At 47.6% G+C, this 70,841-nt stretch overlaps 2 protein-coding genes and 2 pseudogenes across 2 annotated transcripts; 2 read left to right on the plus strand and 2 right to left on the minus strand.

The window, feature by feature from the left end:
• Positions 1 to 8,594: 8,594 nt before the first annotated feature.
• Positions 8,595 to 11,971, minus strand: LOC100353183 (olfactory receptor 2A12-like). The gene is made up of 2 exons (XM_002715701.2): positions 11,051 to 11,971; positions 8,595 to 8,621 (listed from the first exon to the last, which is right to left on the minus strand). The coding sequence occupies exons 1-2, from the start codon at positions 11,969 to 11,971 to the stop codon at positions 8,595 to 8,597; spliced, it is 948 nt and encodes a 315-aa protein (XP_002715747.2).
• A 637-nt stretch (positions 11,972 to 12,608) lies between these two features.
• LOC103350204 (EF-hand calcium-binding domain-containing protein 14-like) lies at positions 12,609 to 15,122 on the plus strand (annotated as a pseudogene).
• A 14,834-nt stretch (positions 15,123 to 29,956) lies between these two features.
• On the plus strand, positions 29,957 to 37,094 carry LOC100353438 (L-amino-acid oxidase-like). The gene is made up of 7 exons (XM_002715702.2): positions 29,957 to 29,987; positions 31,792 to 32,006; positions 32,423 to 32,535; positions 34,728 to 34,929; positions 35,386 to 35,454; positions 35,662 to 35,798; positions 36,290 to 37,094. Exons 1-7 carry the CDS (start codon positions 29,957 to 29,959, stop codon positions 37,092 to 37,094), a joined length of 1,572 nt encoding a protein of 523 aa, XP_002715748.1.
• Positions 37,095 to 54,065: 16,971 nt separating this feature from the next.
• LOC103350286 (eukaryotic translation initiation factor 1A-like) lies at positions 54,066 to 54,819 on the minus strand (annotated as a pseudogene).
• Positions 54,820 to 70,841: the final 16,022 nt, after the last annotated feature.

Raw genomic sequence — 70,841 nt, forward strand, 5'->3', positions numbered from 1 at the left:
ACGGAAGGAAGACATTTCTCTCTCTGTCTCTCTCTCACTGTCTAACTCTATCTGTTAAATAAATTTAAAAAAAGAAAAAGAAAAATCCTATTCAACAATGCTGCCTCTGTGGAAAATGCAGATTTTGTTAAAGAGGTAAAGGGAACAGCCAGGGAAGGAATTTTTTGACGGGTCTTCACTTGGGGAAAGATTTCAAAGAGAAGCTGCAAGAAGAGGAGATGAACCTCGGTATGGGAAATCATGCATGGAGTGCAAGGTGCCCTGGGGGTGAACATTTGGGATGGCAATGGCCAGCGATAGAGTAGACACAACAGGTAAAATCCCAGCTCCTTCTTGTATAAGGTACAGGACTTAAGATATGGCCCCTAATCACTCTGACAGCTGGTTTTCTGAGCTCCTGTTTTGCTCTTAAGAAAAATAGAGACAACAATACTCACTTTGGAACCTTAGAGAAGCTGTAACTCTCTATAGGTCCAATCAGGAGACCGAAACTACCCAGTAGGCTAACCATTATTTAATAAAAATAAGTGTTAACCATGAATGGTTATCCTCGGGCTAAGTAGGACAAACTGGGAAGGGGTTTCGACCTCATCAGAGAAGTTGTGGTTCAGATGCTGAATTGCAGGAGCATTTGCTGGCTAGCCAGGCCAGACTGCTCTGGAGCTAATAGACAAGATACGAGTCTCCCGCCCAAAGTGCAGGTAAGGGAACAGGCGATCAGAAACCAGTGATGTGGACGTGCTGTTGGATGCAGGATGCTACTGGGAGCAGGATGCCTTCACTGTGTGTGAGGCTTGCAGAAATGATTTCCTCACGTGTGACCCTGCAGACTTCAGGCGTGGTGTGGGGCTTGCTTACACCAGGTGACCGCATGCAGGACACTCAGGAGTCCAGCAGGTGGCTTAACTGTGTGGGGCTCCAGTTTCCACGTTGAGAAGGCGGCCGGACCCAAGGTTGTAAAGTCCCAGTGCATTCTGAGCCCGTGGCTCAAACAAAAGCGGTAGGAAATCACATTCTCCTGCAGTTTCCCTCCAGTGCCTCTACTGCGAAAGTTCAGCATCAAGCTCACCTCACTGAAGACGTTTAAAGGAATGCTGGTGTTTCTTACAGAGCACGTGCTGAAGGCTGCATTCTGAACTGAGAGGTGATAAATGGGTAACGGATAGAGTCCACCCCTTTGGCTACTCAGCACCCTTCTAAGAATGTTCAAACCCTCCGACGGAAAAACAGACAACTTCATATTTTTACATCACAAGATTCATTGATCTTTCTTACAAATGAAGTTGTCACTCTTCCTGTGAGAAGATGTGTTGTCCTAGTACTCACTGTATCCATCATAGGCTGTATTAATTGCTCCTCAAATTCAGTCACCATCTCACTGAATATTCTGTGACCTGAAGATGAAATTGTAAAGTTAATTTCCAACAATGTGTGAATGAAATAATTTAAATGGGTATGAAAAAGATAGAGTGATTATTACATACCAATAAACATATGCACACGACTAGCATAGACAAAATATGCAACACAACTACAGTCTTGTTTCTGTAACTGAACATGACATCATTCTCAGCTTTCTAGAATAATATGATAATATGATAAGCTGATAGATAGTTGATATCTATGGCTTCCTTTTTTACCCATTCCATATATCCCTTGCCCTCAGCCAGAAACTCAGCTGTTCTAAAGTATTCACCTGATGGAGTGACCCAAAAGTCCATGCCTGCAGGGCTTGAATCCTCAGTCATGCTGGGGCTTTCTTTTCTATGTCCAGTTGGGCATGGAAGCTCTAAGAACTGCCCCATAGAGAATCCTGTTGGTTCCAGTCATAGCTTCGGCTCCAGCTGTGTATCAGCTTCCCGGATTCCCCTTACTGCTCAGAATCAATCACTCCAGCCATAGATCAGCTCCTAATTTTTTCTATTAGCTGGGTGGTGTAGAAAATCCAAATTAGCCAGATAGGAATCTCATTTTGCGATTCACTGGAACCATTGTTTTACCCATGGATAGAAGCATTCTTAGGGATTTTGATCTCCAAACCAGCAGAGATCCCAGTTGCTGGGTGAAAAGGAAAATATTCTGTGAGTTATCAGGCATAATAATGAGAGGATCCATTCACACTTTCACCGCATGGTTCCTGAACCCAAGTATTCTGGCTCACTGGGAAACACCACCATACAACGGGCTTTGATTCAACAGCACCCTTTCATGGACATTGGCATGGGATACAGTCTTTGCCCATTCTGACAGACTGCTCCCTCCTCCCCAAACTTCCTTGTCATCAGTCTCCCGGGCTTGTGGGGTTTGTTGCTGTCTGAGTCCATCTGGGCCGCTACAACAAAACACACCAAACCAGTGGCTTACAGAGAACATTTCACTTCTCCCAGTTCTGGAGGCTGGGAAGACCAGAGTGCCAGGAGGGCCAGGGTCTAGGAGGATTCAGTTGCTTCAGACATGGGTGTCTTCTCACTGCAACCCCACACAGTAGTTAATACACAATTACTCTTAGGTGTTTAATTAATGCTATAACTAGTACTCAAATAGTATTTTACACTTTGTGTTTCTGTGTGGGTGCAAACTGTTGAAATCTTTACTTAATATATGCTAAATTGATCTTCTGTATATAAAGATAATTGAAAATTAATCTTGATGTGAATGGAAGGGGAGAGGGAGTGGGAGAGGGGAGTGTTGTGGGTGGGAGGGAAGTTATGGGGGGGAAGCTATTGTAATCCATAAGCTGTACTTTGTAAATTTATGTTCATTAAATAAAATAAAATATAAAAAAAGAAGGGGTGCCAAGCTCCCTGAGGCCTCTTATATAAGGGTAATACTGATCTAATTATGGGGCAGAGCCCTTGTATCTGATTCACTACCCCTAGGCCCCACCTTCTAATATCATCACCTGGGAAGTGGAGAGGGGTAAGATTTCAAAACATGAATTTGAGTGGGGCACAAACATCCATACCTAACAATTACTTAATACCTAGCTATTTTTCTTATCAACCTATGAAAACTGTCTCTTGAAACTTTCTACCTTTAAGGGGTTAATTTTAGTAATCTGTGTTTTCCTAGGAAATTACTCATGTCATCTAAAATTTTTGAGTTTACACAGTGCTTTGCAAAGTAGTCACTTGTGAGTTTTTTTTAGAATTCTTTTTTTTTTTAGAAGAGACAGAAGTAAAATTTAATCAGAGAATTACAAAGGACACTTTTCCCATCACTATGTCTTTTTTTAAACTTTTATTTAGTAAATATAAATTTCCAAAGTACAGTTTATGGATTATAATGGCTTCCCCCCCATATTTCCCTCCCACTCGCACCCCTCCCATCTCCCGCTCCCTCTCCCATTCCATTCACATCAAGATTCATTTTCAATTATCTTTGTATACAGAAGATCGATTTAGTATATAATAAGTAAAGATTTCATCAGCTTGCACCCACACAGAAACACAAAGTGTAAAATACTGTTTCAGTACTAGTAATAGCATTAATTCACATTGGACAACACATTAAGGACAGCTCCCACATGAGAAGTAAGTACACAGTGACTCCTGTTGTTAACTTAACAATTTGACACTCTTGTTTATGGTGTCAGTAATCTCCCTAGGCTCTAGTCATGAGTTGTCAAGGCTATGGAAGCCTTTTAAGTTCGCTGACTTTGATCTTATTCAGACAAGGTCATAGTCAAAGTGGAAATTCTCTCCTCCCTTCAGAGAAAGGTACCTCCTTCTTTGATGGCCCCGTTCTTTCCACTGGGATCTCACTCACAGAGATCTTTATTTAGTTGTGTTTTTTTTTCCAGAGTGTCTTGGCTTTCCATGCCTAAAATACTCTCATGTGCTCTTCAGCCAGATCCGAATGCCTTAAGGGCTGATTCTGAGGCCAGAGTGCTATTTAGGACATCTGCCATTCTATGAGTCTGCTGTATATCCTGCTTCCCATGTTGGATCGTTCTCTCCCTTTTAGATTTCTTGTGCTCCAGTAGTGTCCATTCATTCAGGGTACTACTACAGAATATCACAGACTGGGTGGTTTATAGCCCAGAAATTTGTTTCTCACAATTCCGGGGGCCAGAAAGTCCAAGATCAAGTCCTGGGAAGATTCAGTGTCTAGTGAGGACCTACGTCCTGGTTCACAGATGGCCATCTTCTCAACCTCATTACCTCCCATGGCAAAAGGGACAAGGAAGCTCTCTGAGTCCCTTTTAGAAGGGCACTAACTGCAGAGTTCTGGGGACCTGATCGCCTCCCAGATGGCATCACACTGGGGAGTGAGTTTCAATACATGAGTTTGGGAGAAGGCAAGTGTTCAGTCTACAGCAAATGGTCTACAGTACCAGTCATTCTTAAAGAAAAAACTGGGGTTTGGGGAAGGTAAATTTCTTGCAGAAAGTCAAACATTAATAAGTGATAACATATTCTAAACAATCTGCTGCAGATGCAACTTGAGATTGTTGGTGGATGTATGAGAACAAAAGGAACAGAATCTACAGAGAAACTTTTTTTAAAAGATTTATTTATTTGTTTGAAAGTCAGAGTTACACAGAGAGGAGAGGCAGAGAGAGAGAGAAGTCTTCCATCCAATGGTTCACTCCCCAGTTGGCCACAATGGCCGGAGCTGTGCCAATCCGAAGCCAGGTGCCAGGAGCTTCTTCCGGATATCCCATGTGAGTGCAAGGGCCCAAAAAGTTGGGCCATCTTCTACTGCTTTCCCAGGCCATAGCAGAGAGCTGGATTGGAAGTGGAGCACCCAGGACTTGAACCAGCGTCCATGTGGGATGCCAGCACTACAGGCGGTGGCTTTACCCACTACACCGCAGCGCCGCCCTGAGGGAGACATTTTGATTTAGTGAAATACTGCTTTTCTCAAGTGGTAGGCTTGTGTCCTACCAGACTTATGATGTAACTGGTCATGAGATCACAGGTGGTATCTATGGCTTCCTTCTTTGTCCATTCCATATATCTCTTGCCCTCCACCAGAAACGCAACTGTTCTAAGTTATTCTCCTGGTGGAGTGACCCAAATCCTCATTCCTGCAGGGTTGGAATCTTTAATCCTGCTGGGTTTGCTTTTCAGATATCCATGGTTTTCCATTGACCTGTACAGTTGGGCATGGATGTTCTCAAAGAATCCTGTGGGTTCCAGTCACTGTAACATTGGCTCCAGTTGTCCATCAGAATCCCAGTGTCCCCTTAATTCTTAGGATCAATCACTCCGCCATGGATCAACCACTCAATGTCCATTTGCTTTGTTAAAGGAGACACAGGGATCAACGTAGTGGTGTAGGGGTTAAAGTTGCTGGCTGTGATGCTGGCATTCCATGTGGGCACTGCTTCATGTCTCAACTGCTCTACTTCAGATCCAGCTCCCTGCTAATGGCCTGGGAAAAGCAGCAGAAGATGGCCCAAGTATGTGGGCCCCTGCCACCCACATTGGAGACCTGGATAGAGTTCCTGGCTCCTGGCTTCAGTCTGGCCCAGCCTTGGCATTACAGCCATTTGGGGAGTGAACCAGCAGATGAAAAATATCTCTCTGTCTCTCCCTCTATCTCTGTAACTCTGACTTTAAAGTAAATAAATCTTTTTTTTTTTACAAAAGGAAACATAAAGTTTGAAAGCAAGAAAACAAAACACAGCAACTCAAATAGTGAATTTATTCAATAATATTTTATAGAACCCATTCCTAAATACGCCTGTGCTTTTTATGAATGGTGCTGGTTTGTGGATTGCAATCTCCATGAGAACAGAGGCTATGACTTCTTTCAGCTGTGCCAGGTATCAGGGGATGAGAGCTGACAGTCAATTTGCCCCTCTACGGGAGCTGTGGGAAGCAAAGACAATGGTAGGACTGACTGAAAACCTTGATCTCCTCCCTGATCTCTCTTTCTTCCACCAGTACATCCAAACCATCACGTGCTCTTGCTTCTTGCGCATCTCTCCACTCATTGCCACCATCCAAGCCTGACATCTTCCCCTATTGTGCCCAGGTTTTCCCTACTCAGTTCTCTTCCTCAATCCAACCCCTTCAGTCCCATAAGCCATTATGAAAACACTGTGCCACCACTCCTCCTCCACTTCATTCCTTACCCCTGGAACAAAGTAGGTTGCTCATCACCTTCAAGATGAAATCAACTAACATCCTTAATTTCAAAATCTATTATACTCTGTCTTGGGAGAGAGACAAATAAGACCTCATCACACTACATAGACTGATCAGGACAGACTGGCCAGGTGCTGTAGAGCCCAGAACCACCATTCTGGTTTGAATCCCAGTACCTAGAGCTCTTGGGTGCATCATCTGTCCCCACCCACCCAGATTAACTGCCTAGCCCAGTCCTGCCGTATCTCTGGGTAAACACTTCAGGACCGTCTCACCAAGTCTAAATTTATGCACAAGTAGCAGAGACAAATTCAGAGCTCTTAGGCATTCGTCATCCCCAGACCCCATTTCTCACTGGTCACTCCACTCATCACCTCCTTGCCCAACTCCTCACTTCTTCCTTTCCCTGGTTATTCCTCTTTTTGACATCTAACTTCCAGCAAAACAGGAAAAACACAGCCTCCCTCCAATAGCTTCCAGCTCGAATTCTCCCCAGGGTTTTTCCAAAGGGGGGTATGTTAGCCTCACTGCCAGCCTGTGAGTCTCCTGAAAGACTTCTTTCTTTTCTGCCTCCCCCTTTCCAGTCGCCTTTCCTAAAGCCAGAGTCACACTGGGATTGTCATCCCTGAAACTGTAGCACATCCCCAGACAGAATCTGAGCACTTCCATTGTACTCAGCACCAAGTACGCACTTTCTACAGGGCTCTCCAGGACCTGGTCTTTGTCCAACTCCCTAATAGCTCTACTTCCAAAAACTTTACTCTGACCACACAAACCTTCCTCCAGCTCTTCGAACAATGCCAAGTCTTTTCCTAATTGTGGCCTTTGTACCTGGTGTACCCTGCCTGAAATTCCCTTCTCTTGGTTGGTTCCTTCTCATCCTTGGGTATAAACTAAACCTTACCTCCTTAATTCCTTTTTTTAGAAAAGATTTTCTATGCTTTTTAAAAAGATTTATCTATTTATTTGAAAGTCAGAGTTACACAGAGAAAGAAGGAGAGGCAGAGAGTAAGAGAGGTCTTCCATCTGATGGTTCACTCCCCATTTGGCTGCAAAAGCTAGAGGTGCACCAATCCAAAGCCAGGAGCCAGGAGCCTCTTCCAGGTCTCCCACTTGGGTGCAGGGGCCCAAGGACTTGGTCCATTTTCTACTGCTTTTCCAGGCTATAGCAGAGAGCTGGATAGGAAGTGGAGCAGCTGAGTCTTGAAGCAGCGTCCATGTGGTATGCTGTCACTGAAGGCAGGCCTTACCTGCTATGCCAAGTGCTGCCCCCCCCCCTTAATTCTAAAACCTTATTAGTCTTTTTTAGCAGCAGGGACCTGGGTCTGTGTTATTTTGTGGGGTGGACTGGGGAGCTGGGACTCAAGCACTCAGAGGCCACAGGAGTCGTGCTGGGCAGTGAGAAGGAGCTTCTCCCCCAGCTGCTTCCGGGTCCTGCCTTTGACTTCTTGGAGCTCTTTGTGCTGACCCCCTTCTCAGGTGGCCGCAGCTCCCTCTTGTGCTATGCAGCATAATCCTCATGCCAGCTGGCCTGATTGGAAACCCAGAACACAGCCACGGGGAACGTGAGGCACAGGGTCATCCAAAACCCCTCCAGCTTTGCCCCCATCTCCATTTCTCTAGCTCTTTCCTAGTAAGTAATTACCATCCTCCATTTTTCTCTATCCCAGAGCTCTGGGTTTTTTTTCCCTTCAGAGTTTTTCAAATTCACTTTCAGAATTGAACTTGATTTCTATTTCAAGCTCTCATTCTACTGCTGGTAGAAATAATACTACTTTTCTTGCAGTTGGCCTATATATGAACCAGCTCAGTCTGACATAACAGGTGGCTTAAATAACAGAAATTTATTTTCTCACAGGTCTGAGGGCCAAAGTCTGAGCTCAGAATGGCAGCATGGTCAGATTCTGGTGCGGGCTCTCTTTCTGGTTCACAGCTGGCTGCTTTCTCCTGGGTCCTCACAGGCTGAAGCAGCGGGACAAGCTCTCTGGTATCTTGTCTTCTGAGGACATCTTTTTTTTTTTTTTTTGACAGGCAGAGTTAGACAGAGAGAAAGAAACAGAGAGAAAGGTCTTCCTTTTCCGTTGGTTCACCCCCTAAATGGCCGCTACAGCCGGTGCGCTGTGGCCAGTGCGCTGCACCGATCCGAAGCCAGGAGCCAGGTGCTTCCTCCTGGTCTCCCATGCAGGTGCAGGGCCCAAGCACTTGGGCCATCCTCCACTGCACTCCCAGGCCACAGTAGAAAGCTGGACTGGAAGAGGAGCAACCGGGACAGAATCAGGCACCCCAACCGGGACTAGAACCTGGAGTGCCGGCGCCGCAGGTGGAGGATTAACCAAGTGAGTGGCGGCGCCAGCCCTGAGGACATTAATCCTAGTAGATTAGGGCTCCAAATCTGTGACCTCATTTCACTTTGATTACGTCCTCAGTCCAGCAACAGTCACATTAGGAGTTAGAGCTTCAACATGTGAATTTTGCAGGGATGCATTTCTGTTTATGTCACCCTGCACCTTCCCTACTGCCAAGCTTTGGAGAGCTTACAAATGCTGAGCTACACAATGGGGGATTGATGTGGGATCCTCCATGTCTGCCACCTACAGAGAGAACCTCAGTCCCATTAGATCATTGGTTACCTCAAAAAACTGCAGAATCAGCCGGCGCCGTGGCTCAATAGGCTAATCCTCCACCTTGCGGCGCCGGCACACCGGGTTCTAGTCCCGGTCGGGGCGCCGGATTCTGTCCCGGTTGCCCCTCTTCCAGGCCAGCTCTCTGCTATGGCCAGGAGTGCAGTGGAGGATGGCCCAGGTGCTTGGGCCCTGCACCCCATGGGAGACCAGGAGAAGCACCTGGCTCCTGGCTCCTGCCATCGGATCAGCGCGGTGCGCCGGCTGCAGCGGCGGCCATTGGAGGGTGAACCAACGGCAAAGGAAGACCTTTCTCTCTCTGTCTCTCTCTCTCACTGTCCACTCTGCCTGTCAAAAAAAAAAAAAAAAAAAAAACAAAAAAACAAAAAAAAAAAAACTGCAGAATCTTCAGGGTTGTGATATTATAATTTCATGACTGTCTCACCATCTCTCTCTCTCTTTCTGGGACTTGTTACTAGCTGGACTATAATGAATGTTCAAGAAATAGTGGAACTGCCGCCTAGCGGCGCCGGCACACCGGGTTCTAGTCCCGGTCGGGGCTCCGGATTCTGTCCCGGTTGCCCCTCTTCCAGGCCAGCCCTCTGCTGTGGCCAGGGAGTGCAGTGGAGGATGGCCCAGGTGCTTGGGCCCTGCACCCCATGGGAGACCAGGAAAAGCACCTGGCTCCTGGCTCCTGCCATCGGATCAGCGCGGTGCGCCGGCCGCAGCGCGCTGGCCGCGGCGGCCATTGGAGGGTGAACCAACGGCAAAGGAAGACCTTTCTCTCTGTCTCTCTCTCTCACTGTCCACTCTGCCTGTCAAAAAAAAAAAAAAAAAAAAAGAAATAGTGGAACTGGAGCAGATGATGGGTGCAGCAGTTAAGACGCCACTTGGGGCATTGACATTCCATATGGGAGATTGAGTTTGGGGCTCCTGGCTTCAGCCTGGCTCAATCCTAATGATTGCAGGCATTTAGGGAATGAACCAACAGATGAAAACTATCTCCCTCTCTGTGTCTCTTTCAAATAATTAATCAATTAAAAAATAAATAGTGCAATGAAATTGACTCATCTCCACAACCTCTGGGCCACCAATGAGGCCTAAAAGGGAACCCGATGTCCATGCTAACTCCAAGACCTGTGCTAAGGCTCTCAGAGAGCCCTGTATGTCATTTAACTCTCTTGAAAGAGTAAGAGTCACTGCCACGAGTGCTGCCCATCATGGTTTCCGCATCTCTTGCTTCTCTGTGTTTCCCTTATTCCTGTTGTGGTTGACAGAGGACTTGGACAAGCTTCTCGCTTTTGAGTTTCATATACCATGCCCACTTCACCTACTGTAACATAGACTTTTAGAGGTACAAGAAGCTTTGGAGAACATTAAATTCATGGTGTTAATTTTATAGATGAAATTTATGAGGCCCAGAGGGAGGAAGTAAATTCACACAAACAGCAAGACAGCAAGGCTAGGAGGAAAATCCAGGTCACTGAACATTAAGTCCTGTGTCCTTCACAGCACAGTGCAGAGTATGCCAGGTCAGCCCCATGAACCACATTGGACTCCACGCACCAAGTCAGGTCCAGGAGTGTACTGGTCCCACACATCACTAGGGTAGCTTTCAATACTGACCACAGCTATTTTATTTACATGTACTTCTTGTTTACATCAACAAGGCCCTCTAATGTTTCCATGTACCATAACACTTGAGGATCAAATGTTTTGTGTTGGTTACAGGTATCCTACCAGTTTCTGTGATATCATGGCAGATTGTATTATTATCCTTGTCATTTGTTGCCCTCCCTGTAGAGGAGTTACACATGCCTGTCCATTGCCATGTGACTTTCATTATTTCTCCATAGGAAGAAAAGGTTTCTTGACCTTTGCCATCAAGTCTGACCATGTGACTCATTTTGGCCAATGAGACATGAGCAACTAAATATATGTCACTTCTGATCAGAAACTTTAAGAACAACATATATTTTGGCCATTGTTCCTTTTCCTCTGTAGTAAGAATGGCATGTTCCACATGAGGGCTCCTCCTTCAGGGTGGATCTGAGACTACAGAAGCCAAGACCAACCTACAACTTTCCTGGAATACAAGCAATAAATAAACTACCACTGTAAGCCACTATTGCAGTTATTTATTACACAACATAACAACTTGATCAAGACAGCCACGTTTGTTTTGGGTACACTTGTTTTGTTGAAAAGTGCTGTGTTGGTTGAAATGCACAATGTTGGTTGTATGCATTACAAATTGTGTCCCTTTCTTCAGTGTTGCATATTCTGTCTCCGGCCTCTCCTGGCTCCCAGGTCGCTAGGCAACACTTCCACCACCTTGAGAAAAGCTGCCTTAATATCCTTGTTCCTCAGGCTGTAGACCACGGGGTTGAGCAGGACAGTAAAAACATTGTAAAAGAGGGACACCTGCTTGTCTTGCTCAGGGGAGTAGCTGGAGTTGGGCCTCATGTAGATGTAAGTGGCTGGAACGTAGAAGAATGTGACCATGGTCAGGTGGGAGGCACAGGTGGAGAAGGCCTTCCAGCGTCCCTGGGTGGACTTGATGTTGAGAATAGCCAGGGCAATGTGAATATAGGAGGCCAGGATGAGGGAGACGGGAGTAACAACCATAAAGACACTGATGACCAGGTCCACCAGTTCAATGAGGTGGGTGTCCACGCAGGCCAAGCTCCGCACCGAGGGGCCTTCACAGAAGTAGTGGTTCACCACATTGGGCCCACAGTATGGCAACCTCATGGTGAGAAACGTGTGAATCAGAGAAAAGATGAAACCAAAGACCAGTGTTCCCGCTGCCAACTGTGTGCACAGGCCCCAGCTGAGGATGACCGTGTAACGCAGTGGGTAGCAAACGGCCACGTATCGGTCGTAAGCCATAACTACAAAGAAGAGGCACTCCGTCAGGCCCAGGGCACCAAACACATACATCTGCAGCCAGCAGCCAGCAAAAGGGATGGTCTGAGTGTAAGACAGAAGATGCACCAGCATCTGAGGTACGGTGGTGGTGATGGCGCTTATGTCCAGCAAGGAGAGGACACAGAGGAAGAAGTACATGGGAGTGTGGAGACGGGAGTCCAGGCAGATCAGGGTGGCGACAAGCCCATTGCCCAGGACTGAACTCAGGTAGAGGAGAAAGAAGACCATGAAGAGGAGCCTGTTGGATATGGGGTCACTGGAGAAGCCCAGCAGGACAAATTCAGAAACCCAGCTTTCATTCTGCCCTGGAAGAATCCTCATGGTGGGCCCTGGAAGAGAGACACACTCGTGTCCTTGTCATCTCGAAGATGTAGCCTAGTAGGGATGCAGAGGCCGACAGGGGAGGATTTGATTGCAGCCGCACTGCTCTCTTGTGTGTACTCTTGGACAAGTTACTTAACCATTTATGCAGTAAACACCTCATAAAATGTGCATATGCAATCTCCCTAACCCTCAGCAAACAACTGGCCATTCACAGGTCTCCCAACAAGAATGTACACCTACGCCACATCAGCCACATACGCCACATCAGCCCAGCCCCGGAAACTGTTACAGAAGGCGCGCCCCCCTGCCTGGGAGAACACTCTCAGTGTTAAACATTTCCCCTCGTCAGCTGGTGCAACGTGAGGTTTGGTCAAGAGAGGGCGATGGAGAGCACCCTACTGGGACCGCGTCTTCAGTTGTTCAGCCCGCCTCCTTCCTCAATCAGCTTGACAGCTGGGGGCTGCAGGCACCAGCAGCCCCTCCCTCAACTGATCTCTAGAGGCCAACAGCAGGCCGGGATGGCCCGAGTCTGGAGCCCTCCCCCCACAGCCCCGCACCCCCACCCCATGCCCCTTCCCATTCTGTGATACTCCACGCCTAGGGCTTAATCCATTTAGATCACAAGCTCCCGGCCATCTCTATGTGGTCTCTCCCATCCCACCCCCACCCCGCCCCCAATCTGAGTTCCAGTTTCCTCTGGGCTCCAGTCTCCAGCCCCCAGCGGTTCTGGTCAGTCCCACCCCAGGGTGGGAGTGACCAGGGGGCTCTGGCCCAGGATACCCCACCCTGGAAGGCAGCTCCAAGGCAGCAAGGGAGTTGGGCGTCGGGTACGAACCTGGCAGCTCAGGAGTGGCCGCTCCGCTCACCCCGCACAAGAAGATGAAAAAACGCAGAGAGCTCAATGCCTTGATCGGCTTGGCTGCGGACAGCCGGAGAAAGAAGCCCAAGAAGGGCGCCAGCAGCCACTGCCTGCTCCGCACGGAGCCTCCGGACTCGGACACGGAGTCCAGCTCTGAGGAGGAAGAGGAATTCGGTGTGGCTGGAAACCGCTCCCGCTTTGTCCCGGGAGACTACTTAATGATGCCACAAGACCTGTTACCCACTCCGTGCTTTGGGCGTCCTCGCTGCCTGTGCTGCGGCCTGAGTGGGCTTGGTGTAGATGCAGGGTGCTCCAGGGAGCATCTGGAGGCCCTCAAGGGAAAAAGTAGAACAATGAAATCTAATCAGAAAGTTCATTTCAAGAAATCCCCGGGCTGGCGCTGTGGCACGGCGGGTTAACACCCTGGCCTGAAGCGTCGGCATCCCATATGGGCGCCGGTTCTAGTCCCGGCTGCTTCTCTTCCAATCCAGCTCTCTGCTATGGCCTGGGATAGCAATGGAAGATGGCCCAAGTCCTTAGACCCCTGCACCCACATGGAAGACCGGGAAAGAAGCTCCTGGCTCCTGGCTTTGGATCAGCACAGCTCTGGCGATTGCAACCATCTGGGGAGTGAACCAGCGGATGGAAGACTTTCTCTGTCTCTACCTCTCTGTGTAACTCCATCTTTCAAATAAATAAAAATAAATCTTTTTTAAAAAAAAGAAATCGCTGGCACTGTGGCTCAATAGGCTAATCCTCCGCCTCGCGGCGCCGGCACACCGGATTCTAGTCCCAGTCGGGGCGCCGGATTCTGTCCCAGTTGCCCCTCTTCCAGGCCAGCTCTCTGCTGTGGCCCGGGAGTGCAGTGGAGGATGGCCCAAGTGCTTGGGCCCTGCACCCCATGGGAGACCAGGAGAAGCACCTGGCTCCTGGCTTCGGACCAGCACGATGCGCTGGCTGCTGCGCACTGGCCGTGGTGGCCATTGGAGGGTGAACCAACAGCAAAGGAAGACCTTTCTCTCTGTCTCTCTCTTTCACTGTCCACTCTGCCTGTCAAAAATAAAAAAAAAATTTAAAAATAAAAATAAAGAAATCCCCAAACTTAACGAAGATCTACTCACCAAGCAAAAACAACCTGAAAAGATTGCATCTGGACGGGCTTAAACAAAGTCCGGATGAACATCCCAGAAATGGATAAAAAGATGAACAGATTTCACTGTTGACCTCTGCAGTAAACCACCTCGAAGCCAATGTTCAGCCAGCTGCAGACTTGATTAGCCTGCAGTCCACTGTGGAGGGACTTCCGACCAGTGTAGGGTCCATCGGCAACACTTTAAACAGCGTCCATATTGCTGGGCTCTTGTGGGGGCAATACAGAAGGCTGTGGATGCGCATAAGAAGGCCAGGGAGCTACTGCAGAATGATATGCACCAGCACTTCTCAGTGGAGCCCAGTGGAAGCTACCAGCCCATTCCATCACCTTCGGTTACATCAGAACTGGACCCACAAAGTGAGAACCTGAAACAGAAGGATGATAGAGCTGCCACTCGGAAAAGAGAATCTTTGGGTCAAGTGACCAACAGAACGGAACCATTCAAAACCCAAAGTGTAAAGAAAGAGGACAGTTCAAACTCTCAGAGCAACTGCAGCCGATCGGTGCCCTGCAAACAAACCTGAGAGCGGCAGGCCTCCAGAGAACCCTGAGGAAGGGCCAGTTCAGAGCGCCACGTCAAAGCCGTCAGCCTGGCCAAAATGTTCACAGCCTGGTGGTGACCAGCTTAAGGAAGCTACCCACCCAGGACCTAGCTCCCTGCCAGGAATTTCTAGCGCTGATCTTCAGGACTGATTCCACAGGACTGGCCAGGACATGGATGGGAGGCTGCCCTACCAGGACATCTCACAGGCCCAGCTTCTGCCCTGCCAGAACCAGAGCACTTGAGGACATTTGATTCTGATGGAGATGGGAGATACTCATTCCTGGAGCTGAGAGTCGCTGTAGGTGTCTAGCTTCATCAGGCTTGTTTCAGAAATGGAGATACACCCCGAATACCTAAAGGCTACTCACCTCACAAAATAACCCTCCGCCTACCCATCAGTCCTTCAGACCACTGTAGCAGACACATTGCCTCCTTGTAACTTGTTTGAAGAAGCTATAGAAAAGTTATTTTTTTAAAAAAAGACCATTTTACTTATATAATGATGTTCAGAAATCTATGATTTCCTGAAGCCAGATCTTACATTTTTAAATTTCCAAGAAAAAAGAAATAAAACCTTCATTTTTTTCTCTTTTTTTTTGAGAGGAAGAAACTTTACCTTTTAAAACTGGGAAATGTGTATATAGAGAGAATAAGCCACCTTTTATATTTCACATAAATTTGCCTTAAATTAGCTGCACTTTATAGAGACTCGGAAAATGTCTTTCCTTTCAAAGACAGGCCTTTTCTGTTTGTAACTTTACAACAAAAGGAAGGACTGTGCGTATTGTGTGGAAAATAGGAAGAGTGGTTTTGAACAAATGATTTGTTATAAGAATCGCTTATCTGCTCTGGGTCGCAGCTGAAACTGTGTCCGTGTCTCCTGAAAGCGTCCCCCAGGTGCTGCCTGGGTGTGGCCTGGGAGCTGGGGAGCAGAATCAGGGAGTAAACGCTGTGGGGGGCGCGCTGGCTCCAGGCTCAGGAAAGGAGGAGTCTGATTCTCTGTTCCCTCCGCTAATCCCGCCCCGGAAACCAGAGAACTTTTGGGGTGGTGGTGGGGTTCTTATTTTTAATCCTGTTTTAGGTTTATGAACCAGTGGGAGCGACTCCCCTGCCGGGTCTCCCCCGCCGGGTGGACTGGATTGTGCTCCCCCACTGCCCACTCCAGTCTGTGTAAAGCTGTTGAAAGCTCCCTGCTCTGGGACCAGCTCCGTTCTAAATGGCAGCGCTGAAGTCTCCTGGCCACTGACCGCCTGGCCAGCGGAGCCTTAGAGGACAGCCATGCCTTTCGTTTTGACCCAGAAACCACACCCCTCAAGATCTCTCCTGGGGGCTAAGCGGGAACCTGACACATTTCTCTATTGGATGAGTAAGGCCAAAACAGTGGTGAAGTGAGACACGGGAAGTCGTATTCCATTTCCTTACACCTGCCAGCTCAGAGGATGCCCACAGCAGGGGCGTTCACGTGATGATAGCAAGTTGTTTTCAAAGTGAATTCCAGCAAGCATGATCCTTCACCCTTTAAACACTTCCGCGGACCTGGCTCGGAGGTCCCTGGGCTGGAGGGAGTAAGACTTCCATGTCCCCTGCATGTCGAGTCTGGACTTGCTGTGTGGTCCTAGAAGCAGTTCTGGGGCAACACAGTAAGGAAGAAACCATGAAACTCAACGTTGCTGTAGGCCAAGTGAGGGGAAACAAGGAAGCTCTCATGGCACCAGATTCTTGAGTAGCAATCGATTCCGTTCTAACTTTGTCCACGTGGCTGGATCACCTGTCGGGCGGTGTAGTCCCCTTCAGCCTTTCGGGGCTGGTTTTGGTTTTTGCTTTGTTTTGTTTTCTTTACACAATGTTCATCTTGGTGTTGGCCAACCTTACATTTTTTTCTAGAAGTATTAAAGTTTAGCTACAGCAGGGGGAAGTCTTTTCCCGTGGATGTGTCTTGTCTCATTATGGCTTAGGCATCTCCTTTTTTTATTTCTTTTTTCCTTAACATTGCCCTTGCCCACCTGTGCTATTTCACTCTCTCATAAAAGTTCAAATATAATATAAAATTAACCTGGCACTTTAGGAAACGTGAAGATAATTCTTATTCTTCTGGCTGCCTCCCATCCCCCCTCCCATTTTTTTTTAATATATACACCCTCACTGATTTTGTAATAAACATATAAAGTTCTAGCAATAAACTGAAATAAAAAAGAGGTCAACAGCAGCCACTCTCTATGGCAGCTCCTTTTATAGCAATGCTGGCCACAGCCTCAGGCCACTGCTTCCCCACCTGACAGGCTGCTTCTAAGGACCAGCCCTGGCCACACACTTTCTCCCCACACAAGTCACTTCTACACACCAGTCCTGGCCAACGAGACCCACACGGTGACTACTTCCAGCATCCCATCCTCGGGGCCTGAGTTCAAGTCCTGGCTCCATTCCCCATTCCAGCCTCCTGTGAATGTGCAGCCTGGGAGGCAGCAATGAGACCTGGATTGAGTTCCAGGCTCTTTCTTGGGTTTAGTCTGATCCAGCCGTAGCTCTTGTGGGCATTTGGGTATTGAGCCAGTGGATGGAAAACGTCTTTCTTTCTCTCTCTCTCTCTCTGTGCCTTTCAAATAAATAAAAATAGGTAATAAAATTCTAATTTAAAAATTTGTAATTTCATTTAAAGATAAAATAGGTAGGAACAAATCTAACAAAATACATGTAAGAAAACATTTTTAGAGAATTTGAGGACGACTTAAGCAAATGAAGGGATATGCTATATTCATGGGTTGAACAAGTAATTGTGATAATGATGCAAAGTTGATTCATAGATTTGGAGTAGTCCCGGTCAAAACCCCAGCAATTCCGGTTTTAGTTTTTGCAGAAACTGACTGCTTTGTAATAAAATTTATGTGGAAATCTTGAAGAATCTTGAAGAGAAAAACCAATTTGGAGGATTAACCACATATCAAGAGTTACTTTAAAGCTATAATGGTTAAGCAAGTGTGAAACTGGTAAGGAAACAGACCAATGAAGCAGAATAAACCCCAGAAACAAAGCCACGTCTGTACAGTCACCCGATTCCCTGTGCAGTAGGGAAGAGGTGGTCTTTTCAGGAAACGCCGCTGGGCCATGTCGACATTCACACAGAAAGACACTTTCCCTGGACTCCTACCTCACACTGTACAGGAAAATCGATTCCAGGTGTGCTGCAGATTTAAGCGGTAAGTATAAAGCAACTGAGTTGTTAAAATCAAACCCAGGTAAGTATCTTTATCCCCGTGGAATAAGCAAAAATCTCTTAAATGCAACACAAAAAGCTCTAACCATAAAAACAATAAATCAGAATGTATTGCAAAGATGATTTCAGAAGATTTATATTCAGAATAAATAAAGAAATCCTACCAAGTCAGGGCTGGCACTGTGGTGTAGCGGGTAAAGCCGCCATCCACAGTGCCAGCCTCCCATATGAGCACAAGTTAGTGTCTCAACTGCTTCAACTCTGGTCCAGCTCTGTGCTAATGCACCTGGGAAAAGCAGTGGAAGATGGCCCAGGTGCTTGGGCCCATGCCACCCATGTGGGAGACCCAAAGAAGCTCCTGGCTCCTGGCTTCGGCCTGGCCTAGCACTGGTCATTGCGGCCATTTGGGGAGTGAACCAGTGGATGGAAGACCTCTCTCTCTCTCCCCCTTGTCTCTCCCTCTCTCTCTGTAACATTGACTTTCAAGTAAATAAATAAATTTTTTAAAAGAAAAGAAATCCTAGGAATCAACAAGGACACAGGCTACCCAATAGAGTAGTAGGCAAAAGATTTAAAAACACACCATAAAAGTAGCTGTCTAAATTAACTGCCAATTGTGTGAAAAGGTGCTCAACATCATTAATTATCCAGGAACTGCAAATGAAAAGTGTAACCTAACCTCAGTATACATCACAAGAATGGCTAAAACGAAAAATACCTCATGTTGGCAAGAGCAGCCAGTACTTTTTTTTTTTTTTTTTTTGACAGCCAGAGTGGACAGTGAGAGAGAGAGACAAAGATCTTCCTTTTCCGTTGGTTCACCCCACAGTGGCCCCCATGGCCACAGCGGAGAGCTGGACTGGAAGAGGAGCAACTGGGACAAAATCTGGTGCCCCAACCGGGACTAGAATCTGGGGTGCCGGCGCCACAGGTGGAGGATTAGCCTATTGAGCCGCAGCACCGGCCTGCCAGTACTTTTTTATACTGCTGATGGGGCTGTAGATTCAAACAGTCCCTTTAAAATGTTTAACAGTATCTCTGAAAGTTGAACATATGCATAGCACATTACCAGCAATTCTATTCCTAATCATATTCACACACACTCAAGAAAAGCCATGTAAAAGAATGTTCAAAACGCTTGTCAAAAGTAGGGCACTACCCAATCCTCAATCAGCAGTATGATGGAAGAAGCGTGTGGTGTATTCACTCAGAGGTTACCTTTGCTGGAGAAAGAGACTCAACGGAGAGTTCAGACCATCCTTCGTGCTCGCTTTCTCTGCCCTTACCCCCTCTCCTGGTCAACCTCTCACCTACTTCTAGCTCGGAGCCACCCCTCCTTCTGCCCAGAGTTAGGAGCTCCTCATTTCTCATCTGCATTCCTGATTCCGCAGTCTCTGAACTCCCCTCCTTCAATGCATTCTCCAAACGGACTGCTCCCAGAGGTTGTTACAAAACACAACTGGCCCTGCCCGTGCCCCTCTAAGAGGCCAGCGCCGTGGCTCACTAGGCTAATCCTCCGCCTGCGGCGCCGGCACACCGGGTTCTAGTCCCGGTCGGGGTGCCGGATTCTGTCCCGGTTGCCCCTCTTCCAGTTCAGCTCTCTGCTGTGGCCCGGGAAGGCAGTGGAGGATGGTCCAAGTGCTTGGGCCCTGCACCCGCATGGGAGACCAGGAGAAGCACCTGGCTCCTGGCTTCAGATCAGCGCGGTGTGCCAGCCGCAGCGGCCACTGGAGAGTGAACCAACAGCAACGGAAGACCTTTCTCTCTGTCTCTCTCTCTCACTGTCCACTCTGCCTATCAAAAAAAAAAATTTTTTTTTTTTTTTTTAAAAAAACCTCTAAGAGAACCTCTCACTCAAGGAGCATGCACAGAGTCCTTCCTAAGCAATCTGCTCTCTGAAGACTTCTCCAGCCTCAGTCCCCAAATACTCCTCAATACCCTCAATACCCAAATACTCCCTCCATCCCATGTCTTTCAGCTCGGCATAATTCCTACACAAGTACTCCCAGTTCCCTCTCTCCCTTCAGGATCTTGCCTCCATCCTTAGCATGGAAGAAGACCAAAGTCTTCCAATATTCTATCAGCCCAACAGTTCCAGATTTCATCTACAAAGCCCCAGGCCCCTATCAAGCGAGGGGTGTGTCCCTGTGAGTGCTGAAGGCTTCTTCCAGGGTGGGGACCACCCCTACCCTTCCATGGATGTGTCTCTCAGCCCCACTTGGAGGTCCTTGAGCTCAGTAAATGCTATTATTCATTTCCCTGTTTCTAGTGCCTAGAACATGGCGTAGCACAGAGGAACTATCAGTAAAAATGTGTTAAATGGGTTAATGAAGGAAGGGAGGAGGAATGAGAGGGGACTGGGACGTGAGGCATTGTGGAAAGCACATTAGGAGATAAGGGAGGGGGGTCAGAGAGTGTTAGGATGTAGGCACAGAAAGGACCTGGAGACAGGCAGCCTGGCTGCCTCTCACCTCCAGCCCCATGGGTGCCTGAGATTCCACTTGCAGCTCCAAACCCAGTGACCATCTCACCTCTCAAATATCTGCAGAAACAAGTGGCCAAGAGGCTGTTCCTGCTCTTAAGGGAAAAGGACTGAACAGGTAGTGCCTTAGGCAATGGAGCCCTGAGAGCCAGGATTCCAAGTAATGCAGGCTCCAGAAAAATCCTTGGTTTCTGAGAGGCTGGAGACTGAGCCCCCTGCTTGCTCTCCATGGTGCAGCTCTCTGCTTAGACCAAGGGAGCCTCAGTCATCTTAGGCTTCTCCCCATGGGCCAAGCTACTCAGGCTTTCTCGTCTAGGTTCCTCCCCCCCGGCCTCCCTGGGAGAGCTGGGGAAGGGCCAGCCCTGTCCCTTGTGGGGATGCCAAGACGAAATTCTCCGAATATTATTAACACGAACTCTATAAGGAAGAGGCCCTTGGGGACAGAACAGGAGGAAACAAGCCCCCAGGGGAGGGGTAGTGACCTATATCCTTTTCTCGTCCTCTTGGGGATACGAACAGCTTGGGGACAGGGACATGGCAGCAGGGTGGTGGGGTGGACTGGTCACCTTGTTGACATTTCAAGAACTGAAATCTTCATGCTGATTTCCCTCTTCGCTCCCAAATCCCTGAGCCCTGACTCGTCCACTAAATCATGTTTGAGTCACACCACTATTCCTTCCTGAACCACCTGGGACAAGTTAAAAACTAGATTCTCCACTAGGACTGCACAGCATCTCGAACGAGTCACCCAGCCTCTGGCGATAATCAAGAGTTGACCACAGAGCACCTGCCCTCCACTAGACCCTAGCAAGCAGCTTCTGGAAGTAAGCCGTGCCATCCCATGCCACAAACCAGGCCACTGAGGCCCAGAGGAATGAGGGAAATCGTCTAAGGGCTCAAATCTTGTAAGTGCAGAGCCAGAATTTGGATCCTGATCTAGTGGCTTCTAGTACTTGTTCTCCTAAACGTGGTGTTATTCTGCCTCAATTTTCTCCTATGTGAAATGCTGACAACAACCTCTTCCTTTCTGGGGTAGTTAGGAGAATTAAATGAGATACTGTGTTGCAAACCCTGGCACAAGTGCTAGTCATGAGTTGCACGACCTCCAGTCTGGCCAATCTCCCTATTTGAATGAAAAAGTGGGATCCCCGTCTTCGTCAGCCACAGACTACCAGAACCAATCATTAAATTCTGAGAAATATTGTGAGTCTTTTGTTTCACACAGCCATTGTTCAAATTTATGTTATATAACTATAATTAAGTAAATTACATTGAAAGAAAGATAATAACTACTGCAAACTCTTCACATGCAAATTATTTTGCTACGTGTGACTGTAATCTGTGTTCTGCAGGATACTTGCATCTACCAGATTTCTATGGTGGAAACAATATAGGATGGTTTTCTGTTGTGCACCCTAGTTCAGTGACATCATGTTCTCAGCTTGAAATTGGTCATCAGATCTATCAGAGACACCTGTAGTACCATGTTCATAGCAGCATTGTTCACAATAGTCAAGACTTGGAACCAATCAAGGCGGCCATCATTGGATGAATGGATAAAGAAAACGTGGCATACATACACATTGGAATATTATTCAGCTATTTAAAAAGAATGAAATTCTACCATTTGCAGCAAAATGGATGCAACTGGAGGACATGATGTTGAGTGAAGTAAGCAGGACCCAGAAAGACAAAACTGCATGTTCTTCCTTATATGTAGGAGCTAAAATTAAAAAAAAAAGAAAGAAGAAAAAAGAAATGTCTATGTGTATCAATATTGCTGCAAATGTAGTTTTATAAAACTGTTTCATACCTTTGTCAAACCAATGATTAAGAACGTTATACTGCTGTAGTTTTAGTGATCTGTGATTACTTTAAAATTTACTGTTTATAGATGAAATGGTCATTTTCCCATTCAATTATTGGTTATGGCCATTGTTTATGTTCCCACTAAACTAAGGGTCCTTTTGAAGAAAAGAAAAGAAGAGAAGGAAAGGAAAGGGAAGGGAAGGGAAGGGAAGGGAAGGGAAGGGAAGGGAAGGGAAGGGAAGGGAAGGGAAGGGAAGGGAAGGGAAGGGAAGAGAAGGGAAGAGAAGGGAAGAGAAGGGAAGAGAAGGGAAGAGAAGGGAAGAGAAGGGAAGAGAAGTGAAGAGAAGAGAAGAGAAGAGAAGAAAGAGAGAAAGATTGAAAGAGAGAAAGAGGAAGGAAGGAAGGAAGGAAGGGAAGGGAAGAGAAGGGAAGAGAAGGGAAGAGAAGGGAAGGGAAGGGAAGGGAAGAGAAGGGAAGAGAAGGGAAGAGAAGGGAAGAGAAGGGAAGAGAAGGGAAGAGAAGGGAAGAGAAGGGAAGAGAAGGGAAGAGAAGGGAAGAGAAGAGAAGAGAAGAGAAGAGAAGAGAAGAGAAGAGAAGAGAAGAGAAGAGAAGAAAGAGAGAAAGATTGAAAGAGAGAAAGAGAAAGGAAGGAAGGAAGGAAGGAAGGAAGGAAGGGAGGGAGGGAGGGAGGGAGGGAGGGAGAGAGAGAGAGAACTTGGCTATCAGAAGTATACTGACACTATGGAAATCAGCAAATGTTAGAATCAGAATCCTATCAGGCACCTTCCAAGCTTGACTGCTAAATATTAGGGCTCCCCATCCCGAGTCCTGAGAACCCAGCCGTTGCAGCACAGTCTCACTGCTGTAGCTTCAGTGAGCAGCCCCATGAGGGAGAGGCGCAGCCCTAAAGCTCAGCCTCTTGGCCTAGGCCGAGTGCCCCAGCTTTCCCAAGAATCCCTGCCTCTTCTCCCCTTCCCTCTGGACCTTTGTCCAGCTGTGGTCAGGCCTTCACACGCACACCATGAAGCAGCCCAGCTCTGTGCTGACTCTTTAGACAGCATAACACCTTCCCCTGCCCGCTGGCAAAGGCCAAGGGCAGGCAGGGCCTCTTGTGCATGGGCACCCCTTCCCCCATCAGGCAGGCATGCGACAGACAGAAAGCAGAATCACGAAGGGTGCGGGCCTCCCGAGGTCACATGGCTAATATGTGGAAGAGCCCGGATGCGAACCCTCCATGATCATCCCGCAGGGCTGTGACTTCTGGGATGAGCTCCAGATTCCGTGTCTCTAACACGGGTCAGACTGGTATCTCCCGGGGTTACGATGCAGATTCAAAGATGGCATACGTGGGCCTTCAGCCCAAGGCCTAACACAGAACAAGGGCTGAATACAGGTCAGTCTCATCCCTGTGTCTGCTTCCCTGTCTCCCCCCTCCTACTCCCACTTCTTCAAATCATACCTGGCAGAGAAGGGACACAGACCCTCCTGATGGTGTCTCTGGAGCTTCAACTGCTCTGTTTCCCTGAGGTCAGGAGAACCAGAAAACAAAGGATCTCAGCTGGGTTCTCCATGGCTCCTTGAGGGAGGAGGGCAGGCTGTGACCCCAAGGCACCCTGCAACCCACAGCTCGTCCTCAAACTCAGTTACAGTCTTGGAAGATCGCCCTGTTGGAGTCTTCTCAGTACTCTCCACCCCCACCCCCAAACACTTCCTCCAGCCCAGCCTGATGGGCCCAGAGATGCAGAGGGAGGAGGGGGCTTGGGGCCAGAACTCAGGGCAGACAAAAACTTGCTTTATCAATTATTTTCCCGAGGACACAGCCATATGCAAATAACCAGTTCCTGGCCTGAGCTAAGGCCCCAACCCTTCCCACTGACCCTCACTTCAGCTCTGGAGAAGGAATTCAGGCACGAGTCAACTCCCTGTTGGATGGATGAGGGAACTGCAGCCCAGGGAGATTCAGTGACTGCCCCGAGGTAAGAAGCAATGTGGGATGAAAATTGGGCCACTCCAATTTCTAGAATGATAGGATCACTTAAATATCAACAAGCATGGTCCCACCTACTTCTCAGAAAATAAACTGTAGTCAGAAGGATGTGAGGGATTTAGCCAGGGTCACGCAATGGCAAAGCCAGCTCCAGAAACTGAACTCTGGCCTCTAGGGCCAGTGCTGAATCTACCATATAAGAATATTTCAAAAAGTTTGTGGAAAAATGGAATTAAGAGATTAAGTTTATTTTGGTACATTTTTTAAAAAAAAATCCATGCATAGTTTTTCCATAGTACACATTTTCCATTAACCTCATATAGCTGGTCTAAACTAATGGATGCATCTAAACTCTATCTGCAGTCCCTCCTGCTGGCCCGAGAGTTAGTCATGGTCACCAGCCCATAGGCTGGCATGCAGGAGAAGGAGGACTCTGGATGTTAAACTCTGAATTAGATGGACACACAAGCCTCAAGGAAAAAAAAAATGATGGGTTAATGAGAAGGGAGACCCTAGGGAGGCACAGTTCTAACAACCTGGTACTCTCTAATTGGACCCAGCCTGAGAGCTTTTCTGGGATGGACCTTATGAGAATTGGCTGTAATTTGGTAAGACAGATACTCCAGAAAGTTTTCTGGGTTTGCATCTGGGGAGGGAGCCTGAAGGGGATATCAGGAGCTGGTGATGACGCTAATGATCAAGAGCACCTTAATGGTCCTTTGGGACATCCTTATTGAGCATGGCAGTTTACAGAGCACTTTCACGCATGTTTTCTCACCGGGTCCTCCCAGCACTCCTGGGAGGGAGATTCTGTAGTCCCCGTTCTATAAAAGGTAATGGTAATGGCGGTGATGATACTTAGTGAGCACTTGTCACAGGCCAAGCCCAAGGGTGTCATTGGTACTGTTTTTGTTGCTTCAATACTTCCTGAGTTGGAAGAGGTCTTCAAAGTCATCATTCCAGCTCCCCACTCTTTCACAATCATGAAAATTAAAGCCCAAGGGAAGACAGTAATTCTGAACTGGGTTTCGTTAGTGTAGGGGACTAACACCTAGATGCCTTGCCTCCAGTTATGGCTCCTTTTCATTGCTCAGTGCTCTCTCTTTTGCTGTTTTCTCTGTAACTGGATCATTGTTTCTCTGGGAAGTTGAAGAAAGAGCTGTCATTCTACCAGGGACAATTAGTCAATCCCAGGAATCTTAACGTCCTCGAATGCTGTAAATCTTACGTGAGCCAACAGAGGGACACTTAGCTCAGACCACTGGGGCCATCCCAGGAGTTGGAATGAGGGAGAAGTCCAGCCAGATTTCTATTACTATAAGGACAGTAAACACAATGTTAATAATAACCACAAAACAACAACGATAATGGTAAAAAAAAAAAAAACCTTAGAGGGTGTTGCTCACTGAGTATCTGATATTCTTCCAAGTGCTTTACTTAAAATAACCAACCTGTATTGAAAACAGTCCCCAAGAAACGGGCAACATTACCCTCATCATTTTGCAGATGAGAAAACTGAGTCGTAGAGCTTTATTAATGTGCCAAATATCCATAGCCACTAATTGGCTGTCTAGGATCTAACAAGTGGTGTGATGGTAAATGTTTCACATCTGAATTTCCAGAAAGAAAGAAGGTAGAAAAGAACAAGTAAACCTGCTTTGTAGCCAGGTCAGCCTTGGCGAGTTGGAGTCCACATCATTGAGCCCATGTATAACCTCTGCTGTCATCATGGCCAATTTGTTCATGAGCCAAATCATTCATTGATGAGTAGAATGACCAGGGAAAGAGGTTGACTGGCACCCTAGAATGGGTCATTCCATTCCCTTGATTATTAAAATCCTACTTTGTTAAGGACACTCTTGGATAAGCATTCACATGGAACAAAAACATCTTCACATTATTTTCCAAGTCAGAGACAATGCACACACATCTCTCCTGTGTGGGCCAGCTGCACCAGTTGAATGGAACCTGAAGGAGGGAGTGGGAATGAAAAGAGGGACAAGGGCACAGAGAATGGAGCCAAGACAACAAGGCTGATGAAGGCTCGTTTATTCTAAAGTCCCAGTGGTATTTATACATAACCAGCTGCAGAACAAAGAAGCACAAAAGATAACAACGTATGTATGCAACTTATTGGGGCCTCTGGTAGCACAGATAATTTTAACAGGGTGTTCTTGATTAACATCCTCCTTCAGGATGGGAGTATGTAACTTTCTTATCCCAGGAATTCCACAAGCCAAGATTGGCCTTAACTTGTCCAAAGGCTGCCTAAACTCTCCCAAGACTCATTCTCACCAATTTTCTAATTATGCTCCTTCCAAGTCCCTGATCAACCAGATACTGGTCACACTCCACTAACCAATATAGGCTCTTATCTCTAACCATTTCACCTTCCAGACCGACCAACCAAATGCCCTGCTTGATGTTCTGCCTTCTGGAAGAATTTTTCTTCATCACTGTCCTTCAGGGATGTCCTAGAAAGGGGATGTAGGTCAACAACTGTCCACATTCAGGTGGTATGTCTGCACATCATGCTGAATCATCTGCCAACCAGGCTTGGGTTTCCTCTCCCCTGTCATCACAGGGAACACTCCAGAAGATGACAGATTCAGGCTATGGGGTATAAAGCCAGGCACAGGGTATCTGGGCCACTTTCTACTGATATTACTTTGTGCTTTCAGAGACTGTTAGCACTAAATGTCATAGATACCACCTCATTTGATGATGTAGTGCTACCATGCAGGTCAACTCTATGATCTAGTAAGTCATAGGAAACCTGGTTCAAGACAGTTCATGTCACATAATAAAGTGATGGTTCATGGTTCATGGATCAGAAGGTTTATTGTTGTCAAGATGTCAATACTCCATAATTAGTCTACAAATTCAAACATTCTTAATATAATCTTTGCTGATGTATTTGAAGAAATTGGCAAACTAATCCTAAAATTCATGAAATTTAAAGGACACAGACAGAATAGGCCAAATAATTCTGAAAAGGAAGAACAAAGTTTGGGGTCTCACACTATTCAATTTCAAAACTTACTAAAAAGCTATACTAACCAAGACATTATGATACTGGCAAAAGGACGGGCATGTAATTCAGTGGAATAGAACTGACAGTTCAGACATAAATCCTAAAATAATTCAAAATAATAGTCCAAAATAATTCAGTGGGGGAAGAGAACGCTCTTTTTTATGAATGGTGCTAAGAGGGACTATGGCTGACCCTGGGGATTATGTCCCTCAGTTTTCTTAGAATGAAGCATCTGCAGGATGAATCAGCCATTCTCTTAGTAAAGTTAGCTACCACTTCCAGGATAAATCTCTTCATTCAGACTAACGGAATCATTGATTTTTCTCCAACTATTCAAGATCCTCTTCCAGGAAGGAATTGAGGAAAGGAAGAAAGAGCAATCTGTGATATTTATATCACTTTCTATCCATCCACCTATGAACTAAGCCCTGTTACACACCTGCTAAGAATGTCATATCTAATGCATGATAAAACATACCATAAACATAATTTTATTACTTCAAAGGATTCTAGTCTAGTGAATTGAATGTAAGAGGGCAGAGAAGCTAAAATGCCATAAAAGCAAGCAGAAGACTAAGCCCGGTCTAGGAGTGTGGGAAGGCTTCCCATAGGATGTACCTGCAATGATCTCTCTGAATCCTTCTACATAGGTTACTTTCCCAACATAAGGCCCTATAAGTTTCCTGGGGAAGGTCGATCTTTTACCAAGTGTGGCGCTTTCCCTTGGACTTGCCAACAGGCTATTGTATCTCTGTGTTATGTTATCTCTCTTAGTTCAAATTGCCTTCAGTTTTGTCATTTGCAGTATGGGGTTAGAAATACAACTCATTTATTTAATTTAAGAATAGAGAGACAGATGTAAGAAGAAGTGCTCAACATATCCAATGAGAACACTGAGAGATTCCAAGATGGTAGAATAGGGAAGGAGAAAATTTAAAAATTCTTGAAATGAATGAAGATGACAATACAATATATCAAAACTTCTGGGATACAGCAAAAGCAGTGTTAAGAGGAAAATTTATAGCTATTGGTGCCTATATCAAGAAACTGGAAAGGCACCAAATAAAAGAGCTATCAATGCATCTAAAAGACCTAGAAAAACAACAAACCAAACCCAAAATTAGTAGAAGAAAAGAAATAATTAAAATTAGAAAAGAAACAAATAAAATTAAAACCAAAAAATATACAAAAGATCAGCAAAAAAAATAATGTTTTTTTTTGAAAAAAATAAAATCGACCCACTATTGGCCCAACTAACCAAAAAAAAAGGGGGGGGGGGGGGGAGACCGAAATCAACAAAATTACAGATGAAAAAGGAATGTAACAATGGATACAGATACACAGGGGGGAAAAAGAATCATCAGAAATCACTACTACAGGCCGGCTCCGCCGCTCAATAGGCTAATCCTCCACCTGCGGCGCCGGCACCCCGGGTTCTAGGCCCAGTCAGGGCACCGGATTCTGTCCCGGTTGCCCCTCTTCAAGGCTAGCTCTCTGCTGTGGCCAGGGAGTGCAGTGGAGGAGGGCCCAAGTGCTTGGACCCTGCACCCCATGGGAGACCAGGAGAAGCACCTGGCTCCTGCCTTTGGATCAGCGCGGTGTGCCAGCCGCAGTACGCTGGCCGCAGCGGCCATTGGAGGGTGAACCAACGGCAAAGGAAGACCTTTCTCTCTGTCTCTCTCTCTCACTGTCCACTCTGCCTGTCAAAAAAAAAGAAAGAAAGAAAGAAAAAGAAATCACTACTACAAAGAGCTGTATCCCAACAAATCAGGAAACCTCAAAGAAACGGATTGATTCCTGGACACATACAACCTACCTACATTGAACCATGAAGACAAAGAAAACCTAAACAGACCAATAGTCAAAATGGAAACTGAATCAGTAATAAAGACTTTTCCAACAAAGAAAAGCCCAGGACTGGATGCTGAATTCTACCACACATTTAAAGAATTAACTCCAATTCTTTGCAAGCTATTCAAAATATTGGAAGGGAGGGAATCCTCTCACACTCCTAATATCAGGATCTGAATGTGAGTCTGGCCCCAGCTTCTGAGCACTGCTACATATTTCCATTCCTCCCTACTCTCCAGCCCCGTGCTGCAGGCTTGGTGCACACTGACCACCTGTTTCTCTTGCCAGCCAGCCTGCCTCTACCCTCACCATACACGGAAAACAAAAGCCGGTCTTGGCACCACAGCCAGCTGGCCCCACTACTCAGTGAAAGGAATTCCAGTGCCAGAGAAACCCAACTGTTCCTAAAGAAACCCGGTGGGACCCAGAGGAAGGGGCAGAAAAACACCCTGCTGCCAGTGGATGAGGTCAGAGCCTCTGTCCTGGAGGGATATGGGAAGCAACATGCTCCCACAGGAGCTTCTGGCCCCAGCCCCGACCCTGGACAGACTCAACAGAGCAAAAGGCTCCACAGTGGAACAGCAGTGGGAACAGGCACATTCTCTAGCGGGAGCAGTCAGGTGCTTTGGTTGTGCTGGGATCCCGGCACTGGACATCTCACCCAGCCCAGATAATCAGTCCCAACCTTCCTGAGAGATGATCACAGCAGCTTTGTGGGGGCCCACCTGGCTCCCACAGCCCTGCCTCCCAGCAGCACCAGGTTGCTATGAGGTGAGCTGGGAGAAGGGGCGTTCCCCAGGAGGGGAGATGATCAGGAGGAAGGTGGGGATGCAGAAGATGAGGCTCAGGATAGGCTGAGTGACCACGGTCATTGCACCTGATTGATAGGCCATGACTGGAGGGGCAGGTCTACCCTGCTCAGCCCAGCCAATAGGCACAAGGAAGGCTAGTGGGAGGAAGACCAATTCCTGGGTGGTGGTGGGGTGGTTCTGGCTCCTCATAACGAGAAGGAGAGCTACCCAGGACTGCAGAGGAGCTACCTAGGATTCAGCATGAGCTGCAGGCCCATGGCCAAGATGAGTGGTAAGTGGGGTGGGTCCCTCCTCTAGGGCTGAGGAAGGAGGTGTTGGATGCTGGAACAGGGAGAGGCACTAGATCGAAGGTAGAAATGGCTACGAAACTTGAGACAGATCTCAAGATGAGTCTGGCTATCAGGTTGTGCAAGAGGAAGATGGATGGGGACAGATACAGGGGAAAGGAGCTCACCTGGGAGCTAGGAACGAGTGCCTGCTTCGAGAGTGGGTTAATAGAATGGATGTGGTTAGAGGAGGAGTCTGGGGATTGGGTCCTTTCAAAGGAAAGGATGTGGGGACTGAAATGGCAATTGCTCAGGGAGATGGGAAAATCTGCCCAAGATGGACAATGGATTTGGGAGTCTGTGGGATGGGGTGGGGGTGAATTTTAGGGACTCTTCTCCAGTTGGCATGGTGACAGGTTGCCCCTGCAGACAATTCTCTTTTTGAGAAAGGCCTCTGCTGGGAGCCAGCTGGGGCTCCTGGACTTCCGTAGAGGGTGGTCCCTGAAGATCCTTTTCTGTCCCACCTGTTTGAAGCCTAGACTAAGGGGGATTTGCACCTGCCCTCCAGAAAAGCCCAGTGCTGGTGGAGTGAGGGGAGGTATAGTGTGTCACAGTTCCTGCCTGGTCACATCTGAGGTGACACCGGGGAACCACACCACATGGACTCCCTGTGAACCTCTCTGAACCTCAGGCCACCTGATTGTGGAGAAAATCGAGTCATTGAGGACTTGATGTGCAGTAGTTATTAATTGTCTGAGCCATGGTTTCCAGGCTTGGCTGGACATTAAACACCTGGAAAGCTTTGGGAAAAAGCGCTGGGAGGCTAGAGAGGAACAATTGAACTGCCAAATCCCCCTGGGTGGCTTCCCAGGCCCCACCTCCCAGAAGGACCATGTCTTCCTCCTTCACACACTGTCGCTTTCACTTGCTCATACACACCACCCCCCGCACAATGCACACATTTCCAAGAACACAGACATCTGCAGGCTGTCTTGGAGCTCAGCCTTGTGCACAAAATGCAGTCAGTGAAGAAGACGAGCACCCATATCCTCACTCGAGGTCACCTCTCAGTCCCACAAGCCACCCCACCTTCCCATACGGATTCATGCAGGCTGTGACACACACACACACCCTCACACACAGTCAGACAAGCCACAGTCACCCAAGGCCAGCGTCACGGAGTCAACCAGTCTCCTGCACAAACCGGCCCCCTCTCAGATCCACGCTCACAGACAAGCTGCTCGCACACGTGTTCACCATCGGGACAGACACACTTACAGTCAAATATGAACCTGCACACCTTGTGAGTTTCTGACCACAGGAACACATGTGAACCTGTAGCCCACATTCATAATCACACATTAATAACACAACTGACACCACCACAGTTCACACATGCATGCATACCCCACCCAACACAATCGCCCCTAACAGACACAGCCACAAACACATGGGCAGTTCAAACAGTCCGCGGAAAACAGAATTAAAAGGTAAGCTTATTTGGGTACAAAAATTTTGGAAATCTACTCATGTGAGGGGTGTTCGAGAATCTCATGGATAATGTGTATTGTGAAAAAAAACTATGCATGGATTTCAAAATGCTTTCATACCAAAATAAACTCACCTCAATTCCATGCTCCGAGGAGTTTTTAAAGCATCCTCACACACAGATTTGCAGCTACACACTCACCAGACACTGCCCTGACCACCCGACCGTCATTCCTGTAGCCACGTTCATCCCAGGTAGGCAGGCAGGGCACAGAGCCCGGGCCCTCGAGAGGCCAACCCCGTTGCTTTCTCTGCTCACAGGAATCCTTATCCTGGGGCTCCTGCTGGCTGCCCCCAGCTGCCTCGGCTACTTTGAGGACCTGGCCAAGTGCTTCCAGGACCCTGATTATGACTCGTTCCTCCTCACAGCCCAGGAGGGGCTCCACGCCTCCCCACTGCCCAAGCGCGTGGTGGTAGTGGGAGCTGGCATGTCCGGCCTGGCGGCAGCCAAGACCCTTCAAGATGCTGGCCACCAGGTAAGGAGGCCTTGAGGGGACCTCAATTGCTTGCCTCCAGTTTGCTTTCTTGGGTGGGAAGAAAGTGGAGTGGTGTTGCAGCCACTTTTTGCACAACTGTACATAATCCATGGAGTGTTTGAAACCTTTAACCCTGAAGTCATTGTTAACTGCAATTTGTGTTCTTGTGGGGAAAAGGTAAACAGTTTTGCTACAGGCAGGGCTGGAGTGCTCTGTCCACTGCCCACCTGTGTCCAGCTTCACTCTGGGCTTTGGACTTCTCTGCGGAAAACACCCCCAGGTTGGTTATCCCGCACAGTGGGAGACCCAGAGCGGGGATCTCCAGGCCAGAGCATGTGGCCAGGTTAGGGCGGGAACAGAAGTGGAAGCAGCAGCAGCATGATTCTGAGAACAACAGCAGCTTCTCTGGATGCCAGGTCACCGTCCTGGAAGCCAGCAACCACATCGGTGGTCGAGTGATCACAATGAGGAACAAGGAAGAGGGCTGGCACTGCGAACTGGGGCCGATGAGAATCCCCAAATCCCACAGGTAGGTGCTGGGAGAGAGATGGAGTGGAGAGCCAGTGGGAGGGATGACTGGGAGGCAGAAGGGGCCCTGTTGGCCTCGTGTCAGGGTCCTTTCAGACTCACTGTGTCTTGGGACTCAACTCCACAAATCAGGACTAATACTCGCTGTCCGTCTAACAGAGAAGATCAAGGTGCAGAAAGTAGCAGATCCCAACTAACAGCTATGACTTTTACCGTTAACCCAGCGATTGTGTACTCTAACTATGGGCAGTTTCTTATGTGTCAATTATATTAAGATACAAAATAATTATTTGTAGATGATAATAACTATTTGTTGAGCACTTACTATGTGCTAGATCCTGTGCTAAGCGCTATACGTGCATTTTTGAAAAGATTTATTTATTTCCGGGGCCGGCTCCATGGCTCACTTGGTTAATCTTCCACCTGCGGTGCCGGCATCCCATATGGGTGCCGGGTTCTAGTCCTGGTGGCTCCTCTTCCAGTCCAGCTCTCTGCTGTGGCCCAGGAGGGCAATGAAGGATGGCCCAAGTACTTGGGCCTCTGCACCCACATGGGAGACCAGGAAGAAGCACCTGGCTCCTGGCTTTGGATCGGCACAGTGCCAGCCGTGGCGGCCATTTAGGGAGTGAACTAACAGAAGGAAGACCTTTCTCTCTGTCTCTCTCTCTCTCTCTCACTGTCTAAAACTCTACCTGTCAAATAAAAAAAAGATTTATTTATTTTCTTGACATGCAAAGTAACATAAAGAGAGGGAGAAAAGGAGAGATTGAGATCTTCCATCTGCTGATTCACTCCCCAAGATTGGCCTCAACAGACAGGGCTAGACCAGGCTGAGGCCAGGAGCCAGGAACTCATTGAGGGTCTCCTGTACCCAAGTGCTTGAGTTCCACTGCCTTTCAAGGAGCATTATAAAGGAGCTAGACCGGAGCAGAGTAGCCAGGACTCAAACCAGCACTCATATGGGATTCCAGCATCGCAATCAGCAACTTAACCCGCTGAGCCACAACACCAGCCCCTATATGTGTATTATTTAATTGATATTCACAATTCTATAATTTGATACTCTTATTATTCCCATTTACAAATCAAGAAACTGAGCTCCCATATTAAGTGACTCACTCAAGTTTCTCCTAGGAGGTGATGAAGTTCCTCCCTTCACACAAGGAGGAACCTGGCACAGAAGTATATGCTTAACCCCTCATCTGCACCTGACTCCTAGAAGAGAACCAGGCCCCTGCCTCTAAAGCTTCAAAACAAAGAAGCTCCCTGGCCTGGTAACCCACACGCCTTCCCAAATAAAATACGAGAGGTCTTCAAAAAGGCTTATGAAAATTGCATGCGTATTATGAAAATAACACATATGGATTTCAAAAGAATGCACCAAAACAAACTTACATTTTAATCCCACTATCCTTTGATCTGTTTAAAGGACCCTTGTGTGACATCTGTCTTCTCGCCTTAAATGTAAACTGAACCCAAGAGTTCCCTCCTAACATGGAAAAAAAAAAAAAAAAAAAAAAAAAAAAAAAACCAACTAAGCTGGTCCAAACTGGGAGTCTTTAGACATGACCTCAAATCTACTTCAAAATGAAAAACAGAATTTTTTTTTGACAGGCAGAGTGGACAGTGAGAGAGAGAGAGACAGAGAGAAAGGTCTTCCTTTGCTGTTGGTTCACCCTCCAATGGCCGCCACGGCTGGCAGGCTGTGGCCGGCGCACCGTGCTGATCCGAAGCCAGGAGCCAGGTGCTTCTCCTGGTCTCCCATGCGGGTGCAGAGCCCAAGGACCTGGGCCACAGCAGAGAGCTGGCCTGGAAGAGGGGCAACTGGGACAGAATCCGGTGCCCCAACCAGGACTAGAACCTGGGGTGTCGGCACCACAGGTGGAGGATTAGCCTATTGAGCCACGGCGCCAGCCCGAAAAACAGAATTTTAAACACTGAAATGAAAGGCTTCTGTCTCTCCTTTCTGGTTCTATAAACTGGGACTCCCTATGAGGCCTAATGCAATGAGGCTTAAACTCCCCCAGAGCAACAGTGAATGACCCCAGCAACAGGAAAAAGGATTAGCGATGAGGACGCAGCTAGCCCGAGCTCCCTAGGTACATGAAGGAACTTGGTTTTCCTGGAAATGGTTTCCTTGTTGAGGCCAACAGGAACAAGGATAGCAGCTGTGTATGCCTGTTTCTGCTCCAGGCTGGTCCATACCTATGTCAAAAAGCTTGGCTTGAAGCTGAACAAGTTCATCCAGTATGATGACAACACCTGGTACCTCATCAATGGACAACGCTATCGTGCCCGGGAGGTCAAGGCCAACCCAGAGCTCCTGGGCTACTCCGTGAAGCCCACAGAGAAGGGCAAGAGTGCTATGACTCTCTTCCATCAGTCCATCAGCAAGGTGCCTGCCAGGGTTGCAAAGGACGAGGGGTTGGCCAACAAAGTTAGTGGGTGGGCCCAGGCCACCTGCTTCTTAATCCAGTGCTCCTAAGACTAATCTGCTTTCCTTCCGACACCCCTTAAGAATGATGCTACCTCCAGCCCCTCACCTAAACCCTGCTGTTCTCTTGTCCCTGGGTAGTCCAATGGCCTATCGCTTGATCACTAGATCACTCAATCCTTGGTAGTCAATCAGTCCTCCTGGGTCACAGTGAATGTCCTCACCTTAAATTTTCATCTCCAAAAAGTCTCTAAGTGACAGGGTATAGGGAAAGAGGAGCACTTACAAGCTCCTGGAACTATCCAGGCCCTGGCCTTTCTATCTCATTTGCTGGCCCCTACTCTCCTCAAGGGTCAAAGAACCTAGGAGTTCTGCCGCTAATCAGCTGCTAATCTTCTCTCTCCTCCCCTTTTGCAGCTCAGACAAAATCTGAAAATGTTCAACTGCAGTCACCTTATGTCTTTATATGACTCTTACTCCACCAAGGTAGGTGAGGCACGGAAGTCCCAGGGTGGGGGCGGGGTCTGTGCTCACCTGCCTTGGGTTGTCCTCTGCTACCAGCAAGCTCTCTTCACACTGCCAAGATCTTCACCTCTCTGGAGTTCAGTCCCTTGCCTTGGCCAAGGCTCCTGCCGAGCCCCTTGCTACTGGGCCCTCCACCCAACACCCCCATCTGTGGTGCCCCCTCCCCAGGCTTACCTGCTGAAGGAAGGGATGCTGAGCAGAGGAGCAGTGAAGATGATTGGGGACGTGATGAACGAGGAAGCCGGATACTACAAGTCTCTCCTGGAGTCCCTGCGGACTGGCATCATCTTCTCCCAGAGTGAAGAGTAAGGCTGGCGGGGGGTCGGGGCTAGAGTCAGTTCCCTCCTCCAAAACTCAGCGCTGAGGAGAGCCGTGTGATCCACTGAGTACGCGCCACGTGCTGTGCCAGGCACATTCTGAGCGCGGCCCCCGGGGGAATCCTTACAGCGCCTGTACAGTGGGCGCTCTCATTCAGAGCCCGTTCACCGGAGCCGAGGCTGTGACATTCTAGAACTTCACCCAGATCACACAGGTCAGGCAGCGTTTGCAGGGCTCCTGGAAGCAGAACTGCAAAGTGACTGAAGCCATGGGATCTCAGGGAAGTCGCTTTTCTCTGGGTGCCAGTTTTCCAAGTTATCAGATTAACGATTCCCTTCCCGACAGAGAACCGTGCATTAATTAGGGTGAGGTACAGGAAGCCTTGGGCCCAGGGTGCAGGGTGCTGGGCCCGTCTCTTTTCAGAACAAGTTTGGAGGTGCCTCCTACTTCACCCCTCCCCCTCTTTGCACTCTTGCAGCTTTTCAGAAATTATCGGGGGCTTCGACCAACTCCCCTATGCCCTCAGCGCCACCTTGAAGCCTGGCACCATCCATCTGGGGTCTAAGGTGGAGACGGTGGTGAGGGATGGCTCTGAGGTCCAAGTGTCCTACCGCGCAGGCGAGCCCAGCTCCGAGCTGCGCAAACTCACCGCCGACTACGTCCTCATCTCCGCTTCCGCCAAGGCCACGCGCCTCATCACCTTCCGGCCGCCGCTGTCCGCAGACAAGATGGACGCGCTCCGCTCTGTGCACTACACCAGCGCTACCAAGGTGGTTTTGGCCTGCGACGAGCGCTTCTGGGAACGCGACGGCATCCGAGGCGGTGTCTCCATCACCGACCGGCCCTCGCGCTACATCCACTACCCAAGTCACCAGCTCCCTAGCGGCAAGGGCATCCTGCTGGCCTCCTACACTGTGGATGACGACTCCCTCTTCCTCACCGCCATGACTCGGGAGCAGGTGGTGGACCTGGTCTTGGACGACCTGGCAGCGGTGCACCGGATCCCCAAGGAGGAGCTGCGGCACATGTGCCCCTCCTCTGTGGTCAAGCACTGGTCCCTGGACCCCCTCACCATCGGCGCCTTTGCGGAGTTCACACCCTACCAATTTGTGGACTACTCGCGGCAACTCTTCCAGCCAGAGGGTCGCATCCACTTTGCTGGCGAGCACACCTGCCTGCCCCACGCCTGGATGGACACGGCCATCAAGTCTGGCCTCCAGGCTGCCAGGAACATCCAGGCTGCCGTGGACGAGGAGGCCAGAGTGGCACAGGGGCTGCCATAGGCGCTCTTTGCCAACATCTGGGATGATTTCCCACGCAACACCCGTTCCTGAGGGAGTCTGGGGGGGAGGAGCAGGCTGGGAAGTGTGAGGAGGAGGCAGAGACCCAGGAGAGAGCTCACCATTAGTCCCCTAGCCCATGAGCAGGAACCCCCAAGCCCTGGAATGCTTTATCCAAGTTTTCCATTCTCCACCGTATTAGCTGGGACTTTTTTTAGTTGCAAGTGGCAGAAATCAAACCCAGACTAACTTAAAGAAAAAGATGATCTTTTGCCCCACTGACCTAGGAAGTTCAGAGTGAGGCTGGGTTCTTTCAGAGTAACTGGGTTCAGGGACTGAAAAAGCATCACTAAGGTCCTCTCTCTTTCCACCTCTGGCTCTGCTTTCCCATATAACACCTGCTTGGGGTTGAAGAGTGTTCCTCAAAATTCATGTCCACCAGAACCCATGAACATGACCTTAATTGGAAGCAGGATCTTCACAGATATAATCAAGATCATTATCAACTTGGCTTAGGGCAAGTCCTCATCCAGTGACTGAAAAACGTGAGCCCAGACACACACAGAGGGGAGACAGCCATATGGAGATGGAGGCAACTGACACACCTACAAAGCAAGGATGCCAAAGTTTAGCAGAAACTGCCAGAAGCTAAGAGAGGGGCATGGGACAGATTTGAGTATGCAGTCTCTAAAACTAGAAGAACATTGATTTCTGTTATTTTAAACCACCCAGTTTTATGGTGATTTGTTACATCAGGCCTAGGGAATGAACAAGGTTCCGACTTTCTTCTGCGTTTCTCCTGCAAGGAGTGCGGAAGCATTTCCAAGACTGTATCTTTCCAGGTTGTCCTTCGAGGAAAACAAAGGGTCCCATGTCCCAGAATCTCCCTGTAGATTTCCATCTTGCCCTTTCACCTGCTTGATCAGGGACCCAGCCTTGGGCCCAGGAAGTGGATCTGTGGCAGGCATTGTTACACAGCTGGTTAAGTCGCCGCTCGGGACCCCCACATTCCATATCAGAGTGCCTGGTTAGAGTCCTGGCTACTCTACTTCTGATCCAGCTTCCGGTTTATGTTCCTGAGCCAAGTGCCACCCCAATGGGAGACCCAGATGCGCGCGCGCTCTCTCTCTCTGCCTTTCAAACAAAAGTGTAAATAAATAAAATTTAGAAAATAAAAATGGCTCTCACTGCAAGCTGCAACTCCTCCGGACCCCAAGGTTGGGGTAAGGACTAAGGCTGGGCTACTCCAGAGCTTGGTTAAGCCAGTGGCCTTGGGGTTTCCAGGGCTAAATGGTCACCACGGATGGAGTCACAATATACTTGGTGAACAAGAAGCAAAGTAAACTACACCCTAGAACCTGGCTCCTCTGAGACAGAAGTCTTTTCCCACACCATCTCTTGACCCATTTAGATTTGGAAGTCCCTCCACCCCAACTCCAGCTTTATGAGAAGGGCCTTAGTTGTAACTCTCCGAGCCACCCAGTGGAATCTGGTCAGAGAAAAGAGCAGAAGGCAGGACAAGAGAAGAGGAAAGGGGGGCAGTGCTGTCACGGAGCAGGTTAAGTCACTGAGACACCAGCATCCCCTAGGAGCACCTGTTTGAGTCCTGGCTGCTCCATTTCTGGCCCAGCTCCTTGCTAATGCACCTGGGAAAACAGTGGAAGGTGGCCCAAGTACCTGGGCTGCTGCCACCCAAGTGGGAGACCTGAATGGATTTCCTAACTCCTGGTTTCAAACCTCGCCCAGCCCTGGTCCTTGTGGTCAGTTGGGGAGTGAACCAATGGATGGAATCAATCTTTCTCATTATCTCTTTCTGTCTCTTCCTCTCTCTGTAACTCTGTGTTTCAAATAAATAAAATAAATCTTTGGGGGAAGAAAAAAGAGAGGAAAGGCCCTGGGGAGGAGCCCACCATGAATTCCAAGAACAGGATGGAAAGTGAACACATTAGGGTGCAACACAGGCAAGAAACTGAGCAGCAGTTACAACTACTCTTTGCCAGCCTTTTTCCTTGGTGCCCAAAAGGGCACAGAGTCTGTGCAGAGAGGGATCGGGATGAATACAGAATGAATGGTGGAAGCTTGGCTCAATCTGTGGCTTGGAGGCAAATGACTCCTAGCATTTGGGAGAAAATATTTTAGGCAGAAGGGAGAAGATTCAGAAGTACCAGAGGACTACCGCTGGGCACATAGAGTTACCACATGGCATCTTGATTACAAACAAGAGAAACCAAATCTGAGTCACTTAAGCTGAAGAGGAAATTAAGGAAGACTCGCAAGAAGCTCATCTCATTGATAGGAAGGCTCAAAACCAGTCTCAGGAAGTGGGCAACAGAAAAGGGAGACAAGGTGGCCTGGGCCATGGGCAAGGTCAGGCCTACTAGATGGCACTGTGGCCCCCGAGCAATGGGCATGACCGGAGAATCACTACCACAAGTCACAAGATGCTCCCACTGCGACCTGAACTAATTCAGACTCTCCACTGCTTCTTTGGATCCTTTCCCCCAGATGCAAAGCCCCAGATGGGAGCATCCGTTGCCTAGGGCTAGGTCAACACCCATTCGCTGGCTGTTAGGAATCAGCCAGAACAAGGAACCATCAACAGTACTCATTGGCTTTTAAGGTGGGAGTGAGGCATTGCCTTCCAGAAAACCTCACATCAGTGAGTGGATTTCCCAGACACAGACAACAGATATTGAAGCTGGGCAGCCATAAGGCAGAAGTCAGTGTAAGGTTCAAAAAGATGGACAGCACACAGGCAGCTCTGCCACCTGAGCCATTTATAGCTCCTCTAAGCCTCGCTTCACCATCTGGACAAGAAGGACAGCATCCCATCTCATCGTGGCTGGTGGGGTTGCAGATCAGGTATAAAGAGCACCCGGAGGTGACAGGTATATAAAGCATGCAGCAGGCCTTTGCCCTCCAAGGCTTTGAGAGAGGGATTCTTCCCAGTTTAACCATGAGGACACACGAGTTCACTGGGGTTCAGTGATTGATCGGTGGTTTTACAGTGAGGGATGGGGGGGTGGGGTGAGGTGTGGGTTGCAACCAGGGTTGCCTGGCTCAGAAAACTAGCGCTTTCTGTTCTCTCTGGAGAGAGGAGGAGGCCTGAAAGAAATGGGGCAGATGGCCGGCGCCATGGCTCAACAGGCTAATCCTCCGCTTGCAGTGCCAGCACACCGGGTTCTAGTCACGGTCGGGGCACCGGATTCTGTCCCGGTTGCCCCTCTTCCAGGCCAGCTCTCTGCTATGGCCCGGGAGTGCAGTGGAGGATGGCCCAAGTGCTTGGGCCCTGAACCCGCATGGGAGACCAGGAGAAGCACCTGGCTCCTGGCTTTGGATCAGCGTGATGCGCCAGCCACAGCACGCCGGCCACTGCAGCCATTGGGGAGTGAACCAACAGAAAAGGAAGACCTTTCTTTCTGTCTCTCTCTCTCACTGTCCATTCTGCCTGACTGTCCACTTTGCCTGAAAAAAAAAGAAAGAAAGAAAGAAAGAAAGAAAGAAAGAAAGAAAGAAAGAAAGAAAGAAAGAAAGAAAGAAAGAAAAGAAAGAAAGAAAGAAAGAAAGAAAGAAAGAAAGAAGGAAAAAAAAGAAAAAGAAAGAAATGAGGCAGATTCCAGACCAAGCAGATTCTGGGACAGGTGAGGCAGCAGGGCTCCGTGGTCCAGAGGAGCACAGGTCAGAACGGCCACCTGTCTGGATGACACATGGCCTCTGTCACGTTACAACCCCCCATTGCTACCCTACAGGCTTCTTGAAGGGGGGAAGAATAGAGCTGAGTTACAGCTCACAAGATCAACAGCCTCTCTAACGTCTCTGCTATACATTTCAGCAGGCAGACTTTTTATTTTCGTTTTTCTCTTACTTAAAATTGGGGGGAGCCCAGGGAAGTGAAAGTACACATAGGGACCACATGTACCACACAGGCATAGCAGCAAAGACCAAACAGAAGACCACTCCACTATCAAGAGAAAAGCAAGCCTCATTTCTCCCTGAAACGCATCAGCACATGATCCATTGGAAGGTCTGAGCCGGGAAGTGCAGGCTGAGGCTAACTCTAAGGGCCAGGAGACTCCTGGAAGAACTCCTCCTGGGAGTCTCCAGGCACGGCATGTTCTCTCCCGGCCCCATGGATCTGCCTGGAAGCCAGTGAGCTCCAAGGGCCAGGCTCCAGAGCTCCAGGCTAAGCAGCTGCAAGGCTGGGGAGCTGGACCTCCTTTGCCAGCTCAGAGAGGAGCATTGAGAGGCCCCGGGAAAGGGGGTGAGGCAGGCGGGGCAGAAGAAGAATCGGATGCAGGCGCCTCCAGTAGGAGCAAGGCCACTCCTGTTCACCCTCCTTCTCCACGCCTTCGGCCGTCATCATTGAATTTTAGACTTCCAGCTTGACAGAGAAGAGAAACTCAGAGGGGGCTCATTTGATCCAGGGCTACCCAGCATGTGAGTGGGAGGGCCTAGAGCAGAGGATGACAACAGTAGGCATCTTTACCGAGGCTTACGCCAAAGGCAGTGCGCTGAGTATGTCCACTTTCTAACTAAATCCCCATCAAAGAACAAATTCTATGACTCAGGGGCAGGTGTTGTCATGCAGCATGTTTGGCCCCTGATTGGAACACTTGCACACCAGATCCCAGAGCCAGTTTAAGTCCCAGTTACTCTGCTGCTTTTTATTTTTTTTAAAAAGATTGGTTTACCAGTTGCCCCTCTTCCAGGCCAGCTCTCTGCTGTGGCCAGGGAGTGCAGTGGAGGACGGCCCAGGTGCTTGGGCCCTGCACCCCATATGAGACCAGGAAAAGCACCTGGCTCCTGGCTCCTGCCATCGGATCAGCGCGGTGCGCCGGCCGCAGCGCGCTGGCCGCGGCGGCCATTGGAGGGTGAACCAACGGCAAAAGGAAGACCTTTCTCTCTGTCTCTCTCTCTCACTGTCCACTCTGCCTGTCAAAAAAAAAAAAAAGATTGGTTTATTTATTTGAAAGGCAAAGTTACAGAGAGAGAGGGAGAGACAGGGAGAGTGAGGTCTCCCATCCACTGGTTCACTCCCCACATGGCCACAATGGCCAGTGATGGGCCAGCTCCAAGCCAGGAGCCTTCATCTTCGTCTCCCATGTCTTCGTCTCCCAAGTCATGCTGTTTTAATGCAAGTTTTGTTTGGTTCTAAGTTGCATAAACAAGGTTTCCTACTTAGCACCCTATGTATATACATGGATTTAACTTTTTTAGTGTAAAGTGTAAATTAAATCTAAAGATTCCCCCAGAGCCCCTGTAGTAAAAGGTGAGGCTTGATGCTGGTGCTGTGGTGTAGCAGGTAAAGCCACCGCCTGCAGTGCCGGCATCCCATATGGGCGCTGGTTCTAGTCCCAGCTGCTCCACTTCCGATCCAGCTCTCTGCTATGGCCTGGGAAAGCAGTAGAAGATGGCCCAGGTCCTTGGGCCCCTGCACCTGCGTGGGAGACCTGGAGGAAGCTCCTGGCTTCTGGTGTTATGATTCACCCTGGATGCTCTCCCATGCCCAGCACAAGCGAAACACTATCTTGGCCAACAGGATTGAGGGTGTCGGGGAGCCAGAGAAGGTGGGGCTGCTCCTATGAACCAGATCTCTGTGATCTGCATGCTGCAGAGACTTCCTAGGTCTGGCAGTGCCTGCATTTTTGCTCTTTGACATGAAGAGCTGCTGACTCCCACTCAGGCCCCTTCTATCTGTCACTGTCGTCTCTAATCACGTTCTCAGCCAGTGTTCTATTAAGCATGAAGGCTTTGTATTATGCCTCAGGCAATCTCTAGTTCTCTCTGTGTGGGGTCCTCTGTGCAGTTTTGGTCGTCTTCCTTTCTCCCCTGCCCCACGGAAGACAGGCATACTGCCAACCCCTCCTACACACACACACATGCACACACACGCACACACCTGCCAATTTTATAGACTGCCCTGAGTGCATCGTCCTTGGATGCTCCTTCTGTCTGTGCACCCTGTACTCTCAGACTGTATTCAGTCCTGAGTCTTATCTTTCAGCTTTGTTCAAATGTATTAATCCTGGGGGATGCTTCTCTTTCCCTTTGCCCACTTGTAACTAGTTTGTTCTTGGGGCTCCTTTAAATCTCTCTCTACATGTGGCTGGAGGAGCAGTGCAGGAAATGACTTGGCCCTGTCTCTGAAGCACATGCAGGGTCTGGGCTCCCGCTCCTTCAGGGTGTAAGTTATTGACACAGTGTGTCAGGGTGGGAACAGAGCCCTCCCTCCCCTGGACCTCAACACCACAGACCCTTAGCCCCACAAGGGACCACCGTCCTCACCCACAGTTCATCTTCCTTAGTCTACACCTCTGTGCCCGTCTATCATGATCATTGTGCCAGTTACCATGATGACCAAAGGGGATATCTAGGGGTCAGTGCTAGAAATTGCTTCTTCTTGAGAAGTTCTGTCTTCATTTCTACCACAGTTGGAACTTTCAGAGCAAGAAGAGAAAGCTCAGGTTTGTGCAATCCATTTCTGGGCCTGCTCAGACCCAAATCCCACTTCCCTTGGCACAGAACACACGTAACCCAGAGCAGTGCCTGGGGTTGAGGGAAACTGGTGGGGTAGGTGAATGTGTGTATGAAATATGCATTGTTTGGGCTCTGTCTGACCCTACACTTCTTCCATATTCTACCTTCTATGATGGTGCTGAAGCTGGATACCCTGTGGGGAGAAAGAGAAGAATGAGGTTACCAAAAATTATAGTCTGTATAATCAAAATTTACCTAGAAGAAAGCTGAAGAAATTATCTACAATCTGAGATGAATAGTTTGAAAAAGAACTTAGGGTTAGCTGTTGTGTCACCATGGGTTAAGACGCCACTGGTGACATCGGCATTTGATATGAGAGCTGGTTTGAGTCCTGGCTGCTCCACTTCCAGTCCAGCTTTCTGCTAATACACCCGGGAAGCCAACAAGGGGTGTCCAACATGCTTGTACTCCTGCTACCCTCAAGGGAGACCCAGGTGGAGTTGCAAACTCATAGCTTTGGCCTGGCCCAACTCTGGCTATTTTGGCCATTTGGAGAGTGAACCAATAGATGGAAGACATCTCTCTCTCTCTCTCTCTCTCCCCCTCTCCCTCTCCCTCTCCCTCTTCCTCTATCTCTCTTTCTGTGTGAGTATTCTCCTCCTTTTTCTGTAACTCTGCCTCTGGTTTACCAGGAGAGAATAGGTAAAATATGAGGAAGGCAATATTTGTCTTGTAAGACATAGAACAACAGTTTAAAGAAGTTCAACAAATTCCCAAAGTGGGTAAGTAAAAACAAATCCATGCCTGAACACATTATGGTCAACTTGCTAAACACAAAAGACAAACAGAAGATCTTAAAAGCAGCCAGAGGGGCTGGCACCACAGCTCAATAGTCTAATCTTCCACTTGTGGCGCTGGCACACCGGGTTTTAGTCCCAGTTGGGGCACCAGATTCTGTCCCGGTTGCTCCTCTTCCAGGCCAGCTCTCTGCTGTGGCCCAGGAGTACAGTGGAGGATGGCCCAAGTCCTTGGGCCCTGCACCCGCATGGGAGACCAGGAGAAGCACCTGGCTCCTGTCTTCGGATCAGCGTGGTGCGCTGGCCGCGGCGGCCATTGGAGGGTGAACCAATGGCAAAAGGAAGACCTTTCTCTCTGTCTCTCTCTCTCACTGTCCACTCTGCCTGTCAAAAAAAAAAAAAAAAAAAAAGGCAGCCAGAGGGACTGGTGCTGTGGCATAAGAGGTGCAGCACTGGCATCCCATGTGGGCACAGGTTTGAGTCCCAACTATTCCACTTCCAATTCAGTTCCCTGCTAATAGCCTGGGAAAAGCAGTGGAAGATGGACAAGTGCTTGGGCCCCTGTGCCTACATGGGAGATCCAGAAGCTCCTGGATCCTGCTGGCCCAGCTCTGGTCGTTGATGCCATATGAGGAGTGCACCAGCAAACGGAAGATATTTCTCTCTCTCTCTCTCTCTCTCTCTCTCTCTCCTTTTTTCTTTCTAGTTCTGCCTTTCAAATGAATAACTAAATCTTAAAAAAGAAAAAAAGCAGACAGAAAAGAGGTTACCTATGAAAATCTGTCAATTAAACTGATAACTGGCTTCTCAATTGCAGTAACACAGGCCGGAATAAATAGAATACCATCTGGTCGGCACCACGGCTCAATAGGCTAATCCTCCGCCTTGCGGTGCCGGCACACCGGGTTCTAGTCCCGGTTGGGGCGCCGGATTCTGTCCTGGTTGTTCCTCTTCCAGGCCAGCTCTCTGCTGTGGCCCGGGAGTGCAGTGGAGGATGGCCCAAGTGCTTGGGCCCTGCACCTGTATGGGAGACCAGGATAAGTACCTGGCTCCTGCCATCGGATCAGCGCGATGCGCCGGCCGCAGCACACTGGCCACGGCGGCCACTGGAGGGTGAACCAACTGCAAAAGGAAGACCTTTCTCTCTGTCTCTCTCTCTCACTGTCCACTCTGCTTGTCAAAAAAAAAAAAAAAATAGAATACCATCTGCAAAGTGCTAAGGGAAAGTAGCACTTGGCCTAGAGTTGAAAACTCAGCAAAATCATATTTCAATAACATGGAAGAAATAAAGACATTTCCAGACAACAAAAATGGACAAGTTTTACTGTGAACAGAAACTCATTAAATGATCTTCTGAAGAGCTGACTTTAGGAAGAATAAAACGCTTCCAGTAGGAAAGTTTGAGATAAGAGAAGGAACGGGAGCAAATAACATTATAAACATGGTAAAATTCTAAACACCAAGTGTGTAAAACAATAACTGCAACCCACTTTTAGTCTAAAAAATTTTAAGACAGAATAAAAATCCTGGAGCAGAATAATCTATAAGCCGAGGAAGGCAAGCAGAGACCGAATATACTGTGTCCTTGCTACAGTTCACCTCGGGAAGACTTGAGAACCACACAGCATGCAGTGAGACAACTGCAGGGCTATTGACACTGTGCCACAGCAGGGAAGAAAGGGAAACAAAACTAGGACTTGAAGGGGAGCAATGGCTACAAACACCAGAGAGGCTTTTAAGACATGTTGTGATAGTGGGGCTGGCATTGTGGCCCAGCAGGCTAAGCTCCATTACAATGCTGGCACCCCATACTGGAGTGCCAGTTCCAGCATCAGCTGTTTTGCTTCCAGTCCAGCCCCCTGGCTAGCCTGCCTGTGAAGGCAGGAGAAGGCAACCCAAACATCTGGGACCCTGCCAAGTGGTAGGCCATGATGGTATCCCTGGTGCCTGGCTTTGGCACAGCCCTGGCTGTTGCAGTCACCTGGGGGTGGACCAGTGGATGGAAGATCTCTCCCCACCTCTCCCTGTCACTTTCAAATAAATCAATAAATAAATCTTTTAAAAATCATAAGATAAAATTAAAAATAAACACAAAAATGCCTACCATATCACTATTGCTACAAATATAGCTTTGTCGAACTTTGTGTTATATCTTTATCAAAAATGATCTGCGATTATTTTAAAATTTACTGTGTATGGCCCGGCGCCGTGGCTCACTAGGCTAATCCTCCGCCTTGCGGCGCCGGCACACCGGGTTCTAGTCCCGGTCGGGGCGCCAGATTCTGTCCTGGTTGCTCCTCTTCCAGGCCAGCTCTCTGCTGTGGCCCGGGAGTGCAGTGGAGGATGGCCCAAGTGCTTGGGCCCTGCACCCCATGGGAGACCAGGAGAAGCACCTGGCTCCTGGCTTCGGATCAGCGCGGTGTGCTGGCCGCAGCGCGCCGGACACGGCAGCCATTGGAGGGTGAACTAACGGCAAAGGAAGACCTTTCTCTCTGTCTCTCTCTCTCTCAATGTCCACTCTGCCTGTCAAAAAATAATAAAAAAAATTTAAAAAATTTACTGTATATGAATAAGATGATCATCTTTTCATTTGATAATTACTGCCTTTGCCTGTATTCCCACTGAAGTAGGGTCTTTTTACTTTTTACTTGTTGAACTTCCTGTTTAATCTTGTCAATTTTTTCTTTGGATCAGATTAGAGTTATCAGTAATATTAAAACAACAAGCCCAGGACATTGTTGCCATCCAGTACATTGTTTAAACAACAAATAGTTCATCACAGCTTGATTTTAGACAATCCCCAAAACAAGAAAGCAGTGAAAGATCTCCAATAATTACAATACCATTTGATAAAGAAGTTTTTAAACAATTAGAGTAATAACAGGGACAGGGAGGCAAGACATTAAACTCATCAATATAACGGTGGAAGTAGATGTGGATTGAGCAGAAACTGTAGTAAGCGAAGTCTCTGGTGTTTCTTTTCTTTGTTCCCGAAGTAAGCGTCATCGAGCACAGGCGACCAGGGACTTGATGCTTCCCCGAGTAACCGGTGGTCTTTCCGGTTTAGGGGTCTTCTGTCGGGGAGTCGGTGCTTCTTTCAGCGTCGCTGGGGTTGAAACAGCGGCACTGGCTCTTTGTCTTCCAGTTTGAGACGCACTGCAGTATTGGATCCTTGACGTCAGCTCACGTTGCTGGGCAGCACTCCACACAGCACCTTCGGGGGACAGAACAGACGCACTCCCGCTCCCCCATGCCATTGACGCTTAAGGGCCTTTCCTATTAGGGTCAGCGGGTTCCTTGTAACAGACTAGTGGTCGTGATTCCTCATTCACTGGATGAAAATGCTTTCGTGCTGGGGTTTCACAATCTATAGAAGCAGAATTAAATTTTGAAAAAATAAGTTAAATGATTAAGAGTAAATAAGAGAATTGCCATAGTCTGATTCATTTCCCCAGGGATATTTCCCCCTTTTTAAATTTATTTTTGTAGAACGGATTTTAGAATACGATGGGCACATTCACAATGAACGCATTCCGCAATGGCTTTGCCTGCAGCATTGTAAGGAAATCCATGAACAAGCTTAATATCCCAAAACTGACACAATTGTTTAAGAGTGGAAGAGGTGTAAAAGGGCCCATGACCTGTTTTTAATTGGAAGGTGCGCCCATGACAGCCACAGCCGTTACGAAGTGTTTCATGACATGTGGAAGTGGAGACCCCAGATGTACCCTGAGTATCAATAGCGATGTGTACATAGGAAAAAGGTTTTAGTAAGGGTCCATGAGTGACATCCATTTGCCAGATCTCATTGACCCAATGACCACGAGGGTTAACAGCTGCAAAGGGAAAATAATGAGGGGTGTGAGCACATTGGGAGCAATTAGAAAGGACAGCGTGAGCGTCAGAAAGGGGGACTGTGAACCGTGAAGTGATTTAGCGGACTGCTGGAAAATCTCATGACTCTGAAGAGGATCAATAGGTGGAAAGCCTCTCTCTCTCTCTCTCTCTCTCTCTCTCTCTCTCTCCCCCTCTGCCTCTCCTTCTCTCTCTGTGTAACTCTGACTTTCAAATAAATAAATCTTTTTTTAAAGATTTTTATTTATTTTACTTGAAAGTAAAATAGATCTTTTTTAAAAAAATTTTATTTATTTTACTTGAAAGTAAAATAGATCTTTTTTAAAAAAATTTTATTTATTTTACTTGAAAGTCAGAGTTACACAGAGAGAGAAGGAGAGGCAGAGAGAAAAGTCTTCCATCCCCTGATTCACTCCCCAGTTGGCCCCAACAGCCGGAGCTGCGCCGATCTGAAGCCAGGAGCTTCTTCCGGGTCTCCCACGTGGGTACAGGGTCCCAAGGACTTGGGCCATCTTCCACTGCTTTCCCAGGCCATTAGCAGAGAGCTGGCTCAGAAGTGGAGCAGCCAGGACACAAACCAGCACCCATATGGGATGCCGGCACTGCAGGAGGCAGCTTTACCCGCTATGCCATAGAGCTTGCCCCAATAAATAAATCTTTAAAAAAAGAAATTATAGAATGGAAAGAAAATGATAATGCAGTAAAAAGAGTTCATTAAGGATCTTTAGTGAGATTATAGGAGAGTTCTCCTACATAATCAATGAAAGAAATTTGATAAACAAGTTGGAATTGTTCATGTTCCTGTTTGGAAAAAGGTAGCTAAATACTAATTAGATCAAGTCCATTCAAAGGCAGAGATCAATGATATCCTTTGGTAATTAGATCAGCAATAGCTTGTGAGAAAGGATTAATATTGAGAGGAGGGGTCTGAGGCAGGTAAAGTCAGTCAACTACACAAATTTTTTCCTCAACCTTTGCAAGCAGGACTCCAGTAGGGCTGACGGGAGCAGGAAGCAAGGCTAATTGTAAGCGAGTACTATTAGGAATGCAGTCAACAAAGCTCTTAGTGTAAAATCAATGTCTTTAGTGGCCTTTTGAATTTGAGGGGAGATTTTAATATTATCAGTAGGATGTGCTTTTCCTTTAATGCTTCAAAAAGAGGTTGTAGTTGTTGAGTAGTTAAAGTAAGGATGAGCCCAATTAATGACCTAAATATTGTAATTGGACCAAAGCTAAAGGCTGAGGTAAATGTCCTGAGGAAGACAAGGAATAGATTGAGTGGTGGGAAACTTACGGCCCAAATAAGAATAAGGAGACTGTTTTCGTATTTTTTCTGGTGCAATGTGTAATCCATATTGCAATAAATCAGTAGTGAGTTGTTGTAAATGTATGGAACTAACAGTGGGTCCTGCTATTAAAATATCATCCATATAATGGATTATCATAAGATCTGGAAACTTTGATCTAAAAGGAGTTAAAGTCTGACGTACGTAATATCGATGTCACGTAGGACTGCTCAGCCTGCCTTGGGGGAGTACTTTCCACTGATAACACGTCACGGGCCGAGCAGGATTTTACACTGCACTCTTACAGCAAAAGTCTTCCAGTCGTCTCAACTGAGGATATGGGGGAAAAATAAGCAGTCTTTTAAATCAACAATGAATAAAGCATATTCTGAGGGAGTTAAATTGAGATTAGGTCACCCACATTGACAGGTTCCATGGGTTGAATGGGTTTATTAATATTCTGTAAATCATGAAGCAACCTCCATTTTCTAGACCCTTTTTTAATACTAAAAATTGGCATAAACCAGGGGCTGGTACAATGTTCAGCATGACCTAATAGTAAATGTTCTTGAACTATGGACTTCATTGCAAGTAATTTTTCTTTAGGAAGGGGCCATTATTCAACTCAGACTGGCTCCTCAGGCAACCAAGTTAAAGGCAGTGCTGTGTGGGGATGGGCTGAGTCGGTGGAGGCCCCTATTGTAAATTTGCATGGATAGTAGCTTGGACTTGCAATAAGTCTCTGCCCCAGTAGGAAAGGGAATAGGAAGAATGTAAGGGCCAGGCGTTGGCCTTCAGGGTCCCAACCAGCTAACCAAGCCCTGCTTTGTTGAGCCTGAGCATTACCACCAATTCCCCACAAGGGGTCAGCAGAGACCGGAGGCCAAGAGGCAGGCCACTGAACTAGGGGGATAGAGACATCTGCTCCAGTGTCTATCAACCCTGAAAATTTTTTATCTCTAACTTGTGTGGTCATTGTAGGCCGGTCACCTGAGATAGAGGTGACAGCTGTAACAGGGGTAGATCCGAAGCCCTGATCTCCACAGATTTTATCCTTACAAGAGGTAGAAAGACAGGGCAGAACAAGGAAGTGAGCAACAGGAGTTCTTGAGGTAAACTGGACCAGACTTGTACGTAAATAATTCCAGCACAATCAACGTCAACAACCGCAAAAATTCCTTTTCGTAGGCATGAGATGGGGAGAGGACGAATCTCACAGAGCCTGGAGGCAAAGGACCGGTTAGTGGAGTAGGGGCTTTGTAAACGGTGCCAGGCGTTTCTAGAGAAATGGGCTCCTGTAAGTATGAGCCGACTCCGGCACTAGAGGTGGTGACGGGAAAGAATCGTTGGAAGGTTGCTGGCAGGGGGCATCAGGAGATTTTGTTGTTAGACCAGAAACACCCTGTGTTGGGCTGGGGCCGAGCGTTGGCCCGTTTTGCATTTTCCCAATGGGACAGAAGGACACAGATTAGCCCGGTGATAGCCCTTTTGGCACTTTGGACACCTTTTGATGGGAGAGCTGTAGTTGTAGGTGTGCAGCGGCGACCTCTCTTAAAACGCCCAGCTTTACCACGACCAAAACATTTTTTTCAGGATCTTTTAAGAGTGGCAGCTGACAGATTAGTTTTATAAGTTTCGGTGGCCACTGTTTGACATAATTTGACCAACTCTCCCAAGGTTGTTTTAGGTTTGGAGGCAGCAGCCTTTAAAACATTCTTACAGGGGCCGGCGCTGTGGCTAGCAGGTAAAGCCTCTACCTGCAGTGCCGGCTTCCCATATGGGTGCCAGTTCAAGCCCCGGCTGCTCCACTTAGGATCCAGTTCTTTGCTATGGCCTGGGAAAGCAGTGGAAGATGGCCCAAGTGCTTGGGCCCCTGCATCGTGTGGGAGACTGGAAAGAAGCCCCAGCTCTGGCCGTTACAGCCAACTGGGGAGTGAACCAGCGGATGGAAGACCTCTCTCTCTGCCTCTCCTTCTCTCTGTGTAACTGACTTTCAAATAAATAAATAAATCTTTTTTTTTTTTTTTGACAGGCAGAGTTAGACAGTGAGAGAGAGAGAGACAGAGAGAAAGGTCTTCCTTTTATATTGGTTCACCCCACAATGGCCGCAGCGGCCGGCGTGCTGCGCCAATCCGAAGCCAGGAGCCAGGTGCTTCTCCTGGTCTCCCATGTGGGTGCAGGGCCCAAGGACCTGGGCCATCCTCCACTGCCTTCCCGGACCACAGCAGAGAGCTGAACTGGAAGAGGAGCAGCCAGGACAGAATCCAGTGCCCCAACTGAGACTAGAACCCCAGGGTAGTGGCGCCACAGGCAGAGGATTAGCCAAGTGAGCTGCAGCAATGGCCAATAAATAAATATTTTTTAAAAAAATGTGCCTTCAGCCAGTGCCTCAGCTCAATAGGCTAATCCTCCACCTAGCGGCGCCGGCACACCAGGTTCTAGTCCCGGTCAGGGCGCCGGATTCTGTCCCGGTTGCCCCTCTTCCAGGCCAGCTCTCTGCTGTGGCCAGGGAGTGCAGTGGAGGATGGCCCAAGTCCTTGGGCCCTGCACCCCATGGGAGACCAGGATAAGTAACTGGCTCCTGCCATCGGATCAGCGCGGTACGCCGGCGGCAGTGCGCCAGCCACGGCGGCCATTGGAGGGTGAACCAATGGCAGAAGGAAGACCTTTCTCTCTGTCTCTCTCTCTCACTGTCCACTCTGCCTGTCAAAATATATATATATATATATGTGCCTTCACAAGGCTGCTTAGGCAGAGGCAGGACCGCAGCCATGTCCGGGATTCAGGAGGCTGTGCCCTCGCTGTGAGCACCTAGGGGTATCCACTACCAGCAACCTCACAGTAACTCCATGAAGTACATGCTGAGCTCTGATCTCGCCCTCTTCCAGCTGATGAAGAGACTGCGAAAGCAAGAAGTTCAATCATTTTCCTTAGGCCACCTAGCAGGGCCTTGGTGGAGTTAGATTTCCAAGCCCAGTAGGCATCTACAAAATCTAATCCAAATTGGATCATGGGTCTAAGTGCCAATGTATAAACAAACGGAACTTTTACAGCTGTCTGCTGCTGATACCAACAAGATGACAGAAGCTTCAGGTTGTCACTGTCATCATTCCCACACAGAAACATCAGGTAAACAACAGCTGGGCTAAAACAGCACTGGGGAGTCCCCGGGCTTCCGTCAGAGATCTGAAGCTCCCTAACGCTCAGTGAGAACAGGCAATGCTACAAAGGGCAGGAAATGGCGTGACTGGCCTACCCCTCTTCGGTGCAGCACAGTTAGGAAGAAGTCACCCAGTTCCCCATCTCTCCCCCAAGGCATAAGGGAAAGAGTGGAACTTGTTTGCAAGGGTCTGGCTTGAGAGCAGGCTGCCCAAGGGACTGCGCTCTGTCCTGACTCAGAGCTCAGACGGGAACCGTGGTGTGGTTTGCACAAGGTGGGAGGCTATGAAAGCAGTGGCAGGTGCCACAGCACAGGAGAGCCACAGGAACTCAGCAGACCCTGGCAGCTGGCGGTGGGAGGAGATGGACAGGAGACCACAGGCAGAGAAAGACAGCAGAATATCTAAGCGATACAGAGGAGAAGCAGGGGTGAGCTTCCTGGAGAAATGAAGACATTTAAAAGCAGCTGTGGTGGCTGGTACCGTGGTGCCATGGGTTAAGTCATCTTTTGCCGTGCCAGCATCCCATATAGGTGCTGGTTCAAGTCCCGGCTGCTCCACTTCTGATCAAGTTCCCTGCTAATGTTCCTTGGAAAAGCAGCAGAAGATGGCCCAAGTGCTTGGGCCCTGCATCCACATGGAAGACCCAGATGAAGCTGCTGGCTCCTGCAGCCATTTGAGAGTAAACCAGCAGATGGAAGATATCTGCTCTCCCCCTGCCCGATCTATCTCCTTCTTGCTCTGTAATTCTGACTTTCAAATTAATAAATAAATCTTTAAAAACAATAAAAGCACCTGTGACAATGTGTGGCTTTCAGCATCCTGTTCAATGCAGCCAAGCTCAATCAGGGAAGGAAAGTAAATAAAAGCTATCCACATTGCAAATGAGTGTGTAAAATTCTCTCTGTCCAGAGACAGCAAGATCTTTTTTCTTATTATTCAAAACATCTATTTACTTACTGAAGTGGACAAAGCAGGAAAGACAGTGATGCATTTTTTAATTTTATCTCTTTTTTTTTTTAAAGATTTATTTTATTTATTTGAAAGTCAGAGTTACAGAGAGAGGTAGAGACAAAGAGAAAGGTCTTCCATCCACTGGTTCACTCCCCAAATGGCTGCAATGGCCGGAGCTGTGCCGATCCAAAGCCAGGAGCCAGGAGCTTCTTCCAGGTCTCCCACATGGGTTCAGGGGCCCAAGGACTTGGGCCACCTTCTACTGTTTTCCCAGGCCATAACAGAGAGCTGGATCAGAAGAGGAGTGGCTGGGACTAGAACCGGCGCCCATATGGGCTGCCGGCGCTTCAGGCCAGGGCTTTAACTCTCTGTGCCACAGTGCCGGATCCATTGTGGTGCATTTTTTTAAAATAGATGTGGTCTTCCACCCATAAGCTCCATTACATCAAAAGAACAAGATGGGCTTAGCATCTCACTCCTGATCATTCAGCATTATCAGCTTTCAAAGAAACAAATCCCTTAGAAATAAATCAGTCCGCCTTAACAAATTGCAATCATGCTATGCAAGCTGAATCCTCTTTAACGGTCATGCCCAAAATCCAAACAGCGGGACAACCTCAGAAACACTGGGATGCAAACTGTGGAGCTCCACCTGCAGATCACCAATGTCTTCATCATCAGCTCCAGTGTCATCAGACTGGCTGTCATCATCAGCTCCAGGACCACATGATCCGTTTCATTGATTTGCACATGCCCTGGAAGCTCACCATGTGCCCGCAGCCTTCCTGGCTTCACCTGCACTGTATTTAAACGTACAGCTTTGTCATCCTGACAGTCTCGGAAACCAGCCAATACAATGTCCAAGGTATTTGTCCAAACCTTCCTTCTCAATTTCCCTCTGATGGGACGCAGCATCTCTTACCCCAGCCAAGCACACTGCCTCTACTCGTCCAGGCCCCAGCACGTTGATGACTTGAGCGCTCCTGTCCATCCTCTTTGAATACAGCTCTCTCGTTCTTACCTCTGCATCTGGATTCACCTCCTTTTCCTGTATTCTTGGGCATGGTGGTGACGGGGGTCTCTCGGCGTTTGTAATTTCTTTCTGGAAGGCTGTGGTGGCAGTGAGGACTTCTCAAGGCAAGCACTGGGGGCTGCAGTGTGCATGGGAGTCTCTCAGCCAAGCTCTTCAGAGATCCACCATTGCCTGTGTTCGGCGGCACCAAAAAATCGACACCATGCTCTTACACATAGAAAACTAAAGATTCCACTAAAAAAATTGTTAGAAATAGTAAATAATTCCATGACACTGCAGGATACCAAACCAACACAGAAAAATTACATATGTTTCCATGCACTAAGAATGAACAACCCAAAAAGAAAGAAAAAAAATCCATTGACAATAGCATCAATAATAGTTAGCAGTACATTTACCTGCCGGGATGGAAGCCTTGTACACTGCAAACTACAAACATTGCTGAAGAAAAGTGAAGACTCAAGCAAGTGGAAAGATAGCCTGTGTTCCAGACTGAAAGATAAAATATCGTGACGATGTCAACACCATGCAAAGCAATCTACAGATTTGATACCATGGCTATCAAAACCCCAGTGAGTTTTTTACAGAAATAGAAAAATCCATCACTAATTCAGATGGAATCTCAAGGAACCCTGAATAGTCAAAACAACCTTGAATACCAAAGTCTGGGCTATCGTACTTCCTGATGCCAAAACGTACTACAAAAGCAGAGCCACCCAAACAGTGTGGCACTGGCATAAAGAGAGATATGGGGTAGGCCCACGGGACAGGACTGAGATGCCGGAAGTTAACCCTGCACATGTGGTCAGGTGACTTTGTACACTCAATGGGTGGTGAGGGGGAAGCAGTCTTTTCAATATATGAACTGCACATCCATTTGCAAAAGAATGAAACTGGACCTTTTTGTTTATGCATAGACATCAACTAAAATGGATCAAAGGGGCCGGCGCTGTGGCACAGTAGGTTAAAGCCCTGGCCTGAAGCGCCCGGCATCCCATATGGGCGCTGGTTCTAGTCCCAGCTGCTCCTCTTCTGATCCAGCTCTCTGCTATGACCTAGGAAAGCATTAGAAGATGGCCCAAGTCCTTGGGCCCCTGTAACCATATGGGAGACCCAGAGGAAGCTCCTGGCTCCTGTCTTCAGAACGGAGCAGCTCCGGCCATTGCGGTCATCTGGGGGTGAACCAGTGGATGGAAGACCTCACTCTCTCTCTCTCTGTCTCTACCTTTCTCTGTAACTCTTTCAAATAAATAAATCAAAAAATGGATCAAAGACCCAACTATGAGACCTAAAACTACAGGACTCCTAGATGCAAAAAAAAAAAAAAAAAAAAAAAAAAAGGAAAAAGCTTCGTGGCATTGGATTTTGGATGTGGCACTGAAAGCACAGGCAACAACAACAAAAAACAAATCAAAATTTAAAACTGTGGCCTCAAAGGTGACAATCAACAGAGTGAAAAAGCAGCCACAAAATGGGGGAGGGGATGTGTAACTCATATATCTATAAGTTGTTGGTATCCACAGTACATAAAGAACTCCTGCAGCTCAACATCAAACAAAGAGAAACAACTAAAAATGGGCAAAGGGGACCAGCACTGTGGCATAGCTGGTTAAGTCGTTGCCTGCAACACTGGTTCGATTCCCGCTGCTCCACTTCCAATCCAGCTCCCTGCCAAAGCAGCTGGGAAAGCAGTAGAAGATGGTCCAGTGTGTGGGTCCCTGCACCCACGTGGGAGACCCAAATGAAACTCCAGACACCTGACTTCAGCCTAGCCCAGCCCCAGCCATTGCAGCCATTTGAGGAATGAACCAGTGGAAGGACCATCTCTCTGTCTTTCCATTTCTCTAACTCTGCCTTTTCAGATAAATAAGTCTTTTTAAAAAATGGGCAAAGAATATGACAAGACATTTCTCCAAAATAGATCAAATTGGGGGCAGTACTGTGATATTACGGCCTGCAGTGCCAGTACCCCATATGGATGCCAGTTCGAGTCCCAGCTCCAATCCAGCTCCCTGCTAATGTGACTGGGAAAACAGTAGATGGCCCAAGTCCTTGGGGCCCTGTACTCACGTGGGAGACCCAGAAGAAGTTTAGGCTCCTGGCTTCCAATTTTTGGCCCAGCATTGACCATTGTGGCCATTTGGGGAGTGAACCAGTGGATGGAAGACTCTCTCTCTCTCTCTCTCTCTGCCTCTGCCTCTCTGTAACTCTGTCTTTCAAATAAAAGATACAGAAATGACCCACAAACACTCAGAAAATGCTTTACATCACAAATGATCAAGGAAATAGAAATCAGAACCAACACTGAGATCCCACCGCACACTCACTAAGATGACTACTATCTAAAAAGCCAAACAGGCAAAATAACAGGCATCGGTAAAGATTTGGAATGACAGGGTCTCATGTGTATGCGCTACTGGTGGGAATATAAAATGGTGAAGCATGGCCGGTGTTGTGGCATAGCAGGTAAAACAGCCACCTGCAGTGTTGGCATCCCACGTGGGCACTAGTTCGAGTCATCCTGGCTGCTCCATTTCCGATCCATCTCCCTGCTAATGGCCTGGGAAAATCAGCAAAAGATGGTCCAAGTGCTTGGACCCCTGCCACCCATGTAGGAGACCTGGAAGAAGTTCCTGGGTCCTGGCTTCAGCCTTGTCCAGCTCCGGCCATTGCGGCCATTTGGGGAGTGAATCAGCAGATGGCAGATCTCTCTTTCTGTGTCTCTCCCTCTCTCTATAACTCTGCCTTTCAAAATAAATATTTTTTTAAATTTTTTGACAAGCAGAGTGGACAGTGAGAGAGAGAAACAGGGAGAAAGGTCTTCCTTTTTCCATTGGTTCACCCCGACAATGGCTGCTGCGGCCGGCGCACCATGCTGATCCGAAGCCAGGAGCCAGGTGCTTCTCCTGGTCTCCCATGCAGGTGCAGGGCCCGAGCACTTGGGCCATCCTCCACTGTACTCCCGGGCCACAGCAGAGAGCTGGCCTGGAAGAGGTGCAACCGGGACAGAATCCGGCGCCCCAACCGGGACTAGAACCTAGTGTGCCAGTGCCGCAGGTGGAGGATTAGCCTGTTGAGCCATGGCACCAGCCCAAAATAAATCTTTTTAAAAATATCTAAGGCAAAAATTGGCAGAACTATAAGTCAACAACCTTAGTGGAAAATTTCATCACATTTCCCTCAGTAACTGATTCAAATGCAGAACAAATCCGGTAAATACATGAAAATTTATAAAAAGTAACTAACAAACCTGCCTAGTGGAACATAGAACAGTTTCCCTTATCTGCCGGAACACGCCATACATAAGAGTGTTAACTGTTAAATTAGCAACAGGAGTCACTGGGCACTCACCTTCCATGCAGGACCTCTGCATGGAGAGCTAGCAATAAAACTTGTTTTCAAAGATTTATTCCATTTTAGTGTATTAAGTGGAGGATATACTTATGTCTCATAAATTTTAGTTAGGCCAAAGTGTCCAACTCCATTGCTTATGTTCTTAGGTGCTTCTTTAATTAATGACAAAACTTGATCCCAAAGACTTAACTTTCTTTTAATGTATTAAGTGGAGGATACTTTTATGTCTCATAAGCTACAGTTATCTCTAAGTGCTGGAAAAGATGTATCATTCTTGGGTGCTTCTTTAAAGTTAATTATGTTTCTAAAAAAAAAAAAAAAAAAAAAAAGAAGTGAAACAAGGGTCCAGAGACCCGCCCCCCTCATTTCCTCTCCTCTATGAAATCCTCTCATTGCTTGGTTAATGCCACTCGTAGGATTATTGGTTGCTCTTCTCGCCCTGTCTTTTATACTACCATGTCTGTTTAAGTGTTTACAGGAGGTGATAATGGAATGAACCAAGGCCTTCACCAACCAGGCAGTCAAACAAATGCAGCTACAGGGATACTCGGTTCCCCACCCAGGAGACAGCAGCTTGAGACATCGCCCCATGTCAGCAGGAAGTAGCTCTAAAGGCAGATCATCCTCCCTCTACCACTCCTGGACTTTGGGGGTTAATGTAATCCCACAAAATGCCTGCTTTATAAAAAAACAAAAGGGAGGGAATGTTAGTAAAATGGAGCAGTCCTATCTATGGCACCATCTACACCCCAGATGCCATCCTAGTCTCTAACCCCCGCTGCCGCCATGGCTGGAAGCCAGGTGACCACATGGTCCAACCACCGATGTCAGCTCCACCCCCATCCTAATGAGATTCGCTACTCCTACTTCCCTGCCTGCCTCCTGGCAAAGTTTTAAGAGGACTTGTTCCTGAACACATGGCGCTCTCTGTCTCTCTCTCTCTCTGTCTCTCTCTGTGTCTCTTGATCTCTCTCATGTGTTCTCTCTCTTGATCTCTCTCTTATGCTCTCCTTCTCCCTCTTTTCCTTCTTCAACCCTTCCCTCCAGTCTGTCAGGTTTCCCCGAATAAACCCTTTCCCTTAAAAAAAAAAAAAAAAAAAAGAAGTGAAATTAACTTCAAGATGCAATGACATTGAATAGCCCTTGTCTCAACTGTTGGGAAACAAGTTTTTTTCTTTTCTTTTTTTCTTTTTTTCCTACAAATTGATGAACTCTTTACTTACTATAGACTTAATCATCTGTGCATACAGTTAATTGAAAATAGATCTTAATATAAAATAATACTGGGAATAGGAGAGGGAGGAAGATGAAGGGTGGGAAAATGGGTGAGGGGGTGGGCACGGTGGAAAGAATCACTATATTCCTAAAGTTGTACTTAAGAAATGCATGAAGTTCATATTCAGTAAATAAAAGGTTTGCCTGGAAAAAATAATATATGTAACAAAGGTAAAAAAAAGGAAGAAACTCAACTAAAAGGTTAAAAAAGAAAGAATGTTACAGGGAGAGAGAAGTATGAGAGAGAGAGAGAGATCTTCCATTCTTCCATCTACTTGTTCACTCTCCAAATGGCTACAATGGCCAGAGCGGGGCCAATCTTAAGCCAGGAGCTTCCCCTGGGTCCCTCATGTGGGTGCAGGGGCCCAAGCATTTGGGCCATCTTCTGCTGTTTTCCCAGGTACATTAGCAGAGAGCTGGATGAGAAGTGAAGCAGCTGGGACTTGAACTGGCATACATATGGGTTGCCGGCACCACAGGTGGCAACTTTACCTGCTATGCCACAGAGCCTGTGCCAGCAATACCTATTTCTTAACTGTGATGAATTAATAACGTATGTAGGGGGTTTAACATGGTGCGTAACCCAAGTCAGTGTTCCCAAAGAAATGTTTAGTATCAAATATAGTACTAGCTAAATTAGAAAAAGAAAATGGGAAACAGCAGATCCTAGAAAATAAAAGATTCTCCCTAACATTTTGATAAAAAAAAAAAATCCTTACAGTAAAACAGGATGAAAGCACACAAAAACTGAAAACTAACTTCACTGGAATACAGATGTAACATTCTTAATGAAATAAGAGTAGCAAAATATAGCAGGTTAAGCTGCTGCCTACAATGCCATCATCCCATGTGGGCACCTGTTAGAATCCTGGCTGCTGTACTTCTAATCCAGCTCCCAACTAATGAGCCTGGGAAAGCAGCAGGAGGTGCCTCAGGTCTTTGGGCCCCTGTGGGAGACCCAGATGGAGTTCTAGGTTCCTGGCTTTGGCCTGGCCCAGCCCTGGCCATTGAAATCATTTGGGGAGTGAACCAGCAGATGGATCTCTGTTTCCCTGCGTCTCTCTCTCTCTCGGTAACTCTGCCTTTCTAAATAAATAAATAAATCCTTTTTAAAAGTTGAAGAGAAATAAATGCATTTTGCTTACTATAAAGATTTTTTAAAACAATTATATCCATAGGTTAATGAAGAAAACCATATGAAGATTTGTAGCGACAGAGTGGCTAGGTATCTGAAATCAGGGAGAAGAGATTTAAGCACGAAGTCCAAAGCTGAAGAAAATCATGTCTGGGGTCTCTCTCTCTCTCTCTCTCTTTTTTTTTTTTTCTTTTTTGACAGGCAGAGTAGACAGTGAGAGAGAGAAACAGGGAGAAAGGTCTTCCTTTTTCCATTGGTTCACCCCCACAATGGCTGCTGCGGCCGGCGCACCATGCTGATCCGAAGCCAGGAGCCAGGTGCTTCTCCTGGTCTCCCATGCAGGTGCAGGGCCCGAGCACTTGGGCCATCCTCCACTGCACTCCCAGGCCACAGCAGAGAGCTAGACTGGAAGAGGAACAACCGGGACAGAATCTGGTGCCCCAACCCGGACTAGAACCCGGGGTACCGGTGCCACAAGCGGAGGATTAGCCTATTGAGCTGTGGCGCTGGCCTGGGGTCTCTTTCAACAGAAGCAGCTTCAAAGCCTGGAAGGACCAAGGCTGTGTTAGCTTGCCCAGAATTCAAACTCTGGCTCCATTGTTTTATTTACTTAGCTGTGTTCTAAACTGACCAGATGTCTTACCCTGAGCAAGTCACTTCGCTTCTCGGAGCATCAGCACTCACGGCGATAAGATAGAAGTTATGATATTGTAATTATAAAACAACTAATGTAGCAGCCCTTTGTAAAATGCTTGTCACAGAATAAGCATTCGATCAACAAACCGTTAAGATAATTAAATCACTTAATTGGGAATTTCTACTTTGGAACTAACTGGTTGGGACATAGCATAGCACACAGCAGTTCTGTTTATATTTAGTTGTTTAACAGAAGGTTCTGCTTTGTTTCTCTAAATCAGAGGTGGAGAACTCCAGCCCTGGGAAGCCCGTGACAATAAATCTACATAACAGGCTAATCTGCTCTCAAATGATGCTATTTACGTCCAAGTGACCCTTGGCACAAAAAAGGTTCTCCACCCCTGCTCTCAATGAAGGGAATATTTACGGCAATAAATCTGACACAGATCCGATCTTGGGCTCTGGGCACTTTGCTGCCATCTGCTGGCGATTTGCCTACACAAGTGCAATCAAATTTTGAAAGGTTCTTCAACAGGCAAATGGCAAACATGACCCTCTATGGATCTCATGGAGCTCTGTGAGCCTACATGAGGGGTCTGTTGCTTGAGGTGTTGCCAGATAATGACCCTCAAGCGGCAGGTGCTCCGAGGAAACTTTGCTTAGGACGAGAAGACAGTGGGGAGGTACAGCTCGCTAAGGAATCCACTTCTGGTGGAGCATTGGCTTAGGGGCGTGTCAGCGTGTGGGCGCTCCCCCTCAAGCGGCGTGCATCTTCACACAGTTGCCGTGCAGAAGTCTGCCTCGCACCTGCTTCTTGCTGCTCTCTTTGCTTTCCTGGAACACTCCCTGGAAAGCACGCTCCACCGAGCACACTCAGGTTCTCTGCCCCGGTTCACCCTACATTCATTTCCACTTTCTGTCACTGGCCTTACAATCTCAGAAAATTCAGTTCCGAATTACACACAGAAATGTTTTTGAGATGTGTTTATTTATTTGAAAGGCAGAATTACACAGAGAGAGAGAGAGAGAGGAAGGGAGAGAGAGATCTTCAGTCTGTTGGTCCATTCCCCAGATGGTCTCCCACATGGGTACAGGGGCCTAAGCACTTGGACCATCTTCCATTGCTTTCCCAGATGCACCAGCAGGGAGCTGGATCCAAAGTGAGGCGTAGCTGGTAAAGCCGCTGCCTACAGTGCCAGCATCCCATATGGGCTCCAGTTCAGTCCCAGCTGCTCCACTTTCGATCCAGCTCTCTGTTGTGTCCTGGGAAAGCGGTAGAAGATGGCCCAAGTGCTTGGACCCCTGCACCAGGTGGGAGACCCGAAAGAAGCTCCTGGCTCCTGGCTTCAGATCAGAGCAGCTCCGGCCGTTGTGGCCAATTATGGAGTGAACCAGCAGATGGAAGACCTCTCTCTCTCTCTCTCTCTCTGCCTCTCTCTCTCTGTAACTCTGACTTCCAAATAAATAAATAAATCTTTTTTAAAAAAGGTATAAAGGAACTAAAAACCATTGGTGCCGGGCTTTGGCATCAATGTTACAATTATGTATCCCCATCTGACTGTGGCTGCTCCTACCGGAATATTATGAATGTGCACCTGAAAGCAATCTCCGTGCGGCGTAGCCATGCACAAAACCTACAGAGGTCAAGTCAGTGAGAACGTTTGCGCTCTGGGCTGCAAACAGGTCGTGTGCCAGTCTTCCACGTGTCAGAAGTCTTCACCATCCTCTCATCCCACAACCAAAGAAGCTTAAAGCTGAGAGATGAGAAAACAGGCCGGGAGTGATATTTGCAAGAATGGTGAAGGGATCAGTAATCACCTCTTCCTGAGTATAGACGGCATAAGAATAAATGATGGCCGGCGCCGCGGCTCAATAGGCTAATCCTCCGCCTTGCAGCGCCAGCACACAGGGTTCTAGTCCAGGTCGGGGCGCCGGATTCTGTCTCGGTTGCCCCTCTTCCAGGCCAGCTCTCTGCTGTGGCCCGGGAGTGCAGTGGAGGATGGCCCAAGTACTTGGGCCCTGCACCCGCATGGGAGACCAGGAGAAGCACCTGGCTCCTGCCAACGGACCAGCGCGGTGCGCCGGCTGCAGCGTGCCGGCCACGGCGGCCATTGGAGGGTGAACCAACGGCAAAGGAAGACCTTTCTCTCTGTCTCTCTCTCTCACTGTCCACTCTGCCTGTCAAAAAAAAAAAAAAAAGAATAAATGATGTTCTTCTATATCAAGTGTATTTTTCTTTGAAATTACCTACAACTAATGAAGTCTTGGGTTAAAATCTCCATCTTACACCATTTGGGCTTTTTTCTGTTTCTGCTGTGAGCCTTCAATTAATATCTAGCTCCCTTCTGTCTCCAAAAAAACTAAATTCTGTAACAGCAGCAGCCATGTGGTGTTTCTCAACATCACATCCCCAGCACCTGGAACATATGTAGTTATGTTGAAACTAAATAAAAACTGAAATTATCTGCAGAGGTATTTTCTCTGTCATATTTGCTTTTTTTAAAGCAAGATCCATGGAAAAGGAAATGTTTAGGTACACAGAAACCACTAAGATTCAAAGGAATTAAAAAAAAAAAACTTTCTGGGGCCAGTGCTATGGCGCTTGCAGTGCCGGCATCCCATGTGGGTGCCAGTTCAAATCCAGGCTGCTCCACTTCCAATCCAGCTCTCTATATGACCTGGGAAAACAGTAGAAGATGGCCCAAGTCCTTGAGCCCTGCACCCTCCTGGAGGCCTGGAAGAAGCTCCTGGCTCCTGGCTTCGAATTGGCCTAGCTCCAGTCATTGTGGCCAGTTGGGGAGTGAACCAGTGGATGGAAGACTCTCTCTCTCTCTCTATCTCTCTCTCTCTCTCTTTCTCTCTCTCTCTCTCCATGCCTCTGCCTCTCTGTAACTCTGCTTTTCAAGTAAATAAATAAGTATTTAAAAAAAGACTTTCTGCAAGAGTTAAAAAGAGCAGAGAATTGAACTGATCCCTCTCCCAAACCTCAGTCACCTGGATACACCAGAAGTCATCAGTTCCACTCCCTCCAAGGAGCCCGACGTGCCTTCTGAAATCACCCTTCCCGCCTCTACAGCTTTGATCCCTGCAGCAAACGTGTCTGTGCTTCCTCAGCCAACTACTCCGTTACTGAAACTTCAGAAGCCAGAAATCACCGAACGATTTCTAGAGCTGACTAGAGAAATTCTCAACACAGAGCAGACACGTGGAACTAATTAAACAAGACTCAAGGACAGGGCTGGAGTCCAGCCTTCTTGGCCCTTCCTTGGACAAGCCTCCCTAATCATGAATTTATGGAGTGCTGGGGGTGGGGGGGATCATTTGGGGCAGGGTGGGAGGGAGACAGCAGGTGAAGCCATTGCCTGTGACACCAGCATCCCATATGGACACTGGCTTGAGTCCCAGCTGTGCCACTGCTAACCCAGTTCCCTGCTAATGCACTTGGAAAAGCAGCAAAAGATGCCCAAGTGCTTGAGCTCCTGCATCTACACGGGAGGCCCAGATGGAGTTCCTGGCTCCTGACTTCAGCCTAGCCCAGTATCACTCATGGCAGCCATTTGGGGAGAAAAACAGTGGGTACAAGACATCTCTTTCCCTCACTCCCTCTCTCTGTAAGTCTGCCTTTCAAATACATAAATGTCTTTTTAAAAATAAAAGATAGGCCGGCGCCGTGGCTCAATAGGCTAATCCTCCACCTTGCGGCGCCGGCACACCGGGTTCTAGTCCCGGTCGGTGTGCCAGATTCTGTCCTGGTTGCTCCTCTTCCAGACCAGCTCTCTGCTGTGGCCAGGGAGTGCAATGGAGGATGGCCCAGGTGCTTGGGCCCTGCACCCCATGGGAGACCAGGAGAAGCACCTGGCTCCTGCCATTGGATCAGCGCAGTGCACCGGCAGCAGCGTGCCGGCCACGGCGGCCATTGGAGGGTGAACCAACGGCAAAAGGAAGACCTTTCTCTCTGTCTCTCTCTCTCTCATTGTCCACTCTGCCTGTCAAAAAAAATAAAAAATAAATAAAAGATAACAAAATATCTGAATTAACACTCTAACACTCGTGATTAAAGCATAGGTGTGGATTACAGGGCCGGAAATGGCTGAAGTGCTGCTAGCGTGTCTGAAGGTTCGTGATCTGGGTTAAAGCCACAGAGAGACCCTCCTGGAATGTGACGACTCATGTGGGTCTGCTTGATACCTCCTCCTCACTGCAGCTCTGGAAACCCAAGAGTCACCTTCCTCCCCTCGTTCCAACCGGCAAGTAACATTGGCCTCTGCAGTCCCGTTAATGTGGGATGGACCGAGGGGCAGGAAGTTAAGACAGGAGCGTTTGAAAAATCAAACCTCTACCTCCTTCCCCAATTGCTCTCTCTCTTCCCCTCCCCCTCGCTGTTCTGTGCTTCTCGAAGTCTCCCGCTGAAACACTAGTAAAACGTGCCTGCTCATGCGCTCCTGAGAAGGAGATGAAAGTGGCCTGCTGCAGACAAAAGTTTCATTAAAATCTTGTCTCTTTAGATTTGGTGAAAGTCTTGAAACCTACCCCAATAAATCTGTTTATTTTAAAAATATAAATTTTCTGCCCAGGGAGATGCACATGCATATCTTTACAGTTCTTTTTAATTTATTTATTTATTTATTTGAAAGTCAGAGTTACACAGAGAGAGAAGGAGAGGCATATATATATTACATATATATATATATATATATATATAATGGAATGCTACTCAGGTCATAAAAAAGAATGAAATCCGTTTTTTACAACAAAATAAATGCCACTAGAAATCATTATACTTAGTGAAATAAGCCAGTCCCAAAAAGATAAATGCCATGTTTTCCCTGATCTGTGGTGACCAATAGAGTACCAAAAATGGAATGGATAGGAGTGAAACGCATATTTTGAGATTCAATGTTTGTTTACAGCCATTGTCTGCACTGTTGAGGAGCAGTGTTTTTTTATTCTGAGAATTTGTTGAACTCTGTACTTAGTGTAGGGTTAATCTTATGAACACAAAGTAAACTGAAAACAGATCACTGTAAAAATTGAGAGAGGGAATAAAAGAGGAAGGAGTGTGGGTGGGAGGGAGGGAGGGGTGGGAAATATCACTGTGTCCCTCGATCTGTATATAAGGATTACAAGAATCGGTTTACCTTAAATTTAAAAAAAAAGAAAGATAACCTTCAGATGCATGCAAAGAACAAGTTAATCTCGATCCAACCTAAGGCCAAGGGTCTCAGCAGAATTAAACAAAAACAAACCTAATGAAAAACAATTAAAACCATGTTTTGAGAGCACCAGCCAGTGCTCGTCTGTCCAGGTGCAGAGCCGCAAGGCAGAGCCCACAGTTAGTGCACCTCTCACACAGGCTCAGGGCGATCCAGAACCCAGGCCACGCACGCCACTGGACCTGTGTCTAGTAGGATGGGCCAGAAAAGAAGAGGCCTGTCCGTCAGTCTTAACCCTGCTCTGATCCTGCTCCGTCCCGTATCTGGATCCACTCCTTCTCTGAGTTGGGAACAAAGAGGACTTGTTTCCCCTGGTCCATGATCCCCCAGACCTGTGGATTAGGAGGAGCCCCTGCAGCCCCGAGGAACTTTTCCAAAATACACACACAGAAAATAGCTGCCACCTGACACCTGCTCTTAATTGCAGTCTATTTGCATTGGTACCAAACAGCAGATTCACAGGCTGCAGCACTGGAGCCCAGCCGGCTCACCTGCTCTCTGGTCTAGCCCTCTGACGTCTGACCTGAGCTGAACTCCAGCACAGAGAATTCCACCATGTGAGGCCCTAGATGAACCCCGAGTGAAGGAATCGGAGACTCAGCGCCAGCCACGCAGCGAGGACAGGTTCTCAAGTCATTTTGCTGCTTCAAGGCCTCACAATCAAGATCACCCATGGAGAAAAACAAATTGTAGGGAAAGTCTCTTGTGACGGGTACCTTAACGGGGACATGTGAGGTCCAGGTTTGGGAGAACAGAGAAGGGCTTGCTATCTATAAACGAGAGATTACAGAAAATGAAGCTTCTTGTTTGCAGGGTAAATACAAAAAGAAATAAAAACCTTCCATTTAAAAACATGATTTTTTGTGATAAAGGTGAGATGCACAGGCAAACTAACATTTATTTTGTAAAAGGAATTTAGACCAAAGGAACAGAGATTTGTAACAAGGTACAGAGAATTAACAGGAAAGAACCAAAAAAAAAAAAAAATCAAACTATTTGAATTAGAAAGGGTGTTTTAAAAATGACCATTGTGTGGGCACTGTGGTACAGCAGATGAAGGCACCACATCCCAAATGGGAATGCCAGTTTGAGTCCTGGCTACTCCGCTCTGACCCAGCTTCTTCTTGGTACATCCTGGGAGGCAGCAGAAAATGGCTCAAGCACTTGGGCCCCGCCATCCATATGGGAAATCTGGAAGGAGTTCTGGGATCCTGGCTCTGGTCTATTCCAGCTCCAGCTATTGTGGGCATTTATTTTTTATTATTTTATTATTTTTATTTTATTATTTATTATTTATTGTGTGTGTGTCACTCTGCCCTGAAAATAGACATTTAAAAAATAAATTAGGGGCCGGCATGGTGGCATAGCAGGTAAAGCTGCTCCCTGCAGTGCTGGCATCCCATATGGGTACCAGTTTGACTCCTGGCTGCTCCACTTCTGATCCAGCTCCCTGCTAAAGGCCTGGGAAAGCAGTAGAAGATGGCCCAAGTCCTTGGACCCCTGCATCCATGTGGGAGACCCAAAAGAATGAATAAATCTTTAAAAGAAATAAATTGGTAGGTGTTGTGGCACAGCGGGTTTAAGCTGCCACTTGAAACACATGTGTCCCATATGGGAGTGCCAGTTCAAGTCCCAGCTACTCTGCTTCTGATCGAGCCTCCTCCATCTCTCTTTCTCGTCTTATCCCTCTGTCTCTCTGTCACTCTGCCTTTTCAACTAATTTTTTAAAGCTTAGATTTTTAAAGACAAATAACATTTAAAATAATGTTTATTAAAAATTCAAAATTAATAATTAAATAAATAATTGATAATTTAATAAATAAAAATAAATTTAAATAATTTAAATTAAATAAAATAATTGTTTAATAATTAATTATTAATTGATAATTAATAATTCAAATTTATGGTTAAATAAATTAATAATTAAAATTGATGCAAATTAGAAGCTGAATTACCCTGGACTTTTCCCAAGCAGAGGCAACAAAGCTTCTAAAGCAGGTTTTGCAGCTGTGTTCATCAGGGCTAGTTTCTTTTCTCATAGCATCTTTGTACGGCGATGGCCCAGGGCATTTCTGGCCTCATAAAATGGGTTTGAAAGTGTTTCTTCCTGTCAGGTGCTTTAGAAGAATTTGAGAAGGACTGGTATCAGTTCTTCCAATATTTGGTAGAATTCAGCAGTGAAGCATCAGAACCTGAGCTCTTTTTTTTCCTGGAAGACTTTGTATCATTAATTTAACCTCCTTACTCATTGATCTGCACAGAACTTCATGGTTAAGTCATGGTAGGTTCCATGTGTCTAGGAATTTACCCAGTTCTTCTAGATTGTCCAATTTATTGGAACACAATTGTTCACAGGGTCTTTTTCAGTGCCTTGCATTTCTTTTTTTTTTTTAAGATTTTTATTTATTTATTTGAGAGATAGAGTTGTAGACAGTGAGAGGGAGAGACAGAGAGAAAGGTCTTCTTTCCATTGGTTCACTCCCCAAATGGCTGGGCATCTGAAGCCAGGAGCCAGGCACTTCTTCCTGGTCTCCCATGCAGGTGCAGGGCCCAAGCACTTGGGCCATCCTCCACTGCACTCCCGGGCCACAGCAGAGAGCTGGCCTGGAAGAGGAGCAGCCGGGATTAGGTGCCCAAATGGGATGCCACAGGTGGAGGATTACACCTACTGCACCACAGCACCGGCCCCAGTCCCTCGTACTTCTATGGTATAAGTTTAATGTAATGTCTTTTCCTTTATTTCTGACTCTTTTTTTTGTTTTCATCTTAGTCTACCTAAAGGTCTATTAGCTTTATCTTTTTATAAAAAACCAACACGAGGGGACGGCGCCGTGGCACACTAAGTTAAACCTCTGCCTGCAGCACCGGCATCCCATATAGGAGCCGGTTCTAGTCCCAGTTGCTTGTCTTCCAGTCCAACTCTCTGCTGTGGCCTGGAAAAGCAGTGGAGAGGAGCCCTGCACCCACATGGGTGACCAGGAAGAAGCTCCTGGCTCCTGGCTCCTGGCACAGCTCGGGCTGTTGTGGCCATCTGGGGAGTGAACCAGTGGATGGAAGACCTCTTTTTCTCTCTCTGTCTTTGCCTCTCTGTAATTCTGCCTTTCAAATAAATAAAACCATCTTTAAAAAGAAAAAAGATATGTGGAGTGCCTGGGACTTGAATGTGTACTCTGATACAGAATTCTACTGCTTTCCCAGGCCATCAGCAGGGAGCTGGATCAGAGGTGGAGCAGCTGGGACTCGAACCAGTGCCCATATGGGATGCTAGAAGTGCAGGCAGTGGCTTTAGTTGCTATACCACAGTGCCAGCACCACCTACTCTACTTCTGACCCAGCTTCCTGCTAATACACTTGGGAAGGCAGTGGATGATGGCCCAAGTGCTTAGGCCCCTGCCACCCATGTGGGAGACTGGGATAAATTTCCTGGGCTCCGGCTTTGACCTGGCAAGCCCTGGTTGTTATGGCCATTTAAATGGAAGATTCTCTCTCTCTCTCTTTCTCTCTCTCTCATCTTTCTGCCTTTCAAAATAAATCAATGTTTTTTAAAACAACTCAGTGGCCTTGGGGAGACAGAGTCTGGGTCAGCTTCAAGAGCAGCTGCCTCCCCAGTTCAACTCTTCCCACAGTGGTGTAAGCTCCTCACTCTGGATTAAGCACTTTATTCCCAGAATACAAAGTGGCGCCTTGGAAAGCCTCTGTACTGGAAGTGGGTTTGGAATTTGCATTCTGTTCTGGTCCAGGCTGAAATTGGTCATGATCTCAATCATGTTGGCAGAGGGGACACTACTCGTCGGTGGTGTGCAATAGACATGCAGGTACTTACTTTAACGCTTGTAACTGGCATAGTCAAGGGTCTACAGAAGGCCAGGCCTTGGAAGATCATGCAGCCGCGGTGATAAAACATTCTAATAGCGGTAAAGCAGACGAGGACTGGGGGATGGACTGGATTCCTTGTAGAGAGCTGGAGAACCTGGTGAAGTATGACAAGGTCAGGGACTGCAACTCTCAGCTCACCCCTGTGTAGAAAGCTGGACAACAGGACTAGCTTGAGGAATCCCTCATTTCTTAAAGTGCAAAGACTGGATTTCTGAAAAACAAAACTGGAATCCGTTCCTGTGGTTGACCAAATTACACCCAAATTAAATTCATGGCCTCGCTTTTTAAATAAAGTTATATTTGCTTAAAAAAAAAAAAGACATTGGCCTTGGAGATTGTCATAGGGATAGTGCAGGTTTCAACCCCCTTCACCTTCCAAATTAGGCCAGTCCTCCATTGCCAGCGAAAGCAGCCTTCCTCCCATCTCGATATGTGCTCCCATTTCCTGAAGAATCTATGATGGCCTTGCTTGAGGTAGCCACCTTGGAAGCCCATGGTTGATCTCAAAACCCACACTCACAAGCCTACACGGCTTCCAGACCCCTAACGAGATTCGGATGGCACAATAGACCCAGATCTTCCTCAACGAAATCCTGAGGAATATTTATGGAAATAGTTTCCGAGGAAGTTATATGAGGGAGAGAGAAACCTAAGTTTCCATTATGTTCAGCCCATTGACACAGATCTGTTGGATCAAGAAA

The sequence above is a fragment of the Oryctolagus cuniculus genome, chromosome 7, assembly GCF_964237555.1.
Source record: "Oryctolagus cuniculus chromosome 7, mOryCun1.1, whole genome shotgun sequence".
Classification (NCBI taxonomy): domain Eukaryota; kingdom Metazoa; phylum Chordata; class Mammalia; order Lagomorpha; family Leporidae; genus Oryctolagus; species Oryctolagus cuniculus.

Bases quoted from the DNA above. Each gene is read 5' to 3' on its own strand.
- LOC100353183 (XM_002715701.2), bottom strand. From the start codon at position 11,971: ATGAGGATTCTTCCAGGGCAGAATGAAAGCTGGGTTTCTGAATTTGTC. The intron at 8,622-11,050 runs GTGGAAGTGTTG...AGCTCTCCAAAG, and splicing joins AGGCAGCTTTTCTCAAGGTG to CTTGGCAGTAGGGAAGGTGC.
- LOC100353438 (XM_002715702.2), top strand. From the start codon at position 29,957: ATGAGCTGCAGGCCCATGGCCAAGATGAGTG. The intron at 29,988-31,791 runs GTAAGTGGGGTG...CTCTGCTCACAG, and splicing joins GCCCATGGCCAAGATGAGTG to GAATCCTTATCCTGGGGCTC. The intron at 35,455-35,661 runs GTAGGTGAGGCA...CCCCCTCCCCAG, and splicing joins ATGACTCTTACTCCACCAAG to GCTTACCTGCTGAAGGAAGG.